At 41.0% G+C, this 67,634-nt stretch overlaps 5 pseudogenes; 3 read left to right on the top strand and 2 right to left on the bottom strand.

The window, feature by feature from the left end:
- Nucleotides 1–7,019: 7,019 nt before the first annotated feature.
- Nucleotides 7,020–11,786, top strand: LOC131499595 (vomeronasal type-1 receptor 4-like; annotated as a pseudogene).
- Nucleotides 11,787–20,253: 8,467 nt separating this feature from the next.
- On the bottom strand, nucleotides 20,254–20,350 carry LOC131500564 (U6 spliceosomal RNA; annotated as a pseudogene).
- A 12,795-nt stretch (nucleotides 20,351–33,145) lies between these two features.
- On the bottom strand, nucleotides 33,146–33,512 carry LOC131499606 (cytochrome c oxidase subunit 7C, mitochondrial-like; annotated as a pseudogene).
- A 1,305-nt stretch (nucleotides 33,513–34,817) lies between these two features.
- On the top strand, nucleotides 34,818–51,920 carry LOC131500135 (KRAB domain-containing protein 5-like; annotated as a pseudogene).
- Nucleotides 51,921–54,629: 2,709 nt separating this feature from the next.
- Nucleotides 54,630–55,215, top strand: LOC131500134 (large ribosomal subunit protein uL6-like; annotated as a pseudogene).
- Nucleotides 55,216–67,634: the final 12,419 nt, after the last annotated feature.

Raw genomic sequence — 67,634 nt, 5'->3', positions numbered from 1 at the left:
GCTATTTCATTATAAAGATCAGAACAATATAGACACACCGTATTTGTTTAAATTCACACCTTGTTTAGGGGAAAATAGGGAATGTAACCCATCTGGGCTGGTTGCAAAGACAGGGCACTTAGCAGTCATGCCAAACTAACCAAATCTGTTAGGTTAGCTGTTTTCTTTGAATAATTTAGATAAAGATTTAGTTTTGTTTTTAAACCTGTCATTTTGTTTTATATCGCTGGTATGTTTAGTTTCCAATTTTGGTCGTAACAAGTTTCAGTTTCTGTGAGAAGATTTCTTATTCTAGATGACAACACACATCATGAACGAAGACTTGAGATGTTAGGGCAGGGTAGATGCGCTGACTTCAGTAGGGGGCTGCAGAGGCCTGCCTGTGACCAGGTTGGACTTGATTAATTCAGGAGTTGCTCCATATTAGGAGGTAAGAGAAAAACGTATTTGCCTTTATGCTAGGAAGACAAGTACATTAGCACCTATATGGAAACCACTGAACAGTTGCATGTCTTGCCTTAAACTGTGGGTTGTAGAACGCTAATCCAGTATAAAAACATATAGGATTAAAAACTAAATTATCACTAATTTCAGACTATATAACTGTCTGCTTGTTAACACTTTAGAAGTGAGACTATTAGCAGTGAGGCCACATTTATGAAAGATTGTAAAATATCAGACACACAGAAGATGTAAGGGATAGGGTTTTCTGCATTTCATTAAGTGTAACTTTTAGATTTTTGGATTTGTATTAGAATAAATTTAAATTAGAGAAAAGATCACGAGGTAGATTTGGGTCTGACAGCTTCTGTCTGACATGCAGATATAGTTGCCTTTTCCTTAAATTTGGCTTCCTTAACTTCAAGCAGAAAACAGTTTCATGAACACCAACAGACAGTGGGTATTTTCAGGGGAAACACAATTACTGTCTTCATTAAGCGCTCTCTACTTATGCAAGCTAGATAAAACATTCGCATTCTAGCAGTTTCAGATAAAATGTTTTTCATTGAATTGGCGATTCCTGTGGATTTACCCTACTCTTTATTGCAAGCATGGAAGTATTCTAAGGCACTTTAATAATTCTGAAGAATTTGTCTATGGTTCCTGTAAGGTAGGCTGAAAACAATTGATTTCATAACTACAGTTCTTAAGCACTCTAAAAATCAGATTTTATTGTTACTTGAATTAAACATCAACAATTCTCAGTGGCGATTACGTTAAATCACTTATGGAGCTGTTGAGTGCTGCAGACTTTAGGACCCCGTTTCTGTTTGCTCGTTCAATTCACACTTAAGGGATAATTTCTCCTTCCTGTGGGGTTTTTGCACTGGATCCCATTCAAACCTGAAAGAATCCCAATTTCCAATATGATCACTAACTCGGACTTCTGATATGCTTGCTTCCCTTACAGACGATAACTCTCAGCCTGAAACAAAATACTCACCACACACCATCGGTCTGGACAGTGAGCTCCTGTGAAGATCATAATGGCTAGTGAGTAAGTGTACAGGAGGGAGGGAGGCAGATCCTGAGATAAAGGATTGTGAATCTGTGACCTCCACCTCCCCTGAGAACTGCAATTATCATTTCATCAGTAACAACATTGATATTATGCGCTTGGGGAACTGAGAACATTTCTGGAGAACTTTTTCCCAGTTGCTAATTACTCAAACACATTAAAAGTTTCCGGGTAGCAGCTCCAAAGAGACATTGAACTGTCTGGGAAAGGCTCTTTTCCACATTTCGGGGAGCAGAAAGGGTCTCGCACATGGGAGCACAGAATGCTAAGGGCTGACCTGTGAGGGCCTGGCAGTGAAGCGTGTGTGTCTCACCAGATGCTCTGCTTCCCTGAGAAGGTTTTCCAGCCAAAAGTGAGTCCTTTCTTAATCTTCACACCTCCAAAGCCACAACATAATTTAAGTTGTAAGCAAAGAAGTTGGAACAAAGTCCAATGGTTTTCAAAGAGTTTTAGTAACAGGAAGAACACGATGTCAAGCATTCACTGACAGTTTGGAACTCTGGACAATATGGAAGTTTTGTGGGAAAATATACTTTACTGATACTCAACTCGCAGGAGTAATAGGAGGTCTAAAAAGAACAATAAACAAAGTCTGTGGCCATACCACCCTGAATGCGCCCGATTTCGTCTGATCTCGGCAGCTAAGCAGGGTCAGGTCTGGTTAGTACTTGGATGGGAGAACAATAACCATAGAAAGAGAGAAGTTCGTGAGGTCTGGACTAGTAATAGCACCAGGATCTGATGCTTTAAAAGGTCATTCCTTAGGGCGCTTGGGTGGGTCAGTTGGTTAAGCGTCCAACTCTTCATTTCAGCTGAGGTCATGATCTCACAGTCGTGGGATTGAGCCCCTCATTGGGCTCCATGGTGAGCATGGAGCCTGCTTAAGATTCTCTTACTCTCTTTCTCTCTCTCTCTCTCTATCTCTATCTCTTTCTGTGTCCTTCTCCCCCTCTCTGCCCCCCCCATGTGCTCTCTTCTCTCTCTAAAGTGAATGAATGAATATAAAAATAAAAAGCATTAAAAATAATAATAATAAAAGGTCATTCCTGTAAATTCTGGATCAACCAATGCTACTTACACAGTTCAGGAGCACTGAGTGGTTGCCACAGTTCTCTGTACTTGTTTTTTGCTGAATTTTTAGTAGCGAACCCTGATTACCTTTGTAATTAATCAAGAAATATAGGGGCGCCTGGGTGCCTTAGTTGGTTAAGTGACCAACTCATGATTTTGGCTCCAGTCATAATCTCACAGTTTATGAGATTGAGCCCCAAGTTGGGCTATGCTTTGACAGCTCAGAGTCTGCTTGGGATTCTCTCTCTCTCTGCCCATCCCCCACTCATGTATGTCTCTGTCTCTCTCTCTCTCTCTTTCTCAAAATAAATGAACTTTATATTAAAAAAAAGAAATATAAAACATGAATTTGAATAAAAATTTTGTGTCATACAAACCCACTTTTGATCCAGGTTTATTATGCAGTGTCTCTCAATGTTGAACTCAGATATTAGAACTGTATGGACAGCCCCCAATACACCTACCCACATACCCCAGCACACACACAGTGACACACTTACATACAGATGCAAGCACACACGTGCATTCACACTCAGCCAAATACACAGCCACATATACTCACATATTTATGCACATACATCCCACCACGAACACACTCCTCTATAGACCGACTTACTCTACAGAAGTACGCACTCACATAATACACAGTGTTATGCTCTTTCACAAAACTCACAAGGTCTCATTTTCATTCAAGAAATCAAACTCAGATGGTAAACCTACGCATGTGTGTCTTGACATTGTGTTCGTGTATAAATGAAATAGTTGTATTTCTAGACCACTTGTGTCAATCCACCTTTTTTTCCCCCAATGTTTGTTTATTTTTGAGAGTAGGGGAGACAGAGTCCCAAGCAGGCTTCATACTGTCAGCACAGAGCTTGATGCGGGGCTTGAACCCATGGACTGTGAGATCATGACCTGAGCTGAAGTTGGATGCTTACCTGACTGAACCACCCAGGTTCCCCTCAATCCACCCTTTATATTTTCAACTCTGTACCATCTCATGGGGATGATACTACAGTGTCCAAAATACAACAAGTGATCTGAGCATCACTCCCTTAGTTTAAAGCATGTAAGAAAATCGAGTGCTGGAGGCGGTGACAGTGCACAGTTGTGTGATAGAGCAGGGTAGGAATGAAAGCCCAGGGAGAGCATGGAATTGGGAGAACGTGGGGGTACAGAGAGCCTGGAGATGCGGGAATGTGAAACAGGAAAGAAGACAGAGGGTCAAAGGCAGGATTTTGTTAATGTTGCAGAGGGATTAGAGGGTATTGGTGGTGATACAATGTGCAAGGAAGTTGAGAGTGCAGGAACTATGGGATGCCGTGGCATTGGGGGTGTTTGGCACCATGGAACAAAGGGATATGCGGCCAGCAAGATAGCAGGCAACAGTAAAGAGCAGCAAAGGGTAAAAGGCACACGAGACTTGATGTCTGAGGAGTTACAGAAAGGAGAGCTGGAGGAGGATCACGGGCAGAGATGGGGTGTAGGTAGAGGGCTGGGGTTTGGAGGGGTGGTGGGCACTGGAGGCAGAATGGGAGCAAGGCCGTGAAGGGAGCTGGGGAGGATGGTGATCACAAGTGGGGGCAAAGAGCAGCCGTGGTGGTCATGGGGAAGCTGAGGAAACACGGCTGGGAATTCACATGAGGATGAACGGGGCAGTGGAAGGCAGGAAGGTTTGACCGGCATCCGTGGAGGGGAGAGAGAAGTGGTGAACACAGATTCTCTTCAGTAAATACTGACGGTAGGAGAGCTGGGCTCCGTTACAGTCTGTGCCAAGGTGACTGGGTGTTTTAGAGGGAAAGGGAGGGGCTCAGTGGAGTCGGAGAAGTGAGCATTACCAAAGGCTGGTCATCGTAAATGGGATTAGGCCTGCTGTGTGTCTGCAGACAGTCACTGAAATTAGATTCTGTCCTCCCACAGACTGAGAGAGACCCTGTCCTTCCTGATGATCACACTCTACAGGAGTGGTTCCCAGTCCTTGAGGAAGATACTCCTGAATTGTAAAAGATACATATGCACGGTTGTAAGCCCTTTTTTACTAATTCCTCTAAGAAAGGGAAGTCAGGGGCCTGTCATCAGGTGTGGGCTAGAATAAACACAAACTTCTCCTGGCAGCATTGGGGCTTTCTCATGCAGGCATTTTAACAGGAGGGGGACATGGCCTTGTGCTGTCAGGAGCCATTCTAGAGTTCTGCAGTTCTCAGGGGTATAGGTGGCATGGAGGGATGGAGGTCAGAAGGGCACGGGATGGAGACGGGGCCCAATAGAGAAGTCTAGCAGTGTCGGGTAGATGTGGGGTGACACACAAATGTCTTGGGAATGGCTAAGAGTCACAAGAGTGGCAGACAAACTTCATTAAAGGAGATAAAGGTGGAAGGAGGGACAGAATGGAGGACAGACAGGCTGGTGGAAATCACTGAGACAGATCGGAGGCCATGTAATTGTGGTAAGTCAGGATTTGGGGATCGATCAAGAAAGGCAGAACACACAACAAGCTTCATTGGGTGGTATTTGAACAGGGTTGCATGAAAGGCAAAGGGTCCCTGCTAGCAAGAGACCTTCCACAGACAGTGTCACGAGGCCAATTCCCAGAGGGAAATGGGTAACGGTCCCACCCCGCCCAGGAGAAGGGGAGATTACAGAGAGTCCCATGTGACTGAGGATGCTGACTTAGCTCCCACGTGCTGCAGCCATCTGGAGTCTGTTGTAGCTACCGGGTCTGCTTACCTGTGCTTGGCACGCGTTGGGTAGGGTTTTCAGCAAATAGGTAGCTTTAAATGGGTAGAGATATGTTTGTTTGGGCTAAACGTAAAGCAGCTGACTGTATAATAATTTGAGTTTGGTTCCAGTGGCCAATATTCCTAGCCCTTCCTGTGGTGAAGTAAGGAAAAAGGGAGCCACAAGGGCTGTCTTTGGCCCATTTATAAAACCCTCATGAATTCCCTCACTCATCAGTTCGCTCATTACAGTCAACTCACAGCTTCATCATGGTTTGATCCGAGTTTGAGATCATGAGGCAAAAATGAGGGCAGAAACAACCCTGAAAACCCCTTAAGTTGAACATCCAAGTAAAGGAAGGATTCAGAGCGTCCAGTGTGCCACAACCTTTTCTCTCTCTCTTGGGGATACCAGGGACAGGACGTGACCATCGTGGGTCTGGCAGGAGAGGCAGTTTCTCTCAGGTGGAGCCTGAACTCAGTGTGGGAGTGATTATCTCTCCACACCTGAGACAAGGCCTTCTTGTTTAATCCACTCGATCCCTGTGAATTGTGAGTTTTTCCAGTGTAGCTGTTTGGAATGGGTACTATGTCTGGCCCTCTGTGAGCACCAAACACTGTTCCCTCCAACCCTATCATGTGGCTTTTTTCTGTGGTATCAGCTTGTTTCCTCACATGTTTGTGCAGTCAGGACTCGGCCGAGTATTTGGGAGTGCTCTGCAGATTTCTGGGGTTCTTTCAACATGCAGATCCCTTCCTGTCTGGTATTCTGTCCTTTGAGCCCCACCTGCCTTGATCTTGTTCATTTTTCCATTTCTCCAAATGTGTGTGTGTTATCAGTGCTTGATAATTTTCCACATATAGGCTTTTCACATTTCTTGTTAGATTTATTCCTATCATCTCATACTTGTATTAATCGCAATCCCCCTCCATATGCAGTCTGCATACATGAAGACCCATATGTTATGTATGTTAATGTTCTATCCTAATATTTTTTCATTGATGGATTGATTTTTTTTTTAATTTTTTTTAAATGTTTTATTTATTTTTAAGACAGAGAGCATGAATGGGGATGGGGCAGAGAGAGACGGAGACACAGAATCCGAAGCAGGCTGCAGGCTCTGAGCTGTGAGCACAGAGCCCAATGCGATGCTCGAACTCAGAAACTGTGAGATCATGACCTGAGCCAAAGTTGGACGCTTAACCAACTGAGCCACCCAGGTGCCTGATTATCTTTTTTTAAATAAAAAATTAATTATTTGGGCTTCCCAGTTATATATTTGTGTCTTCTACAAGCAGTAGGTACAGTAATACTATGAGTGCCTGGGTGGCTTAGGCATCTGACCCTTGATCTTGGCTCAGGTCACGATCTCACGGTTGGTGAGTTTGAGCCTCGCGTCAGGCTCTGTGCTGACAGTGTGCAGTCTGCTTGGCATTCTCTCTCTCTCCCTGTCTGTCTGCCCCTCCATCATTCATGCATGCTCGCTCGCTGTCTCTCAGAATAAATAAACTTAATAGAAGAAATCAGTGATATTTATCAACTTAAGGACATCCTAATATTACTTTTTTTTGTCATTGTCACCTATAAAATTCTGCCAAATATCTTGGTTTGCAGTTACCAACATGATCATCTGTCTTCCTCCTTAATTTCTTTTTCTTTCTTCCTTTCTTTCCTTCTTTTTTTTTTTTTTAAGTAAACTGTCCCTCCACGTTGGGGCTTGAACTCACAACTCAAGAATTACATGTTTTACAGACTTAGCAGCCAGGTGCCCCTATGCTGTAATCTTTTATTGGTGACAGTATTTGCAAATATATTTAATAATTTGGGATCCCTTATGTATGTGAGATTTGTTAAATATTGGTGGCAATCTTTGTAAGATATTGGGAAATTATTTGCAAGCATTATTCTTTTGAAGTATAGTAAACATAACATTTGTGAATGGCCCAAGTAACATGGATCTATCTGATAGTGAAGAATAATAGAGTATCACTGATAAACTATCATCTGGTGCTGTCTTTGTGAAAGACTTCCTGTACAAATATTGCTGTTTCCGCCGCTCCCCCCCCCCCCCCACTGGCCCGTGCACAGGGTTCACTTCAGAATTTGTACTTCTTCTGGGGTCAGTACCATGAAGTACACATTCCTAGAAATGTCCATGTCGACTGGACTTTCCAGTTAACTGCACCAAGTTGTACAAAGCATATCTAATGATTTGTGATACATGTTTGTTGCATCACAGCCTTCCTTTCGCTCTTCTTGAAAAATCCTCCCTGGGCCTTTTGTATCCTTACTTGTCCCTGCTCAGAACGTGCCTTATTTTTCAGCTTAGGAGCCTGAGCATAAACAGACAATTATATTTCAAGGACGGTGACATTCTCCAGGAAGTGCAGGGTCTGATTAAATACTTGTGCTTCACTGCTCTTCTCTCCTGGGCCAGATCTGAACATTTTTCTATTTCTACCAAGTGAGACTCTGTCTATCCCCAGCTATTATGGAAAAGGAAAACACTCCTCCAAAACATTCAGTCTGTCTCTTTGGAGAGGCTAACTAGAAACTCTAATTGTTTCTGGGAATTGGGAACTGGAAGGATTTTTTTTTTTTTTTTTTTTAAGATTAATTTCAGCTGCCACATTGTACAGCGTCATTGGAACTGCCCGCAAAGTGATGATTGTAGTTCTGGAGAGTTGAGATCACAGAATCACAGACTCTTATCATGGGGTCTGGCTGCCTCCCTCCCACATGAGCAAAGGGTGTCATGACTGTCACACTGAGCTCACTGTCCCAGCAGCAGGAAAGAGATACGTGAGTATTTATCTGTTTCAGCCTGAGACACAGATTATGTTTAGAGATGAGGTATATCACAGTCCGGGGAAATGCTCCTGTCTGGGGAAGGGATTCTTCTGAGGGTAGAAAGTGACACAGAAACAGCCCCATACAGGAAGAAATAATATTTTCTGAGGCACAGGCTGAACTTGGGGAGAGGAACCAGAGGTCTGAGACCCTATATCAATCTCCAGTTGTTCCTAATGTTTATCTTACTGTGATCTTCACTGATGATGATGGTTGGGCTTCATTCTGAGCATTAGTGGATTCTGGTTTTTATGATCCTTAAGACTATAATTCAGAAGTTAATCTGTTCTATAGAAATCATGGAGTGATTTCCAGGATTAGCATTGTTATTTCAGTAAGAGTTGTGTAGATGTGATGAGTTTGATGGAGCTCATTGAACCATTCCTCCCTGTATGAACAGTGTGGTCAAGTGACACTTGCTGGCGTGTGATTTTTCTGTTACTTAGGTTTGGTGTGTTTAATGGAGGTGTTAATTATCTCTTTTTTTTTTTTTTAACGTTTATTTATTTTTGAGACAGAGAGAGACAGAGCATGAACGGGGGAGGGTCAGAGAGAGGGAGACACAGAATCTGAAACAGGCTTCAGGCTCTGAGCTGTCAGCACAGAGCCCAACGCAGGGCTCGAACTCACGGACTGCGAGATCATGACCTGAGCCGAAGTTGGCCGCTTAACCGACTGAGCCACCCAGGCGCCCCTTATCTCTCTTTTGAAAATACCCATAGTCTATTGATCAAGGTGGGACAGTTTTCCTCCATGAAGTTAGTGAAGCAGCCTTCAAGGAAAAGTTAACTTGAGGGTTTAGATGGCAGAGTAAACTAAGGACTTGGCATTTTTCAATCACAAATGTGCCTTCTGATATTTTCTCTAGCTTGTAATACTCTAATGTGTCATTTTCAGACTCATCCCTGTGTTCTCCTATTTGAATTTTTTCAGCGCATAAGATTTCATGTCTCAAATTCCATCTTGCATAGGACTTGTTTTATATTTTTATATGTTTTATATTTTTACATGAAATAAAGACTAATTGAGTTTTTACCCTAAACATATTTCAGTACTTACTTAAATTTCAAATTCAACTGCTTAGGAGAAAAAAAAAAACCCATAGTATGCAATAATTTATATGGTAGATCTCACTGGAAAAAATAAATGATATGATTCATTACTTTGCTATCCCCATATTAACCCATATTCTAATTTTTTTTTTTTTAGCTAAATTGTTTTTTAATGTTTATTTATTTGGGGGGTGGGGGAGGGAACAGAGCACAAGTGGAAGAGGAGCAGAGAGAGAGGGAGACACAGAATCTGAAGCAGGCTTCAGGCTCCAAGCTGTCAGCACAGAGCCTGATGCGGGGCTCGAACTCAGGAACTTCAGGATCATGACCTGAGCCAAAGTTGGACCCTTAAGTGACTGAACCACCCAGACGCCACTGACCTATATTCTACAGTCAATTTGATACTGGAGAATTATTTAGTGCATCTGCATTGTAAGACCTTCGATGGTCTTGCTAGTGGTGCTAGTCAATAGCCTAAATACTAAAAAAATAATTAATTAGCACAATTAAATGTAAAATACAGCAAGTTTCAAATATGACAATGTGTAAGTATATTTGGATTATTTAAAGAATACAAGATCTGAGAAAGTAGTACGATGCCAACGGCCAATGTCACTGCAACCCGGCTACTCAGGTTCAAACCATGGCTCTACTACTAACATTTAGTTGAGTCACTTAACCTCTTTTCAGCTAAATTCTCCTTATCTGGGGGCACCTGGCTGGCTCAGTCAGTAGAGCTTATGACCAACTCTTGATCTCTGGGTCGTGAGTTTGAGCCCCACGTTGGGAGTTAACAACAACAACAAAAACACTATAAATTCTCCTCATCTGTAAAAGGAAGATAATGTTAGGTACTAACTTGGAGAGTTGTAAATATTAAATGTTATAAATAAAGCATTAATAACAGAGACCCATACATTGCAAGTGCTGTATAAGGAAATACATCAAACTTGGAAAAATCTCTTAACAAAAGAAGAATATATATTAGAAATAAGTTATCAGGGAAAAGTAAGAGTAAGTAGAGATTTTGGGATTTAATTTTTCTTGAAAATTGTAGCGCATTCCCGGTGTCTCCACACAGAATCCTCTTATTTGCGAAAGTGAATATTGAGCCCTGGAAAATAACTGAATGACGTCTGTGGATTTGAAAATTGCAGTAATCTTCCTGGTCCAGATTACCATTGGAATCCTGGGGAATTTCTCACTCTTACATCATTATACGTCCCTTTGCTTCAGTGAAGGTAGGTCAAGATCCACAGATGTGATTTTCAGGCACTTGACTGTAGCCAACTCTTTGGTATTCTCTCGAGAGGAATCCCGGAGACCATGGCAGCTTTTGGGTTGAGATATTTTCTCAATGACTTTGGATGCAAAGTTGTTTTCTATATGCACAGAGTGGCCAGGGGTGTGTCCATTGGCACTACCTGCCTCTTGAGTATCTTCCAGGCCATCACCATCAGTCCCAGGAGTTCCAGGTGGGCAGAGATGAAAGCGAAAGCCCTGAAGTACACTGGCCCCTCCACCATTTTGTGCTGGATTCTGCACATGTTGGTAAATATCATAGTACCTATGTATGTGATTAAAAAATGGGAGTAATGAAAACATCACAACTATAGACTTTAAGTACTGTTCAGCTACACTTCATGACAAAGGTACAGACTTCCTATGTGCAACTGTCACATCCATTCCTGATGTTTTGTGTTTGGGGCTCATGTCCTGGGCCAGCGGCTCCATGGTTTTCATCCTTTACACACACAAGCAGAGGGTCCAACACGTTCATAGGAACAACCTGTCATCTAGATTCTCCCGAGACCAGAGCCACTCAAACCATCCTTGTCCTGGTAAGCACCTTTGTATCTTTTTATACCCTCTCTTCCATCATTTACATTTGTTTTTCTTATTTTGGCAAGACCACTTGGTGGCTGGTGAACACCTCTGCCTTAATCAATATCTGTTTCCCAACTGTCAGCCCCTTTATTCTCTTAAGTTGTAACCCCTGTGTATCTAGACTCTTCTGTACATGTACTAGAAGAAATACACAACTACCCCATCTCACCAGAAACATATAAATTGTATGTTTTTTACCATGTTTGGTCATTGATATATTCATTCCCAGTAGAATCCTACTCACAATTACAAGCCAGTCTCCTTGTAGATTGAGTTGTGAAAAAGACAGGAAGTGCATCTGTTTCAGTAACAACTGAAATATGAAAATACTTCTGGAGAAAGATGAGCATGTAAAATACTTTCAGGTAAACATTAGAACAATGAATTGCAGAAGACAAAGGAAAACAAGCAAGAAGACATGTCAGCTGATACTTAGAAAGTGTGCAGGTAGGAAGCAAACAGACGTTTCGTTTCATCAAGTTAAATGTATGTGGGGAGTCTTTAGAAGGTAGATTGTTCTGGGGTGCCTGCGTGGCTCAGTCAGTTAAGCCTCTGACTTCAGCTCAGGTCATGATCTCACCATTCGTGGCTTCGAGCCCCACATCGGGCTCTGTGCTAACAACAGCTCAGAGCCTGGAGCCTGCTTCAGATTCTGTGTCTCCCTCTCTCTCAGCCCCTTCCCCACTCATACTCTGTCTCTCTCAAAAATAAATAGACATTAAAAAAAAAATTTTTTTTTTAGAAGGTAATTTGTTCTAAGTCTTGATACCAGTTGGCTCTGTTAACAAGAAATGGATTTAGGGTCATCTCCTACATTTCCGATTTTATGAAGCAATTTTAAGGAGGAGTCTTTCATCAAACTTGGAACAGCTAGAGTAGTAGCATTTGGAAGTTATTGATTGTACTATTATTTATATCAGTATACTTTCACTTTTTTTTTTTTTTTTAATGTTTCTTCATTTTTGAGAGAGACAGAGTGTGAGCAGGGGAGGGGCAGACAGAGAAAGAGACACAGAATCCCAAGCAGGCTCCAGGCTCCAGCACAGAGCCTGACGTGGAGCTCGAACTCACAACCGTGAGATCATGACCTGAGCTGCAGCCGGACGCTCAACCGACTGAGCCACTCAGGTGCCCCTCACATATAGTTTCTAATATTTTGCATTATAATTTGAAACTGACATTTATTGTCTTATTCAGATTGTTCCAGCTTTGGCCATTTGGCATACTCGGATATGTATATACTTTTTAACTTTCTTACTTTCTGTCAGTACAAGATACTCATGTTCATCTTCTATATGTTTTCTTTTTTTTTTTAATATGTATATATTTAAATGTTTATTATTTTGAGAGGGAGAGAGAGAATCCCAATCAGGCTTCATGCCCAGTGTGGAGCCTGACACAGGATTCGATCTTACCTTCTGAGATCATGACTTGAGCCGAAATCAAGAGTCTGATGTTGAGCCTCCTGAGTCACTCAGGCGTCCTTCTTTACTTTTGAACGGCTTAAATACTATTGGTTTACCTATGAACATAACCTCCTCACTGTTAAGCCATGTCATCAGGGTACGTTTGTGTGTGTTTGTTGGGTGGGGGGGGGCTCTTTGATAGATTATCCCCGTTGTTTCTTCCATCAATATTATTCAGTTTAGAATTTATTCTACACGGGTCAAACCCCATTTTGGGCATAGAGTTTACTTAAACAAAAAAACAACCTCATTAGAATGTACTGTCTCATTTTGATTAATAAAATCAGTTTCTTTTATGGTATCAATGAATATTATTTAAGGTATTCAATATGTAAGTGTTTTGTACAGTTTTATTACATTTCATATCTTCATTATAATTTATAAATATATAATGCTTTTTTCTAATATGTTTAGATTTTTAAACTTCATCTTTTGTTTACTTTCTACAGAGAACATTTCTAACATACTGGATTCTGTGTGTTGTGTACGTATGTGTATGTGTGTGTATCTGTATATGTATGCATAACAACATGTGTGCGTGTTTATACATGTGAAAGTGTGTATTTGCATGCATATATTTTCATAAAAACTCTGATGATGATTGTTGGAATTTGTTCCAAGCAGTAATAAAGTCTAACTTTTATGATCCTTAAGACTATGACTCATAAATTAATTTGCTATTCAATCTGCTCTACAGAAATCACAGAGAAATTTGCATGATTAGTATAGTTGCTTCACAGCAGTTCTGTGCATGTAATAGGGAGTTGGAAGGAGCTCACTGAATCATCTCCCTCTGTGCACCCAATGTGATTGAGTGGAAATTGCTGAAGTATAATTAAGTCTCTCTTGAAAATATCTGTAATCTGTTGTTCATAGGGAGACAGTTTTCTCTTGTGAAGTTAGAGAAGACATTTGGAAAAGTTAACATCCCACTTGAGAGGTTCAGATAGGAGAAAAATTAAGGGTTTCAGCATTTTTCGGGCTCAAATATGTTTGCTTACGATTCTTGCTCCCTCTCCCTCTGCATACTTCCTCTCAAAAAAAAAAAAAATCTCATGTTATTTTAAGGTTCATCCTGTATTTCTCTCATTTCAATTTATTGAATGAACAAAATGTAATGCCTTGAATTTCCATGTTGCATTGTCTTATATCTTATTCCCAAATCACTTATTATTTTCAGTTAATTTTTTCTAAAATCTATATATAATATTTTCAAATATATATATATAAAATTTGTATATAACTCTAGTGATGATTACTTTCTACCATAAAATATTTTATCACTTGAATTTCATATACCATAAATTAGAATGAAACCTAGATTATACATAATTTTTATAGTTGGTCTCATTGAGAAACAAATGTGATAGAATTATTTATGTTGCTATCCAAATGTGGACCTTTAGTATATAAACCCAATAGAAAATTATTCAGCATTTTATTAAGACCCTTGAATGGTCATTGACAGGTATTATATATCTATATAATATTTACATGAAAATGATAAATTAGCACAAACTTATAAATCAATTTATAATATTGTATACAGTTGACCCTTGAACCATGGTTTTTGAACTGCATAGGTCTACTTATGTATAGATTTTTTTATAGTACAGTACTGCAAATGTATTTTTCTTATGGTTTTCTTAATAACATTTTCTTCTAGGTTTATTGTAAGAATAAATTATATAATATGTATGAAGATATAAAACAGTACATAATATATATAACATACAAAATAGGTGTTAATAGACTTATGGTTTTGGTAAGGCTTCTGGTCAATATTAGTTGAGTTTTGGGAGAATCAAAAGTTATGGGGCACTGGGTAGCCCAGTCGGTTGAGGGTCTGACTCGATTTTGGCTCAGGTCGTGATCTCTCAATCACGAGATCAAGCCTCGCATGGGGCTCCATGCTGGCCATGGAGCCTGCTTAAGATTCTCTTTCTCCCTCTGCCCCTCCCCCATTCATGCATTCTCTTTCTCTCTCCCTCTCTCTCAAAAAAAAAAAAAAAAAGTTATACATGCATTGTCAACTGCACAGTGGGTTGACAGCCCAAATACCCATGTTGTTCAAGGGTCACCTGTAGTAACAGTTTGGGGGCAAAAGATACGAAACTGGTTTTGTTTAATGAAGAGTTATATTGCTTTTGAAATCACCAAGGAAGCACACTGGATAACTTCAGAATAACAGCAACAACAAAGGATATTAACTTAAACATGCCAATAATGTAATGTAATTCTCTATAATTAAATTACAAGCAGTTACAATTTCTAATGTAAATTTTTATTTTGGAATAAATTTATATGTGCAGATAAGTAGCAAAGATAATACAGAAACTTCCTATATACCTTCTCACTGAGTGTATCTACATATTAATGTTGTACATTACCAAGATACTTCTTTCTATTTGTTTGTTTATATAATCCCTACCCCCAATGTGGGGCTCAAACTCATGACCCTGAGATCAAGAGTCCCATGCTCTACTGACTGAGCCAGCCAGGCACCCCCATGACACCGTTGACAAAACTGAGGACCAGCATCGGCGCAGCACTGTTAATTTACTTCACGCTTTATTTGCATTTCACCAGTTGTAACAATATATTTTCATGTTCCAGGATCCATTTCAGAATACCACATTTTCCTTAGTCATCATATCTCCTCAGTGTCCCTTGTGCTGTGTCAGTATTTTAACCCTTCCTAGTTTTTCATGGTTTTAGTGAGTTAGGGGAAGTCTGGTCAGGTGTTATTTTTGCATGTCACTAAAGTTGAGTTTGTCTGATTATTTTTTAATGATTAGAATATGTTCGTAGATTGTTAGAAGAATATCCCAATCTCCTGTCATATCATATCGGAGATTCAGGAAATAATCTTGATGTATCACTGGTGCTGTTAACCGTGATCCCTTGGTTCAGCTGATGCTTGCCAGGTATCTTCATGAAGTTACTGTGTTCCCATTTCCATACTTGTTTAGAAGTCACTAAGTTCATCCCAAAAGAAAACCAAGGGGAGTTAAATTAATGCCTTTTTCCTGAAAGGAGGCATATATATGTATATGTATATGTATATGTATATGTATATGTATATGTATATGTATATGTATATATCTGTGTGTGTGTGAGAATATATGTATATTCTCGTTAGCATTTTTCTGCCAGGAAGATTTGTCCCTTCCTCATTTATTTGTTTATTCAATTATTTATTCATGTCAGAATGAACTCATGTATGTTAACTTACAGTAGGTATTATAATCCAGTATGATGCTATTTATTTTATCGCTCAAATTATTCCAGCTTTGGGCATCAGGAGTCCTTAAAGGTTTTCTTTCATGTGGCTTTGATATGTTCCAATTTTTTTTGGGGGGGGGGGGGTTGGGAAGTTTCCATTTTTATACCAGTATAAGATGCTTCCAGACTCTCAGGTCTGTCCCAGACCTAGAATCATGTATTTCCCCAAAGAGGGTTTGGTTTTTTTTTTTTTTTAATGTTTATTTTTTTTTTTAAATTTTTTTTCAACGTTTTTAATTTATTTTTGGGACAGAGAGAGACAGAGCATGAACGGGGGAGGGGCAGAGAGAGAGGGAGACACAGAATCGGAAACAGGCTCCAGGCTCCGAGCCATCAGCCCAGAGCCAGACGCGGGGGTCGAACTCACGGACCGCGAGATCGTGACCTGGCTGAAGTCGGACGCTTAACCGACGGCGCCACCCAGGCGCCCCTTTAATGTTTATTTTTGAGAGAGAAGGAGAGCACGCACACAAGCACGAGCAGGGGAGGGGCAGAAGAGAGGGGGACAGAGTGTCTGAAGCGGACTCTGTGCTGACAGTGTGGAACCCGGTGCAGGGCTCGAACCCACCAACTACAACATCATGACCTGAGCTGAAGTCAGATGCTCAACCGACTGAGCCGCCCAGGCACCCTCCCCAGTGAGTTTTTTATTAGCTATTTAAAGATGTGAGGAAATACAAGTACCTAACGGACAGAGATCAAAGGCCTGTGGCAGCACAAAGTCCAGGAAGACACAGGCATGCACATACAACCCAAGGGACGATGAGCACAACCTGGTCGGTTAGTGCAGTTATAATCTGCTTTATTACTTAACACCGATCACGACTTACGTTGTGTACGAGACAACTCAACAACTCACAGACGTGTGGATGGCACTGCCGTCAAAGGCTTCCTTCTGTCCCCAGCTGTCCTCTGTTGTGGTCCTTTTGCTCACTTCAAACACAGCTGTGAAGACACCTTCACGCTCAGCTACAATAATTCCTGATGCCGCCCCGTGAGAGATGCCCAAAGGAGAGGCGTGTCGTCGTTCTAAAGCCCTGCCATTTGGACCAAATGTCTCCAGAGAGTGAACCTGGTTGCGGCAGGACACTTGAGTGCATTGTCTTGACTCAGACCTGGCTGCAGGGACCTGGGCTGGAGGGAGACGCCACTCACCCGCTCCAGGCCTTCAGACCACGGATCATCCTGTGACGCAGTGGACTGGGGAGGAAGCTGTGCACTGGGGAGTTTCTGGAGGACAGAATTCTGGCCCTGAGTCCCCTTCACCCACTGTGCAGTCACCATGGACTTCTGTCTACCCACACATGTGTACTAAGCAATGACACACCGCTCCCCAGCAATAGACACACACACACGCACACACACACACGCACACACACACACACCTCCCCTCTCAAGAAGAGGGGCCACAGAGCCTGTGCTCTTAGAAATTCCACCCAAACCCTCACAAGTGCCCCCAGCAAACCTGGCATATACCACACTCGGGCCCCGAGTCTCCTGCAGCAACCTAGGCTCATGGAGCAGCCCTCAGAATGCCATGTGCCTGCATGCACACAGGAGTAAGGCAGAGCACACCCAACCCCAACCTGAATCCGTGTCTACGGCAGTAGCAGTCCTAACACCAAGCCTGTGCAGGCTCCCTACTCGTGTCCTTGCTGAGCCTTGTCCAGCACTGCCTCCTCCTTCCTTATCTAACCCCTCTGCAGGAGCAAAGTGAGTTCGAGGCCACCGCCAGCTGCCTGAATCCTGGGCCTGCGGGAATCCACATGTCAACGAGCCCTAGGTGGTCAGGGCCTTGGGCCTGGCTGTGGTAAGGACAAACAACCCAGGAAGCCTAATACTCCGAGCCAAAAATAAGAGATTTTCCATCACCTCCCTTTTCTTGGAATATTCACTTTACCAATCTTGTCATTTGTTTCTCCATATCTTTGAAATATATGTAAATCTTTTTAAGCTGAAGAAAGCTTTCTTCAACTTTCAGGTCGACGAATATCTTTCTCAAATGCATGGGATCTAGCTCTTTGACGTGTGAACATCAAGGGATAGCATGCCCGCTGCTCCATTTCTGCATGAAGGGTAGGAGCCTAAGTCCAGCAGGAAAAAGTTCCATGGTGCAAAAAAATACTTCCTGTCCTAAAGATGTGGGTTTACTGTAACTTGGAATAGGCCAGTCAGCACACAGTCACCCCAAATAGCAAATGCTGTCCAATCCTCTTACTTGAGGCCTGTTATTTACCTTATCACACAAATATGATAAGTATATGTATCTGCTTGGCTATCCAAAAACGTTAGATTTCTTTTGGTCTTAAATCACTTAGTGGATTGCCTGTAATTGGCATCACATTCCAGTTTAATGCTTATTCTGTAATAAAAGTGTTCTCTTTCTCTTCTGCTTTTGTCTGGAGGTTTTCTGGTTTGGGAGGACATTTTGTTTTTAATTCTGTTCCCCTCACCACTGACCAGAACTACCAATCCCCACCTAACCACTTCAGGTGCCCATTAGACCCCCTCTGGAGGAGCATTTCACAGAGTACCTCTTCCCAATTCCTTCTGGGGCTTCCAGCTCTAACCCACAGTTGTGCAGCACAGAGCTCAGATGCCCCAAAATCCGCACGCAGGAAGATGTCTTTGCTTATATGAGTCCTACTGTCTCCACTAGAGCAAAGTTAGACCAGATTCCATTGAAGACAACATCACAGGGTGACCATCAGCAGTTCCAGCTTGTTTTAATGTTCACACCTAAAACTGATGGAGACAGTGGGGCTTGGGAATCCCAGGGAGATAAGTGCATGCACCAAGTTGACCTGAGGTTCTGAACTGCCTCCATCTGTTGCCCAAATGTCCGTACATGTGAAGAGAATACCTGCTGCTTCCCCTTCCCTACAGAGACCTAACACTGCAGATTCAAATTCTTTTTTTGTTTTTTTAAGTTTATATTTGTTTATTTTGAGAGAGAGAGAGAGAGAGAGAGAGAGAGCAAGCAGGGGAGGGACAGAAAGGGAGACAGAATCCCAAAGAGGCTCCCTGCTGCCAGTGCAGAGCCCCATGTGGGGCTGGAACTCACGAAACATGGGATCATGACCTGAGCCAAAGTCAAGAGTTGTATGCTCAACCAACGGAGCCACCCCGTCACCCCTGCAGCAACAAGTTCTGCATCCAGTGCATGGGGATCTTTAAGATGGGTTAGAGCATCATCTCCCCTCGGGACTCCCTCCTATCTCTGTAGCAACCACAAAGATAGAGGTACAATTCCACCTAGAATCTGCACACAGAGTCTCTTCTCTACTTGGGATTCATGAGAGAAGGCAAGATTTTTGAGCACATGCAGGTAATCCAGGGGACATGTTTTCTTGAGCTTGACAGATGGACAGAGACATGAAGTCAAAGTCCTCACCGGAACGGGCCCCCAGTGTTGTCCAGATTTCATTCAGTGATCTGCTGCAGCTGTGTGAGGTGCTCCTGCTGTCCAGTTCAGTGCCAACGAGTATGGGCAGCAAAAGCAGCCCTTTTCAGGGACGTAAGCCCTGCCTTGATGCCATGTCAAGAGGGGAGAAGGTCCCTAGGCATGGGAGGTCAGGACTCAAAATATCCAGAGCCATGACCACAATTAAACCTAAGTGTAAACTGTGTTACTGGTGTAGAGACATCTTACATAAGAGTGTCCTGCTCAGGGACAGGCTGTATCACACCTGGGGCCATGGGTGCTCTCAACCTAGCAGATCCAAGATCTACCTGATGCCACAGACCCACCCCTAGTCTCTCCTCTTCATCACTCTGGAGGCAGCAGGTCAGTCTCACTGGGGACACTCTCTCCAGCACCGGGGACTGTTTAGGATGTGGGGAATATCGTGTGCAGACTGGGGTCTGGATGACAACAGTATTTGAATTTGCTTCTATCTCAGAGGAGGTGGGGTGAGTCATTCAGGGTCCTCTTCTTCCCCCATAGAAGGAATCTCCATGGCACCCAGGTGTGAGTTAGTCCAGGTTCCTTGTTCTGGGATGAACACTGAGGAGGCTTGCAAACTGCTAGAGAAAGTGATTGTGTCTACTTAATGTGGTCATGAGAAAAACAGATGAAGAGCAATGGCCCCTACCATCTAGAGACTTCCAGTCTAGAGCAAATGGTTACACGGTTGAATTCCAGACTGTGGGGTCAGTGCAAGGAAGGGGTGGTTCACGGGACTATGGGTTCATTTCTCTGTGGTTTTATGAGTACTCTTGTGGCCCCTGAAGGCCATCCACAAAGAAAAGAGTTTTGTAGTCGTAGTATTTGTTTACCTTGTTAAGAATAAGATCTACTTGACCCTTAAACATCACGGAGGTTGGGGGCACTGACCCCACGGTGATGAAAATCTGTGTGTCACTTTTGAGTCCCTAAAAACTTAGCTCTTTTTTTTTTTTTTTTTTAAATATGGAATGCTTCATGAATTTGCATGTCATTCTAGGGGCCACGCTAATCTGTACTATTCCATTTTTAGTATATGTGCTGCAGATGTGAACACCCAAACACTTGACTCTTACCAGGCTACTGTTGACTGGAAGCCTTACCAATGACATAAACAATCGATTAACATGTATCTTGTGTGTTATATGCAGATTATATACTAGAGTCTTAATAAAGAAAGCTAGAGACAGTGTTCAGGAAATCAAAAGGAAAATACAGTACTGTACTGTATTTGTTGAAAAACATCCATGTCTCAGTAGTCTGGCGCAAATTCAAACCCATGTTTTTCAAGGGCCAACTTTAGTTTCTGGTGGGATTGTCCCAGAAAACTCTTAAGAGTTTATGTTAAATTGCTTATTATTATGTTGTAAAGTAGGTAATTGGCTTAAGTGAAATATAATCATACAAAGTTTTTACTAGGCAAATGTAGGAAGACAGAATTGGGAATAAATACCCCACAGGCAGGGAGCTCAGAAGCCTAGAGCAATCTGCCTCCCCAGCTCCACCCAGAGCCCTCTCTCCAGAAGCTTTTCCATCTCTGGCCCCACCCTGGGCTGTGGCCTCACTGAACTGATTAGAGGATGTCAGAGGTTTGGTTTACTGCTCCTCCCATGTCTCAATGGTAGTGCTAATGTTTTGATGAAATCTAAAAACAGATATACAGGAGCAAAGATTGTATGGTTTGGTGCCTTGATTTCTTCCTCATTAAATTCTGTGCTTTGAAAGGGTTTGGGACAGCACCCCGCTTCCCCCGCCCCTGCCAGAATGTGCCACTTTGGCACGTGGATTATTTTCAGCTGAAGACAATTGAGACCCTGTAGGCTCAAGAGAAATTTTGCTTCTCCCTTAATGACACAGAGGAATCTAAACTGGGGGCCCTTTCCAAACTCTGGTTATTACCAGAGGTACATTTTATCTCAGTGACCCATCTGTTGGCAGGACAAACATCTAATTACCATTGTTGGGGAGCTAGAGTAGACCTGTCCCCTCAAGGGTCCTTCTAGACTAAGGATCCTGGGGCATCTGGGTAGCTCAGTTGATTGGTCATCTGACCCTTGATTTCAGCTCAGGTCATGATCTCATGGTTTGTGGGATTGAGCCCTGTGTCAGGCTCTGCACTGATAGATTCTCTCTCTCCCTTTCTTTCTGCTCCTCTCTCCTGCTTGTGCTCACTCTCTCAAAAAAAAAAAAAAAAAAAAAAAAAGAAATTGACATGAGACCAGATTAACATGAGAAAATAAATTTTAATACTGTACCTATGATGAATACCACATAGGCATGGAAATTTTAAACACAGGTAAAATGAGGTATATATGTCATTCTGAGGTAAAGACAAGGGGGTAGGTGATGTGGCAATGTTGGGGTTCAGAAGTGAACAAAGAATTCTTGAGACGACTTTGGTGCAGAGGTGGTTTTATTTAGACATAGGGGCAGGACCCGTGGGCAGAAAGAGCTGCACTAGGACTGTGAAGAGTGACTGGTTATATACCTTCAGGTGGGGAGGGGGTTAGGGATAGTGTAAGTCTCTAAGGAATTTTGGAAACAAGGTTTCCAGGACCTTGAGGGACTACCTGTTGTTCAGAAAAGGTCATTTATTACTGTTTACTAAAAACTCAGTCATGAGACCCTTCAGATGTATATCAGTGGGCCATATGCTTGGAGCATGATTGCCAACCTATTATCGTGGAGTAGAGTTAAAGGAAGTTTCCAAAGGTATTTTTATATGTTAAAGGAGACTTACAGCATCTTGGGAGGGGGTGTGGTGCTTGGGATAATGTCAAGCTAAAGCAAAAGACTGCTGAGGTGCCTGGGTAGCTCAGTTGGTTAAGTGGCAGATTCTTGGTTTCAGCTCAGGTCATGATATCACAGTTTGTGGATTGGAGCCCCATGTCAGGCTCTGGGCTGACAGGGTGGAGCCTGGTTAGGATTCTCTCTCTCCCTCTCTCTCTGCCCCTCCCCTGCTTGCTTTCTCTGTCCTTCAGAAGGAAAGAAGGAAGGAAGGAAGGGAGGAAGGAAAAGATTGCCTTTTGCCCTTAGCAAACTATTAACATGGAGGCGCTTAAGTTCCTAGAAGATCACTCTGTCTCAAGGTTTGTCAATGGGCTGCAAGTTGCAAGGAGATTGATTTTTTTTTTCGCCTTTGTTCCCCACATCGATAGGGGTCTAGGATTTCAGAGTGAAGGCATACACTTTACAGGATAAGGAGAGCAGATGTTTGGAAATTAGAGTCCGGCTCACCTGCATATCCCCTTTGGTCCCACTGAAGGAAATCCCTTTCCTGTTCCACCACTGCTCTTCTGCCTTGGATTTTGTCAGCAGCTAGTGGTCAAACCTGGTCTGGGGGTGCCTGGGAGGCTCAGTCGGTTAAGCATCCAACTTTGGCTCAGGTCCTGATCACAGTTTGTGTGTTCTAGCCCCGCGTGGGGCTCTGTGCTGACAGCTCAGAGCTTGGAGCCTGCTTCGGATTCTGTGTCTCCCCCTCTCTCTCTTTGCCTCTAAAAAATAAAAATAAATAAAACATTTAAAAACAAAACAAAACAAAACAAAACAATCCCTGGTCTGTTTGGGATCCCCGGAACCAGATGTCCTTCCCCGCTCTGCACTAGCTACAAAATGATTAACACAGTTGGGCACCTGGCTGGCTCCGTTAGAAGAGCATGTGAATCCTGATCTTGGGGTCATGAGTCCGAGCCCCACGTTTGGGTGTAGAGATTACTTAAAAATAAACTCTTAAAAAAAAAAAAAAAAGATCGCCACAATCTGTTTCAGAACCAGGCTGGAACGCTGGCGGAAAAATCAAGCGGCACTCGGAGATCTTGGTGGATCAGAGATTTATTTAACACCGATGGGCTCAGAGGAGATTTTCTCCAAAGATCTGAGCCCCAGATGCGAGCAGGTAGAGTAATTTATACTTGTAAGCCTCCGCATTTGTGTGTGTGTGTGTGTGTGTGTGTGTGTGTGTGTGTTGGGGGGGGGGGTGGTTGCACGTGCAGCAAACAAAGGAAGAAGAACCCGGAGGGATCTCTAATAAGCTAGAGACCAGAGTTTGTTTTAGCCGCATCTGCCATCTTTGGCATACTTTATTCATTTCTCCAACAAGTCAAGCTAATGATCATGTCCCTTACCTCCTGTAGTTAAGGTGTGTGTGTGTGTGTGTTGCGAATGCAAGCTGGTGCAGCCACTCTGGAAAACAGTATCGAGGTTCCTCAAAAAACTAAAATAGACCTACCCTATGACCCAGCAATTGCACTACTAGGCATTTATCCACGGGATACAGGTGTGCTGTTTCGAAGGGACACATGCACCCCCATGTTTATAGCAGCCCTATCAACAATAGCCAAAGTATGGAAAGAGCCCAAATGTCCATCGATGGATGAACGGATAAAGAAGATATGGTCTATATATACAATGGAGCATTACTCGGCAATCAAAAAGAATGAAATCTTGCCATTTGCAACTACGTGGATGGAATTGGAGGGTATTACGCTAAGCGAAATTAGAGAAAGACAAATATCATATGACTTCACTCATATGAGGACTTTAAGACACAGAACAGATGAACACAAGGGAAGCAAAAATAATATAAAAACAGGGAGGGGGACAAAACAGAAGAGACTCCTAAATATGGAGAACAAACTGAGGGTTACGGGAGGGGTTGTGGGAGGCTAAATGGGTAAGGGACACTAAGGAATCTACTCCTGAAATCATTGTTGCACTATATGCTAACTAATTTGGATGTAAATTTAAAAAAGTGTATGTGTGTGTGTGTGTGTGTGTGTGTGTGTGTGTGTTAGAATGCTTCAGATGCCCTCTCCTAGCAAATTTCAGGCGTGCAATACACTATTATTAACTAGAGTCACCATGATGTACATTTGATGTTGCATGCTTACACTTCCTGCATATGTGAACCTTTTTACCACTTGACCAAAATCTCAACATTTTCCCCACCCTCAGCTCCTGGCAACAAACATTGCTAATCTTCACTTTTATGATTCTAACTTTTTTAAGATCCTGCATATATGTAGTTTCAAACAGTATCTATTTTTCTCTATGTGGCTTATTTAACCTAACAAAATGTCCTCCAGTTTTATTCTGTTGCTGTACATAGAAGGATTCTCTTCTTTTCTGAGGCTGATATATGTACCAAAAAGAAATTAGATGGGGGGCCTCTATCACTCTATCAGGAAGAGAGTTTACACCAGAGACAATTTAAACAAAAAAAAATTTTTTAATGTTTATTTTTGAGAGAGAGAGAGAGAGAGAGAGAGAGAGCAGGGGAGAGGCAGAGAGAGAGAGGGAGACACAGAACCCAAAGCAGGCTCCAGGCTCTGAGCTGTCAGCACAGAGCCTGACACAGGGCTCGAGCTCATGAACTGTGAGATCATGACCTGAGCTGAAGTTAGATGCTTAAGCGACTGAGCTGCCCAGGTGCCCTCCAGAGACAAATTTTTTTTTCAATATATGAAATTTATTGTCAAATTGGTTTCCATACAACACCCAGTGCTCATCCCAAAAGGTGCCCTCCTCAATACCCATCACGCACCCTCCCCGAGACAAATTTTTATATTAGAAAGAGTTACCTGCCTGGCATGGCAAATATTAGTTTACCAAATATTTCTTCTTTCCATTTCCCTGTGGATGTACTTCCCCCGTTTGTTTATTATTATTATTGGTAATGTTTGTTATTTTTGAGAGAGAGCATGAGTGGGAGAGGGGCAGAGAGAGAGGGAGACACAGACTCTGGGCTCCGAGCTGTCAGCACAGAGCCTGATGCAGGGCTTGAACTCACGAACATTGAGATCATGATCTGAGCCAAAGTCAGATGCTCAACCAACTGAGCCACCCAGGTGCCCCTACTTACCCCCTTTTTGAAACTGTAAATCCCTACCCCCTTCTTGTTAAGTCAGCATGGCATATAAGCATGAATTGCCTGTTTTTAAGCCTCATATCTTTAGGATTCCTGTAATTAAGAAATTAAATTTTTGTCCTGTTAATCAGGTGTGGGAAACAAAGGCAAAGAGAAATGTAGCTTAAGTCTCCTTACAGCTTGCAGCCTACTTACTGATGGACACCTGAGACAGCTGAGCATGACTCTTCCCCAAGGAACTCATGGCTGCCTTCATGTTTATATCATATCAAAGACTTAAAAGTAACCTTCTCTTAACAACAGCTAGCCCTTCAAGGTCTGGAAAGCCTTGCTTCAAAATTCCTTAGAAATTTACATCATCTCTAACCCCCCTTCCTCCACAAACTTAGAAGTTATATAATCAGTCACTTCTCACAAGCCCAGTGCAGCTCTTTCTGCCCACAGCTCCTGTACCTTGCTTTAACAAAATCATGTTTTTGCACCAAAACGTCTCAAGATTTTTTTCTTAGCAATTTGCTCATGAACCTCACTTGCAAATTTTATCAAATCTGTCTTATGTCAGTTTGATTATTAGATCAGCCAAGGAATCTAGATGCAAAAACAAAATGTTTCTTCTCCTACACAGTCTTCTCAGTCATCAGGACAAATATAGCAAGGCCACTTCATATTTTATAGTGAGAAACCACTTAATATTTTCTAGAATGGCTAAAATTAAGACAAAAGGATAATACCACTTTCCATGAAAATGTAGAGGAATTAGAATTCTCATGTATTGCAGATAGGAGTGTAAAAGTTACATTTACTTTCGAGAACTGTTTGGCAGTTACTTATGAAAATAGGCATTTACCTACTGAAGGAAAGCATTTTGCCACCCAAAACATGGGTTAGTTTAGGCTGGTTATTTTATTTATTTTTAAATTGTTTTTTAACATTTATTTATTATTGAGAGACAGAGAGAGAGCATGAGCATGGGAGAGGCAGAGAGAGGGGGAGACACAGAATCTGAAAGTCTCCAGACTCTGAGCGGTCAGCACAGAGCCCGACACGGGGTTTGAACTCACCGACTGAGAGATCATGACCTGAACCGAAGACGGACACTTAACTGACTGAACCATCCAGGTGCCCCTAGGCTTGTTATTTTAAAGAAACAGCAGACAAAGGGAAATCTCTGAAACACAGAAGTTTCCTTTGAAAGAGACATTTACATTTATAAAGGAAATCTCCATTTGGAAAGCTCCCTCTGCGTAGAAGAAAGAGGGGGGAATGTGTATATCTCCAGAAAACTCTGAGCAGTGGAGAAGGCATGAATTTAAATTTGGACAACAATCGGGGCGCCTGGGTGGCTCAGTCCATTGGGCTACTGACTTCACCTTGGGTCATGATCTCACGGTTCGTGGGTTTGGGTTTGAGCCCTCATCGGCCACGTGCTGACAGCTCAGAGCCTGGAGCCTGCTTTCGATTCTGTGTCACCCTCCCTCTGCACCTCCCCTGCTCGTGCTCAGTCTCTCTCTGACTCTCAAAAAATAAATAAATGTTAATAAGATGATTTTTTTTTTAAAATTTGGACAACAACAATAGCCATGGTTAGTTTTCCGTCTGGTCACTTGCCCAAATGCTTCCCAATAGGTTCACGTGTGGAGTTTCAAACACCATCGTTGTTGGTGCCCTCCCCCGTCAGTTGGTGTGGGTGGAAACAACAGTGTTGTTTTAATTACAACTGCTCCAGGTGATTCTAAGCAAGGCCAGGGTTAAGCAGGAAGGATTCCCAAGAATTTAGGAGAGTTGAGGGCAAGCTTTGGCTCAAGGAGAGGTAACAGGGTCTCCTCTACACGAGTCTGGGAGGATCGGGTCCAGGCAGCACAGTCTTCCTACGCTTTAAGTTGAGTTTGTGAGCATCTGTGGGACAGGAGGCCCCCGGAAGCAATGGCCAGTTCTCTGGTAAGCCGCATGTCCCACGTCAGAGGCTGTGTCATCATTTTCTCCTGAAATTCCGTGCTTTTAGAAATTGCGAATGTTGATTCCTCTAGCTCTGATATTTCTGCCTTATGTGTTCACCTCATTTTTAAGCCATTTTATTTATTTTTTAAAGTACTATATTTTTCAAGTTTATTTCTTTTGAGAGAGAGAGAGAGAGAGAGAGAGAGAGAGAGAGTGTGTGAGCATGAGTGGGGGGTGGGCAGAGAGGAGAGAGAATCCCTAGCAGGCTCAGTGTTGTCAGTGCAGAGCCCAACACAGGGCTTGAACTCACGAACCGTGGGATCACGACCTGAGCCGAAACCAAGAGTCGGATGCTTAACCGATGAGCCACCCAGGCGCCCCTACACCTTTTAAAAAATGATACTTAAGGTTAGGTCTTTAGAACACATCTCCTGTATATCCCAGAGCTTTCTCTCCCTTCTCCAGCCTGGCCTCCAATAGCACATCAACAATTGTCGCTTTGAGTTAAAGTCCTACAAGTATTGAAAATATTCCCTTTGTGACAGATTCACAGGGGAAGGCCTTGAATCCAAGATTCCTATTGCTGATGGGGTCTGGTCCTGGGATATCAGTCAAGAAAACCATTTCACATTTAGGTCCCATCTAGATGCCTTATTAGCTCTGTGTGGACCAGGATTAAGAAAATGCACAAATAAATAGGATGGATATGAGACCCAGGATAACTCAGAAGGTTCTCAAATAAAAAGGGAGTCCTGCTGTTTAGAATGTGAAAAGGATACTTTATTTAAAATACATTAAATATTACAGGACATAGAGATTGTAGGTGATTGAACTTTGTATAAATCAACCATATGCTTGTAATTTGATTTATATTCTGATTTATTTTTTGCTGTCCACAAGAACACACCAGTGATAATAGGTCCTTTAGTCTGACTTAGGCACTGATATAAATTTCTTTCATTATAGATGATGTTAACTTCTTTTACTTGGCTTGGGGCTCTCTGGTAGATATTTCCCCTTTGTTTTAATTTTTTTTAATTAAAAAAAATATTTCTAACATTTATTCATTTTTGAGAGACAGAACAGAGTGTGAGCGGGGAGGGGCAGAGAGAGAGGGAGACACAGAATCCGAAGCAGGCTCCAGGCTGTGAGCCTGACGCGGGGCTCGAACCCCCTGACTGCGAGATCACGACCTGAGCCGAAGGCAGACACTCAACCCACTGGACCAGCCAGGCGGACACTCGACCCACTGACCCACCCAGGCGCCCTGATATTTCCCCTTTAAAGTTCATATTTTTTCCTGTCAATCATTCCTAAGGATCTTAGATGGATTTACTGCGACGTGCAGAAGTTATCACCTTTAAACTGGAAACTTCTTTCGAGTTACCTTTGCTTGTAGTTTCTGATGAGGAAAACAAAGACAAAAGAAAGGTAGGTAAAATTAAATTTCCTTCTGACTTGCAGCCCCCTGATAAATAGTTGAGACTGGCAGAGTAAGATACTCCTCAAGGAATTCACAACTGCTTTAATGTTCATGCTTTTCTCAAGACATAAAGCAACCTTAGCTGGACAGTAACCAAACCTCCAGGATCCTGTAAGTCTTCTTTAACATAAGAAAGTACCTGTAGAGGGCCACCTGGCTGGTTCTGTTGGTGGAGCAAAATCAGGGTTGTGATTTCGAGCCCTACCTTGGGTGTAGAGATTACTTAACCATAAAATCTTTAGGCACTTGGTGGTCGTCACTGCACAGACTAGACTTGACCTGCTCATGAGTCTTACTCTGCTTCCTCTGCAACCATGACTGACAAACCCAATATGGCTGGGATTGAGAAATTTGAGAAGTCAAAATTGAAGATGACAGAGCAAAAATCCATGGCCTTCAAAAGAAATGATTGAGTGGCATCTGGGTGGTTGGTGAAATGTCTGACTCTTGGTTTCAGCTCAGGTCATGATCTCAGGGTTCATGAGATCCAGCCCCCACCTCAGGCTCTGGGCTGACAGCACAGAGCATGCTTGGGATTCTCTGCATACTCTCTCTCTCTCTCTCTGTCTCTCTCTCTCTCAAAATAAATAAACATTAAAAAACAAAAAAGACTGATCCACTCCATGTACTGGATGTTTGACAAAATATTTGCATACAGGGGCATCTGGGTGTCTCAGTCAGTTGGGTGACTGACTTCAGCTCAGGTCATGATCTCACGGTCGGGGGTTCAAGCCCTGTGTCAGGCTCTGTGCTGACAGCTTGGAGCCTGGAGCCTGCTTTGGATTCTGTGTCTCCCTCTCTCTCTGCCCCTCCCCCGTTCACACTTTGTCTCTCCCTGTCTCTCAAAGATGAATAAACGTTAAAATTTTTTAAAAAAATATTTGCATACAAATAGAATAATGTGTTTGCTGTCTTAGATTATCTATGTTTTTATTAACTTATGAAAAACTGTTACATACTATGTAGTAAATAGGAAATGCTCAGAAGGCTTGTTGTTGCCTTTCTTGCTCTTCTAGTAGAACCTGTAATTGCTATAAAACCTAATGTGATTTGAAGTTTGGGTTCCAGAGCAAAAGGCCAAGAAAAAATTCTTGAGATGTTTTTGGTGCAAAAATGTGTTTTAATTATAGCACAGGTACAGGACCCGTGGGCAGAAAGAGCTTGCACTGGGATTGTGAAGAGTGACTGGTTCTATACTTTTTAGTTAGGGGAGGAGAGATAACATAAGTTTTGAAGGAATTTTTTTTTTTTATGCTCAAGTGGAGTTTACTGGACCTTGGAGGTCTGGCTATTGGCAAGATAAGATTGCCTGTACTCTGTAGCAAAACACCGACATTAAGGCAGCCATGAGTTCCTTGAGGAATGTCATACTCTGCCTGTCTCAGGTATCTATCAGTGGGCTGCAAGTTGTAAATTTAATTTTGGCTACACTTCTCTTGCCTTTGTTTTCCTCATCAAAACCCATTCAGTTCCAAGTCCTCCAAGAATTCTTGCCTGGGAGTTCAACTCTTTACTATTCAAAAATGTATCCCTTGGCCCATAGGCTAATACCTTGGAAGAAATGCAGGCTCAGGGGCACCTGGGTGGCTCAGTCGGTTGGGCGGCTGACTTTGGCTCAGGTCAGGATCTCATGGTCTGTGAGTTCGAGCCCCGCGTGGGCTCTGTGCTGACAGCTCAGAGCCTGGAGCCTGTTTCAGATTCTGTGTCTCCCTCTCTCTGACCCTCCCCCGTTCATGCTTTGTCTCTCTCTGTCTCAAAAATAAATAAACGTTAAAAAAAAAAATTAAAAAAAAAAGAAAGAAAGAAACGGAGGCTCAGTGGGTGCCAGGGTAGCTCAGTTGGTTGAGCATCTGACTTCAGCTTCGGGGTATGTTCTCACTATTTATGAGATCAAGCCCCACATTGGGCTCTGTGCTGACAGTGCAGAGCTGTTATGCCCAGAATTCGTGATCCCCAAATACCGCCAGGGAGCCAAGTCCGATGTAAAAGCAAAAGAGCCTTTATTCGAGCTAGCTCGAGCTCAATCCCCTACCTGCACCGACGCAGCGGTGAGATACCTGGGAGAGAGAGTTTCAAAAGGACAAAGGTTTTATTGGGGCCTAGGGGCAGTTGGTGAGGTAATGGCTATGGCCTCAGCTGATTGGCTGGGGAAGGGTCCTGGGGAAGGGTCCGAGTCCTGTTAGGCAGGTGAGGGGGGGGTTACTCAAGGGGAGGAGGTGTGGTCAAGGTGAAGGACACAGAACAAGATGGAGTCGGCCAGTGTAGGCCCGCCCTTTCAGAGCCTGCTTGGGATTCTCTCTCTCCCTCTCTCTCTACCACTTCCTGCTTCTCTCTCTCTCTCATTCTCTGTCTCTCAAAATAAATAAATAAACTAAAAAAAAAAAAAATTCAGACTCAGATCCCAGAGCGGAACTCCTGAATAAAATTTGCATTTTAACAACATCTCCAATGTGCTTTTGTGAAAGTCTAATTCAGATTAGAATTTGATAAGTATATTTGTAACTCACCACAAAACTTTCTATCAAAGAAATACACACAAATTATACTGTATGATATAACCATAGTGATGAGAGAGCATGAGGCAAGCTGACAGGCCACAAATACTGCCTGACTCCCAGGTGTGATATTCCTCAGGGCACTCCTGGCTGCCCAAGAACAAAGGAAAGGGAAAAAAACCAAATGGTTAACTGATAGAGATCATAGTCTTGAAGGACCTGAGTCTCCATCTGTTTACAAATATCTTAGTAAATCACCGAGAAAAAGGCAATCTTATCAACAGCCTAATCTCCAGAAACCTATAGACTGTTTTCTGGAGCACCAACATCACCTCTCCATAGTGATGGGGGAAACAAAGGCAGAAGGAAATGGCGGATAGAACTAAATTTCCCTATAACCTGCAGCCCATTGACAGATACTTGAGGCTGGCAGAATAAAACATTTCTCCAGGAACTTCCTAGTCTTTTTTTAAAATTTTTTTTTTTCAACGTTTTTTATTTATTTTTGGGACAGAGAGAAACTGAGCATGAACGGGGGAGGGGCAGAGAGAGAGGGAGACACAGAATCGGAAACAGGCTCCAGGCTCCGAGCCATCAGCCCAGAGCCTGATGCGGGGCTCGAACTCACAGACCGCGAGATCGTGACCTGGCTGAAGTCGGACGCTTAACCGACTGCGCCACCCAGGCGCCCCAGGAACTTCCTAGTCTTAATGCTAATGGTTTGCTAGAGGGCAAACAACCTTAGCCTGACAATAGCTAAGGCTTCCAGTACCCTGTGGGTCTTCTTTAGGATATGAAAGTCTCACTGAAAACTTCCCCTGGACATTACCTCCCCCCAGCTCGATAGTGTATATATAACCAGTCTTCTCCTCACAGTCCCTGGGCAGCTCTTCCTGCCCACGGGTCCTGTCCCTGTGCTTTTAGTAAAATCACCTTTTTGCACCAAAGACATTTTCAAGATTCTTTCTTGGCCATGGCTCCGGACCCTGGGAGCCCCACTATTCCCCCTGGCCCCCCAAAACCTCATCACATAGTACTCAGAAAAGGTGTATGCCTGTAACAGTTCTTACCTTAAAGTTAGAGCATACATGGGGCGCCTGGGTGGCTCAGTCGGTTGAGCGTCCAACTTCAGCTCAGGTCATGATCTCACAGCTTGTGAGTTTGAGCCCCGTCCCTTCCCAGAGCTCAGAGCCTGGAGCCTGCTTCGGATTCTGTGTCCCTCTCTCTCTGCCCCTCCTCCACTCGTGTGTGTGTGTGTGTGTGTGTGTGTGTGTGTGTGTGTGTATGCGCGCGCTCTCTCTCTGTGTCTCTCAAAAATGAATAAACATTAAGAAAAAACTTTTTTTAAGTTAGAGAATACATTAGAGCATATGGGACTGTGTTAAAAATTATCTCACTGCAGAAAGCGTGAAACTCACTTAAGTCAGAACCACTTTTTTTTTACTATGACTGAACTAGCATGAGTTTACTTCCTGGTGACTCACAGGTAGAAACTACACCATATGGGGTTGTCACATGAGAGACTAAGAAAAATTACCAGGTGTACTCACAACTGCAAAGAAAAGATCCCCCCCCCCCCCCCCCCCCCCCCCCCCCCCCCCCCCGCCATTCCTGGAAACCAGCCAGGGCGTGCCCGTTGTAGTCTGACCTAAAGGCAGGAACCAATCAAGTTCTGCTGAGTGGTTTGAAATAAAGGCGGGAACCAAACAAGTTCTGCTGAGCGTTCAAATTTAAATGTCAACCAATAACAGCTCTGTAACCGCAAAAAATCCCTAACTTGTTTGTGCCTGTCTATAAAAGAAGCTGTAAGAGCCTTGCTCGGGGCCTCTTAGCGTCACTGGCAACAAGTGCGCGGAGGACCGGGTTCGAACCTGCAATAAATGACCCTTGCTGCTTGGCTTTGACTCTGGACTCTGGTGGTTTGTTTTCGGGGGGGGGGGGGGTCTCTCGAATCGGGGCATATCACACACAAAGGAAACTTCATGTGCAGCCAAAAAGGAGATCACAGAGAATAACTTTTTTTTTTAAAGTTATTTATTTATTTTTTCAGAAAAGAGGCATTAAGAAGTAATGCCATAAGTTTATTTACAAACATATTGAGTATGTTGTATTCAAGAGTTTGATCCATTTTTCAAAGAGACTGCACCTCTTAAAATGCTCCTTTCCACATCTGTGTAATGGATTAATGAAAACATCCTTATTTGCTAAGCAGTTGGTGTCTTACCATAAAAAAGGGGGCAGCAAATCCAGATCCAAAATACATAGTCATCATAATTAGTAACTGTCACTTGTTTTCCACTGAACTTGGCAAATTCTTCCCTGGGCCCTCCTCATAGTGGCTCCTATGGACCACAGATGTTGTGAACCCTTGGATGCTCTGTCCCAACATAGTGCTGTTGGAAGTTCTGTGAAAGGCGCAGAGATTCCAGATGGTAGGAATAACATCAGCATACCAAGTCCTCTTTTCAAGACACTGTTGTTCCCTGGTGTGTAAGAGACAGAAGGGTAAGGTTGTTTTTGTTTTTTTTTTTAAGTTTGTTTATTTTGAGAGAGAGAGAGATAGTACCAGTGGGACAGGGGCAGAGAGAGAGGGAGGGAGAGAAAATCCTAAGCAGGCTCCTTGCTATCAGTGCTGAGCCCCATGTGGGGCTCGAACTCATGAACTGTGAGATCATGACCCAAGGGAAATCAAGAGTTGGATGTTTAACCAACGGAGCCACCCAGGCACCCCCACAGGGAATAACTTCTAAAACAGACTCACAGAGTAAGGGGGAATTATTTCCTTTTATTTAAGGTTAGGATGGATATTTGGAAAAGGGAGCTTTATCATCTATGTAGAGTTGGGCATAAGGTCACACATGAGCCTTGAGAAAGCAATTCTAGGGGCACCTGGTAGGCTCAGTCAGATGAGTGACCAACTTCTGCTCAGGTCATGCTCTCTCAGTCCAGTCTGTGAGTTCAAGCCCCATGTTGGGCTCTATGCTGACAGCTCAGAGCCTGGAGCTGCTTCAAATTCTGTCTCCTTCTCTCTCTGTCCCTCCTCCATTTGTGCTCTGTTTCTCTCTCAAAAATAAATATTAAAAATTTTTTTAAAAAGAAAGAAGTTCGAGGGGCACCTGGTTGGCTCGGTCAGGTAAGTGTCCGACTCTTGGTTTCAGCTCAAGTTATGATCTCACAGTTTTGTGGGTTTGAGCCCTGCATCAGGCTCTGCATGGACAGCACAGAGCCTGCTTAGGATTCTCTGTCTACTTCTCTTTCCCCTCCTCTCCCACTCTCTCTGTCTCTCTCAAAATAAATAAATAAACTTAAAAAAAAAAAAAGAAACCAGTTCTATCATGCTTCGTATATTATGTAAATAAGGTTTGTGCTCCTTCTTACGTGGAGATTTTGGTATTACAATGAGGTCAAGGCAAGTCCTCACTCCATGAGTTACTCCATAGTTGATCTGCTTAGATATAAGTGGGGAGTAAGCTCAACCTGGGCCTGCCCAAGCTCTTCCTCAGGGCAGTCATTACCTTTTGTTAGTTTCTATCTCCCCTCATGGGAGACTATGACCATGAGACTATGGCCTGAAGTGAAAGATAAGATGGAAAGAAGAGGTTAAGTAAAATGAGGGGCTAAGGTCAGCGGGTACAAGCAGGTAAGCAGTAAAGGTCAGGTCTTGGAGTCTAGCTGGTGACATTAACTCCCTCTTTCATCATAGGTACCATTATGAACTCTGCCTGTGTCCACTTGGTAACTGTGGTATTTGTTGCAGGGAGTGCTGACCTTCAGAGATGTGGCTGTAGAATTCTCTCAGGAGGAATGGAGATTCATAAATCACAGTCAGGGGGAACTGTACAGGGATGTGATGTTAGAGACCCATGGACACCTACTCTTTTTGGGTGAGGATAACTCCCTCTAGACTTCCCAAACCACACTCCGGGTTTTGTTCCTTCCTTTGAAGAGTCTCTTGGAAGCTTCTTCTTTGCATGACTGGGATTCAGATCCCTGCAGTAAGGGAAAGAAGTAGGAGTTTGTAGATGTAAGGAAATATCTTCATGATGTTTCCTTTTCAGCTTTAGCTTCCTCTTCCTTAGAGTAACATCATTTCTGTAGATTAGTGGCAATTCTAAACATTAAGTGACATAAAATGGTCCTGCCCACATATCAAACTCCAATTTCCACTCTTTTTTTAATAAAATTTTTTTTTTTTTTAAATTTTTTTTTTTTTAACGTTTATTGATTTTTGAGACAGAGAGAGACAGAGCATGAACGGGGGAGGGGCAGAGAGAGAGGGAGACACAGAATCGGAAACAGGCTCCAGGCTCCGAGCCATCAGCCCAGAGCCTGACGCGGGGCTCGAACTCACGGACCGCGAGATCGTGACCTGAGCCGAAGTCGGACGCTTAACCGACGGCGCCACCCAGGCGCCCCTAATAAAATTTTTTTTACATTTATTTATTTTTGAGACAGAGAGAGACAGAGCATGAACGGGGGAGGGGCAGAGAGAGAGGGAGACCCAGAATCTGAAGCAGGCTCCAGGCTCTGAGCTGTCAGCACAGAGCCTGACGCGGGGCTCGAACTCACGGACCGCGAGATCATGACCTGAGCCGAAGTCGGCCGCTTAACTGACTGAGCCACCCAGGCGCCCCTCCACTCTTTATCATTGTGTCTAGTACTTGGAAGCGGAGGTCAAGATCTGAACATTGGAAATCCCTCCTATGTGTTCTAAAGGGGCTATTGGGTAACAGCCTTTGGGAAATCATTTCTTAGAATTTTACAATGTCCTCTCTTATCTGCTGAGTGCAATACTGGATTGAAAGTTAGAATCTCTAACAATACTCATTTCTTTTTTCTACTAAACAGGTCTTATGTCTAAGCCAGACCTAGACACCTTTTTGGAGCAAAAGAAGGAGCCATGGGGAGTGAAGAGAAAGGAGAAGGTAGCCTGACACCCAGGTAGGTTGAATGAATGAAGCAGATGACAGAGGTGGGGTCCAAATGTGAAGGAGGAAGATAGACCTTAAAATGTGGTTCAGTAGCTCTCCTTGAATAAAAGTCTGAGAAGCCTAGTTTTAGGTCTCTCCCTCTCATGATAAAACATCTGGTATCCCACATTATCATGCTCTATGTTCTGTAAGGATTTGACTTTAGCTCCAGTGATGGCCCATCCTGTCCACTGCGAGGGCCAGGAGACTTTCCTTGCAGCATGAGGGCCTCCATATTCTGAGAGCTGCTCCGTTGCTTTGAGGGCCCCGGGGAAATCTCCATATTTATGAGGAACTTTATGCTAAAGCCTTTCTAAATTCTGCTTTGCCTCCTGTGAGAAGTGTATCAGGGTAGTGTGGGCATATTGTGGTTTGGTACAGAAATCCTGGAACACTGGAGACCAATATCATGTGTTTACTGATTTATGATTTCCAATGTTACAAAGGTTTTACACAGAATGGTGCTAGGTAATTTCATCAGATAACAAAACACCTCCCTAAAATGAGAGAATCTAGTCCTTTATTTCACTTCAAAAGTTCATTTTTTTTTGTATTAGCTAAAACTAGAAATTTCCACTCCATGTGTTTCATTCCTCAATGATGAAATCATTTAATGTATCTTTTTGTTTCTTAGAATCTTATATAAATTAATGCCATAGGGGAACTAGAACATTAAAACTTAGAACTCACAGTGTAAAATAAATTCTCAATTGTTAACTTGTTTCTTAATAATTGCATCATTTCATAATTTTGTCTTATAAGAAGTTCCTATGACTTTGTCATATATTTTTTACTTTCTAATTATATACATATGAGATTCATTTCTGATTTATTAAATCAAAATTTCTGCTTTGACATTGGCATGTGCTTTATAAGAAGTAAAATAGATAATTAGTAAAATTCTCATTGAATAAAAAAGGTTTGTTCATACATATAATTTTACTTCAGGAAAAATTAATCAGTACGATTTTTTCTACTTTCCTCAGAATGTATCTGAATTTAATCCCAAATATTTAATTTTTATAAAGTGATTGTCAACATATTTTACAACTTTGATGGTATTTGTCTGTTTAGAAATGAAAAGTTTTTGTTTTTCTGCTTGGTTCTAAATGTGGGATTATAGCCTTAAACTCTGTATGAGGAGGAATATATTAATAACAATATATTTTTCATGTCTTATAAGTGCTTATTTATAAAAATTTTTATCATAGCTTTTCATGGTGGATTTTAATGAATATTCTTTATAATTTTACTATCAATGAAGACATGTCTGTAATTCAAAATGCTTGTTTTTCATGGGTACACGGTCACTGTTAAAAATTATAGTTGTGGGCACCTGGGTGGCGCAGTCGGTTAAGCGTCCGACTTCAGCCAGGTCATGATCTCGCCGTCCGGTCCGTGGGTTCGAGCCCCGCGTCAGGCTCTGGGCTGATGTCTCGGAGCCTGGAGCCTGTTTCCGATTCTGTGTCTCCCTCTCTCTCTGCCCCTCCCCCATTCATGCTCTGTCTCTCTCTGTCCCAAAAATAAAAATAAAAAACGTTGAAAAAAAAATTAAAAAAAAAAATTACAGTTGTATACATAGTAGGTTTCCTTTAAAATTTTTTTTTAGCGTTTATTTATTTTTGAGACAGAGAGAGACAAAGCATGAACGGGGGAGGGTCAGAGAGAGGGAGACACAGAATCTGAAACAGGCTCCAGGCTCTGAGCTGTCAGCATAGAGCCCTATGCGGGGCTCGAACTCACGGACCGCGAGATCATGACCTGGGCCGAAGTCGGCCGCTTAACCAACTGAGCCACCTAGGCGCCCCAGTAGGTTTCCTTTTAAATAATACATCTTTTTTATGTAGAATTTTTTGGGTTAAATTTTTTCTTATTCTGTTTTTGCAATTCCATAGTAATCAGCTTCCATTTATATGTGACTTTCCACAGTATTAGTTAGTTGTGGTTTCGTTTCCACATGTGTATTTTGTTATAGGATAAATTTCAACTCATTACATTCTTGGATAATGTGAGTGTAATTCAAATATGAATCAGCTTTATGCACTTTGCCAATAAAATTCTCTTCTCTTCCACCCCCTTCCCATATGTTCATCTGTTTTGTTTCTAAATTCCACATATGAGTGAAATCATATAGTATTAGTCTTTCTGTAATGGACTTCACTTAGTATAATACATTCTAGCTTCATCCACACCATTGCAAATGCAAGAGTACATTCTTTTTGATGGCTGAGTAATATTCCATTCTATATAAACACATACACACTGTATCTTCCTTATACATTCATTACTTGATAGACGTTTGGGCTCTCTTCATAGTGTGGCTGTTGTTGATAATGCTGCTATAAACATTGTGGTGCCTGCACCATTTCAAATCTGTATTTTTGTATCCTTTTAGTTAATACCTAATAGTGCAATTGCTGGGTCATAGAGAAGTTCTATATTAAGCTTTTTTGAGGAACCTCCATACTGTTTTCCAGAGTGGCTGCACCAGTTTGCATTCCCACTAACAGTGCTAGAGGGTTCCCCTTTCTTTGCATCCTTGCCAACATATGTTGTTTCCTAAGTTGTTAATTGTGGCCTATGGCAAGACTATGGTATGTCTTGGTGATGGTCTGCTTTTGTTGAATTTAATGGAAGTTCTCTGTGCTTCTTGGATTTTGATGTCTGTGTCCTTCCACAGATTAGGGCAGTTTTCAACTATACTTTGCTCACAAATCCTTCTGCCCCCTTTTCTTTCTCTTTACTTCTGGGACTTCTATGATACGAATGTAATTCTTTAATAAGTTGCTGATTTCTCTAAGTCTTGTATTGTGATCTTTTGCCTGTGTTTCCTTCTTTTTTCTGCTTCATTATTTTCCATAATTTTATCATTTATTTATTTATTTATTTATTTAATTTTATTAATTTTATTTTTTTAAATTTACATCCACATCATTTAGCATATAGTGCAACAATGATTTCAGGAGTAGATTCCTTAATGCCCCTTACGCATTTAGCCCATCCCTCCTCCCACAACCCCTCCAGTAACCCTCTGTTTGTTTCCATATTTAAGAGTCTCTTATGTTTTGTCCCCCTCCCTGTTTTTATATATTTTTATTTCCCTTCCCTTATGTTCATCTGTTTTGTCTCTTAAAGTCCTCATATGAGTGAAGTCATATGATATTTGTCTTTCTCTGACTGACTAATTTCACTTAGCATAATACCCTCCAGTTCCATCCACGTAGTTGCAAATGGCAAGATTTCATTCTTTTTGATTGCTGAGTAATACTCCATACATATATATATACCACGTCGTTTTTATCCATTCATCTATCGATGGTCATTTGGTCTCTTTCCATACTTTGGCTATTGTTGATAGTGCTGCTATAAACATGGGAGTACATGTGTCCCTTCAAAACAGCATGCCTGTATCCCTTGGATAAATACCTAGTAGTGCTATTGCTGGGTCATAGGGTAGTTATATTTTTAATTTTTTGAAGAACCTCCATACTGTTTTCCAGAATGGCTGCACCAGCTTGCATTCCATGTAATTTTATCTTCTATATCACTGATTTACTACTCTGCTTCATCCATCCTCACTGTCATGTCATGGCATCCATCCGAGATTGCATCTTAGTTATAGCATTTTTAATTTTGGCCTAAATTTTAGTTCTTTTATCTCTGCAGAAAGGGATTTTCTGGTGTCTTCTATGCTTTTTTTTCCATCCCCAGCTAGTATTCTTATAATCGTGGTTTTAAATTCTAGTTCAGACATTTTGATTGTATTTGTGTTGATTAAATTCCTGGCCGTGAGTTCTATTGCCTGTTCTTTCTTTTGGGATGAGTTTCTCCATCTCATCATTTTGTCCAGAAAGGAAAAGAGGAGAGAAAGAAAAGAAAGAAAACAAACAAAACAAAACAAAACAAAATGAAAAAACAAACTAGATCTTGTGTGTTTTTTCTGCTTGTTAAAAGAATCTAGATCCAAGAATAAAATAAAATATAATAAAATGAAATGAAAGCAACTAATTAGATCAAAATAAAAATAATATGTATATATAAAAATTAAAAATAAGGGCACCTGGGTGGCTCAGTCAGTTAAGCATCCAGCTCTTGATTTGAACTCAAGTCATGGTCTCACAGTTTGTGAGTTTGAGTCCTGCATCAGGCTCTGTGCCAACAGCCTGGAGCCTGCTTGGAATTTCTGTCTTCCTCTCTCTCTGCCCCTCCCAAGCTTGATCTAAACAAACAAACAAACAAACAAACAATTAAAAATGTAAAAAAAACTTAAAAAATAATACTAAAAAGTAACAAAGGGAATTGAAAAAATAAGAAAATAAGTGAAGAAAATAATAATAAACAATAAAGAATAGAAATAAAAGAGAAGTTAGATCCTATTTCCCCTAGAGGTAAAGTCTGTTAGTGTAGAGTTGGTGCAAGTGAGTTGTTTGTGCTGGTCTTCTGGGGGAGGGGCCTGCTGTGCTGATTCTCAGGTTAAATTGTTCCAGTGGAAATGCACCTCCAGATTGCAAGGGAGTGGGTTTTGGTGTAAGTGGCAGTGGCCTTTACTAGGTGGGGCTGTTTTGCTCCCTGTAGGCTTTCAGTTCTGAATGACAGAATGAATATGGGGTTTTCCCATTCTGTAGCCCCAGAGCTTAAAGTTCATGACCCCCACTCTTAAGGGGAAACCTGATTAAAGAGCAACTAATCATCCCTCTTGTGTCCCCAGTTTCTGTCAGAACCTCGCGGTCACCCTGACTATGTCCAAGCTTTTTTATTGCAGGCAGCAACTGAATTTCAAAACCCCAAATTTTATGGATTCCCACAGTGTGGACCCACGCCGTTCCTCTGGGGTAGCGTCTGGCCATGCTTTTGCCAGCCCATCTTAAAAAAAGTCATGTGACTATGCAGCTGTTCAGAGTTTATGTCAAAACAGCAGAAAGCCGGCACCCCTGCTTGCCACCCTCAGCCAGAGTGAGTCCCATCTCATGCCTGGAAATATCCCAGCATGTTGGCACAACCCATCTTTCCTGAGACCCCAGAAATCCTCAGATCACCCTGTCACTCCTGGCATTCTGCCCCTCTTCACCACATGAACACCTTTAAGTCAGGCACTCCCCCTACAGTAGCAGACCGCTACAAGTTCAGATTTTGTGCTCCACAGCTTATACTACTTTGCAGTGGCCTCCATATTAGGCTCCCTCCCTGGGCCATACCCAGAGCAGTATGTCCCTGGGTAAACTCTCTGAACTTCCTACTTGCTGAAAGGTGGTCACTTTTTACTTGTAGTCTTGCAGTTTTTGTTCTCTCAGATCTCCGATTGATTTCGTCGGTGTTTAGAATGATTTGATAACTATCTGGCTGTGTTCAAGGAAAGAGACAAGCTTAAGGTCTCCCAACTCCTCAGCCATCTTAACTCCTCCCCCTTAAAATTATTGTTCCATAGAAGGTTTCCTTTTATTTTTTTATTTTTATTTTTATTTTTTTTAAATTTTTTTTTTCAACGTTTTTTATTTATTTTTGGGACAGAGAGAGACAGAGCATGAACGGGGGAGGGGCAGAGAGAGAGGGAGACACAGAATCTGAAACAGGCTCCAGGCTCCGAGCCATCAGCCCAGAGCCTGACGCGGGGCTCGAACTCACGGACCGCGAGATCGTGACCTGGCTGAAGTCGGACGCTTAACCGACTGCGCCACCCAGGCGCCCCGAAGGTTTCCTTTTAAATGTGACTTTCTATAATTTATCTATTTTTTTGTTTTTATTTTTTAAATGTTTATTTATTTATTTTGAGAGAGAGAGAGAGAGAGAGAAAGAGCGCACACATATGTGTAAGCAGGAGAGGGGCAGAATTGTGCCTTCTCTTTTACCTATGTAGTTTGTCCCAGAATGGCATTTCTCACCTTAGGATGTTTTTGGACAATGTGTGTGTTACCCAAATATGAATCATCTTTATGCTCTTTCCCAAGATTAGGTATTATATTTTATCCTTAATTTTGTTCTACCCATCTCATGTTTTGATACCATTCTCATTAACTTTTGCATCCTCTGAATGTATTTTCATCACTTTACCTTAGAGATTACTAAAACATTCTAAAGATAACAAATCATTATAAAGTGATATTGTCAATTGCATACAAAACTCTTCTACTTATCAACTCCACCCCTGCACCCACCTTAAGTTCCTGATATCACAAGTTCTGTCTTTTATGTTGTGTATTTTATTACCTAGATTTATGATTGTTATACTTTTATTTAAAAAAATTCTGTAGCAGAAATAAAAGTGAGTTGTGCTGCTTCATTACAACCTTACAGATTTCTATAATTGTGTAAATATTTATATTTAGCAGAGAGCTTTGTGTTGTGTCATTTTAATTACTGTTTAGAATCCTATTTTAACTAAGACTTCCTTGAACATTTATAGGACAGGTCTACTGGTAAACATACAGAGGTTTTTACTTGGCAAAGTCTTCATTTCTACTTTCATGGAAAACAGTTTTGCCAAATAGGGATCCTCGGTGGATATTTTTTGATCATTCAGTACTTGAATACATCGTCCCATGCGCTTCTTCCTATCAGGTCTGCTGAGAACCCCACTAATAATCTTACAGGAGCTCTCTTGTACAAGAAGAGTTGCTTTTGTCATGCTTTTCAAAATTCTCTTATCACTTGTGATTTTTGATAGTTTAATTATAATGTGTCATTGTGTTCATGTTGACATTTATCTTACTTTGAATTTATTGAGCTCATTGAATTTGTCTCTTTTTTCCACATGCATGGGAAGTACCAGCCTTTACTTCTTCATGGAAATTCTCTGTCCCCTTTCACTCTCCTCTCCTTATGGGGTCCCTGTAATGTACATACTGGTTCACTTGTTAGTGTCCCATGGGTCACTTATCCTCATTCCTTTTCCACATTTTTCTTGTTTCTCAGTAGATAACAAAAAGGGTCTTTAGATTGTCTGATTCTTTCTTCTGCTTGATCAAGTCTATTGCTCACCCATTAGTGTATTTTTAAATTCAGTGATGGTACTCTTCAGCTCCCAATTTCTGGTTGATATACTTGCTGTCTCTTTGGGTTTACATTTTGGTCCTGCATAGTTGTCCTGACATCATTTAGTTACCTGTTTTCTCTCCTTCCATGAGTATCTTTATGATGGTTATTTGAATTCTTTGTCAGGAAACTTATGGTTCTTTTTTTTTTTTTGTAATTTTTTTTAACGTTTATTTATTATTGAGAGACAGAGCATGAGCAGGGGAGGGGCAGAGAGAGGGACACACAGAATCCGAAGCAGGCTCCAGGCTCTGAGCTGTCAGCACAGAGCCCTACACGGGGCTCGAACTCACAAACCGTGAGATCATGACCAGAGCTGAAGTTGGACACTTAACCAACTGAGCCACTCAGGCGCCCCAAGTTCTTTCTTAATTTAGGGCCAGTTTTAGAGATTTATTTTGTTCCTCTGATTAGAACACAGTTTTCTATTTCTTTGTATGGCTTGTGATCTTCTACTGACATTTGGGAATTAAAAACAAAAACAAAAATAAAAAGCCTCTGGGCCCAGGATTATGGACTTGCTTTGTACAGGAGAACAAAAATAATAGTAATTCTGGGGCCTGTCATACATCTTCTGGGCATTTGCAAAGTCTGAAATTTTGTAATTTTCCAGTTTACAAAAGTGTAATTACTTCTTTAGAGCCCATGATACCTTCCTCTCTCTGTGTGTCCTCGCTCTGTAGTCTTTTCATTGTTTAAACAAACAGTCACCTTTTGTTTGAGCAGCCACCACAGTGCATCCAGAGGGTGCTGTCATTCCCTCTGCTTCCATGTCCTGTGTGACAGAAACAAGCCCCCCAGGCAGCTGCAAAGAAGCAAGATCACTGAATATACAGGTCATTTACTTGTTTCTCTCCTGATGAGGGGTAACCGTTTTTTCAGTCTTGCCATGGAATGCCACAGAGGGTGAACAGCTGTTGTGTGTAAGTGTCACAAACTTTTCTTGTCTCTTTGATGTGGCTCTTCATTTGTACTTGCCTGGGTGTGCTATGTTCTCCTAACTAGCTTCCACAAGGTAATGTGGTCCATTTTTGTCTCCACGGGGGAGTAAAGTCCAGGTTGCTTCCTATTCCTCCATTCTGCTGATGTCCTGTTATGAGTATTAATTTTGCACGTTAGTGGGGTACCTGGATGGCTCAGCCAGTTAAGCTTCCAACTTCAGCTCAGGTCATGATTTCATGGTTTGTGGGTTTGAGCCCTGTCAGGCTCTGTGCTGACAGCTGGAGCCTGCTTTGGACTCTATGTCTCCCCCTCTCTCTCTGCTCCTCCCCTGAAAAATAAGTAAACCTTAAAAAAAATTAATTTTGTTGGAATGCAAGCTGGTGCAGCCACTCTGGAAAACAGTATGGAGGTTCCTCAAAAAACTAAAATAGAACTACCCTATGACCCAGCAATTGCTCTACTAGGCATTTATCCAAGGGATACAGGTGTGCTGTTTTGAAGGGACACATGCACCCCCATGTTTATAGCAGCACTATCAACAAGAGCCAAAGTGAAAGAGCCCAAATGTCCCTCGATGGATGAACGGATAAAGAAGATGTGGTATATATACACAATGGAGTATTACTTGGCAATCAAAAAGAATGAAATCTTGCCATTTGCAACTACGTGGATGGAACTGGAGGGTATTGTGCAAAGTGAGATTAGTCAGTCAGAGAAAGACAAATATCATAAGACTTCACTCATATGACGACTTTAAGATGAGAGAACAGACGAACCCAAGGGAAGGGAGGCAAAAATAATATAAAAACAGGGAAGGAGACAAAACACAAAAGACTCATAAATATGAAGAACAAACACAGGGTTCCTGGAGGGGGTTTGGGAGGGGGGATGGGCTAAATGGGTAAGGGGCATTAAGGAATCTACTCCTGAAATCATTGTTGCACTATATGCTAACTAATTTGGATGTAAATTAAAAAAAAAACAATTAATTTTGCACATTAGCATTTTAATGTACATGCATGTTAGTGTAACAAATGGTATAACTTACTTTGTATCTTTTGATTGCATCTTTCCATAACACCCTAGGCCTGTTGGCAGACAAGCAAAGGAGATTCATTCCATAGAATGATATGGGAAAATATGGAAGCTGTGGCCTTGAGTATTTATACTTAATGAATCACTGGGAAGGTGGTGGGAGGTAGTGATGGGCAGAACAGATATTATGATGGATATAACCAAACTGGGACAATTATCCATGAGGAAATCCTTACTGCTAGAGGAGATCAAGAGTATAAAACATTTGGGGGAAAACACTACCTTAAGTCAGTGATATTTGCAGAAAGTGTCTTTGAACCCAAGGACCAAAATCCATTTTTAAAAAGACGTTTATTTATTTTTGAGAAAGAGACAGCGTGAGCAGGGGAGGGGCAGGGAGAGAGGGAGACACAATCTGAAGCAGGCTCTAGGCTCTGAGTTGTCAGCCCAAAGCCCAATGTGGGGCTCGAACTCACAAACTGTGAGATCATGACCTGAAGTGAAATTGGACACTCAACCAACTGAGCCACCCAGGTGCCCCCAAAATCCATTTTGTAATCCTTCATATTCTCTAGAAGGACATTTGGAAATTCTGGAAAGTCACCTAAACCATGCCGAAAGTAATCATTGAAACCGTTTCAAATACAAGATTGGATTAGTAATTCACTGAAATATTTCTGAAAGTTAGACATTTAAGAATAAAGATAAAAATTCTACATGTGATTTTGAGAAGATCTTTTCAGAGTATTCATTATTCTCCCACCAACACATAATCCCTCCTCATTCTAACGTCTAATTTTGATAAACTTCAGAAGGTCTTTATCCCAACATCACTGTTCTATAGTTATCACATGACACTTAATTTGGAGCAAGTTTTTATGTATTGTGATTTTAGGAAGGTCTTTAGTGAGGACTCAGTCTTCCGTAATTACTGAGGTATTTGTAGTGGAGATAAAACTTACTAATGCAATGAATCTGGGAAAAAATGTCAGTTAAGGGTCAAATCCTAGTAAACATCAGAAAACTCAGTTTCCAATGAACCAGTATAAAAGTAATAAATGTGGGAAAGTCTTTTATAAAAGCTCAAATCTTTTTTTTTTCAACTTTTTTTTTAATTTATTTTTGGGACAGAGAGAGACAGAGCATGAACGGGGGAGGGGCAGAGAGAGAGGGAGACACAGAATCGGAAACAGGCTCCAGGCTCCGAGCCATCAGCCCAGAGCCCGACGCGGGGCTCGAACTCACGGACCACGAGATCGTGACCTGGCTGAAGTCGGACACTTAACCGACTGCGCCACCCAGGCGCCCCATATAAAAGCTCAAATCTTATTGTACATTATTGTATCTTTACTGGGCAGAAGACTTACAAATGTAGTAACTCTGGCAAACCTTTTAACTAGTCTTCAAAACTCAGTCAACAATAGAGATTTAATAATGGAAATAAATCTTACAAATGTAAACAATGTGGCAAAATATTTACCACTCAAAACATCAAAATTAGGTAATATGTTATGGAGAGAAGGCTGAAAAATGTTTACAAAAATGTGACAATGCCCTTAAGCAGAACTATAAACTTTCTGAACATCGTAGTGTGCATACTGAAAGAAACCCTACAAATGTAAAGAATATGGTAAAGCATTTAATTCATAACCAAAAATATCAAACGTGAGGCAGTATCTCTTGGGGAGATAACTTACATATGACAAGAATGATGGTCATGTCTTTATCTGGCTTCAAACACTTAACTCAACATCAGAGAAATCATAATGGTTGGAAGCCCTATAAATGTAATGGTTGATGAAAGACCTTTGTTTTTAATACATGCTTCAGGGAAAAAAGAGTCTTTATAACAGGTAAAAACATGAAAGTTGTAAACAATTGGCAGAGTATGTAATGGAAAACAAAATCTAAATAAAATGAGAGGTTTCACAGCAGAAAGCAATAGGTCAATATCATTTTTCAGACACTATTCTAAATCAGAGCGTTTATTATAGAGAGAAATATGAATATAAAACTCTAATATGAATTACATTTTCACCTTGGAGAATGTAGGCATTGGGGGTATGACCCCACCACACCTGAGAATCTTACTGTAACTTTTGAGTCCCCCAAATTAAAACCATACCTGGTTTTCCACAGAGCCTATCGTTGACTAGAAGTCTTACCTAGAATATTAACAATCATCTCATTCTTTGTTGTCTGTATTATAAATGGTATTGTTATAATTAAGTAAGCTTGAAAAAACAAAAGATTAAGGAAATCATAACAGAGAGGAAACATTTATAGTACTGCAACGTGTTTGTCAAAAAATAAATCTACTTGGACCCACACTGCTCAAACCCATCTTACTCAATGATCAACTGTATTTGTTAATGTGCCTGAAAGTCTAAAGGAAAGATGGATGTCTGGAGGGGAATAATTTCAGTGTGTCTCTTTTTTTTTTTTTTTTTTCTATTGACCACGTTTGAGATTTTTTTTTGCATGACAAATACTATTAATTTCACCCTTAAATCATGTCATGCAATGCCTTTATTTGTGTGCGTGCAAAATGATTTGATTGTTGTCTCACAGACATGAGTGGCTCTTTTATGATGGGGAATTCATTCATACCTACTTTTCCATGGAAGATTGAGACTGTAGTGTACAATGTATGAAGAAAATCTACTTGGAGATGCTGTTTGTGTTTGATGTCTAAGAGGGATACAACTCATGATGAAGTAAGGGTTCAGGGCATTATTATTTGAAATAAAGTAAGCTAGAGAAACATTTTGAGTTTTAAATAGTTGTGTTAGTTGCTGTTTAAGGAGAATGGCAGTTCATTAAAATCTGGATGTATTTTCATAATAGCAATTGATACAAGTCAAGAATATTAGTTATGTGGTTGAAATTTAAAAAATTTTCTCAGATATCTGGGGAAATTATAGCTAACTCTTCCATAAAAGGGTATGAAATTATTATAATCCACATTTACTCAATAATGAATAATTATTTGAAAGTGTAGGAAGTATAACTCACAGATCCTTATATCACAGGAACAAGAATGGTTCTTGAATGCTTGTCATGGGCATTTTAACCAAGAATCATACAGTAATTTTGCAGTGGTTTGTTTAGAGTGCATTTGAACTTAATATATTTTCATTAATAACACTGAATGGATTTTAATGTGTTAACACTGATGTGTAATAAATGAAGTTTTAACCTACACAAACCCTGGACTGTTGCAGGTTAACAGATGGTAACACAAAGTACACTTGACCCTTGATCAACATGGGTTTGAACTGTGTGGGTCCACTTACAGTCAGATTTATTCATAGTACAGTACTGTAAATGCATTTTCTCTTGCTTCTGATTTTCTTGAGTTTCCATTATTGTAGGGATACCATATGTAACATATATAACATATAAAGGTGTAATAATTGACTGGTTTTCATAACGTTTCTTGTCAAAAGAAAGCTGCTATTATTATTTTTTGTTTATTTTTTTAAAGCTATTAAAATTAAGTATTGGGGAGTCAAAATTACACATGATTTTCAACTGCATGAGTGGTGGGTACACTGACCATTACTTGAGATTATTTTCCCTATGTTCATGTATCATATATTTTCTTCCTTATTGTGACTGCTGGAACATTATGATATTTTTAATAAGGATATAGAAGTATTATTGAGACTGTAGCTAATCAATTCATACTGCTGCCTTGGAATCCATCTTGTACAACTAGACTGCCTGCAGGGGCTTTTGAAGTGACTCTAGCTCTGCCCAGTAGCAAATACACTATAGATAACAGTCCCTAAAGTCACAAGCAAAGGTAAGATCCTCCTATGACTTCCCCAGTAGCCTCTGTGAATGAGTGTCCACTCCCTCCCTATATATTTACCTTGTGTACCCCCTACAGAAGACTCTCTCAGAGTTTACCATTTTCCACTCATTTTGATTTGAATTGTGCATTCTAGACTTAGCACAGGAACTCCAAAGCACTCCAACCATGTACCCCAAAAAAGGCATCTGCCCCAGTTTCTGCCATTCTGTCTACCTGCACTCAGCCTTGACCTCTCCATGTTGTCCCTCAAGGGATATTGTGTACATCCTCCAGGATCTAAGGGTAATAAACTTCCTGTATTTAAATTTCTTTGTTTTCTTTTATTGAACCATGGGTCACCATCCATGTGACTACCAAGTACTGGTTCTACTTAACTGCTAATTGAACAAAGTCACTGCAAATATAGTTATAAGCCATATCTACAGAATTCTCAATCACTGTTTTTAAAACTTTACACTATATTTTTCTTTGCTTATGTTGCTTTTCTGAGCATACTGAACACAGTTTTTTGCTTTTGATATGCACAGAAAATAATATGCTATATTAAGCTAAAGGTATATCTTGTAGTAAGAGAACAAATTAAGAAGAAATGCATGTATATCTATATCTTCAGAATGAAAGGGAATATTAGATCAAATGAAGTAATTTCCAGATTTCAAAATTGATGATTTCCTAGCAAGCAAAATGTTATATATTCATAGTGGGAATAATTTTCTCTACATTGTATTGAATTGATTTCTCCTAAATCACTTGTATCTTGGTTTGAGAATCTCCCCATGCAAATCCTGTCTTGTCTACCTACTTATTTTAAAAAAAAATTTTTTTTTCAACGTTTTTTATTTATTTTTGGGACAGAGAGAGACAGAGCATGAACGGGGGAGGGGCAGAGAGAGAGGGAGACACAGAAGCGGAAACAGGCTCCAGGCTCCGAGCCATCAGCCCAGAGCCTGACGCGGGGCTCGAACTCACGGACCGCGAGATCGTGACCTGGCTGAAGTCGGACGCTTAACCGACTGCGCCACCCAGGCGCCCCTTGTCTACCTACTTATTACTCATGTAGGATCTACTCTGTTTCCCTTGTTCCAACGTTCATGAATTGCTTTTATGACTTGCTCAGGGATTTTAAGAATACGTTGCGTGAAATGACATGGTGTTCCAAAATTAATTTGAATATGGGAGTAATTCCACAGTAATTTAATTCTATGTGGTTTAATTGCTCCCTTTTACTTCTCAACTGGACAAGAATACTAAGTAAGATTTTTTTTAGTTACTGTTCTTTTTCCTTCTTGGAAGTGACATCATCCACGTTATTCACTTTACTGGAACAATTTGATTAGGTGAAAACTTGGAGATTTCATGAGTCATGTGTTATTTTAACATTAATTTAAAGGAACCAAACTTGGGACAGTGCTGGGTGCTTAGTAGGTGTTCTTGACTTAGGAAGAAAACAAATACTAAGAGTGATGATGCAGCCCAGGGTAAAAGATAAAATGTCCAGGCTGAAGCATTGGCATGAATTCTTCATTTAGGTAGAGGACACCTGTCTAAGGCTGAACTACTGAGTCTAAATTTAGAAGGATAAACTTTACTTGTTTTCTTTCCAAATCATCTCCAGTTCTTCGATGTCCTCATCTCCATTCCAGTGATGTAGGCATCACTGCTATCCTTCTTTCCTGTGTTATGGAGACCCCATTTTCACTGCTGTCTCCTCCCACATAAGCCATGTAGGCCCTTCTAGGCTCTTAGGAGTAGTTTGGAATTTTTTAATTCAATGGGAAATGGTTGGTCACTGGAGCATGTATGGCCATACTTGGGACTTAAATACTATGTTGTCACCACTTCGTTGGAAGAACAGGAAAACACCATCAATGGGTCACAGGATTGTTTCAGGCACTTGGTACTAAGATGTGTGGGGACGGATAAAACATGATGATGGTATCCTTTAAGAGGAAGATAAATCCTACTAGAAGCAAATACGGAGAACTCTTGAGATACAGAGAAAGATCTGGTAGGGAGCCCCTCTTGGTCACTGCAAGGTCTTAGGAAGCTACTTGTAATGGAAAAATGTGACAGAGATGGGGACTTGGAAAATGTGGTTTCCTGGGATTGAGGGAGTCAGATCCTTTCTTCATGATTTAATGAATTCCCTGGTGGTTCTGAGGACTGTTGTTATTGGATGGCAGGGATAACTGTACTTTCCCAGGCCCAGGTGGGTGGCAGTGGATGGAAAGGGGAGATTGGATATTTAAACATTATGGCCATTGTTTTAAGATATCACATGACAGAGTACATACTGAAGACGAAGAAGTCTTCTGGACATGAATAATCAGAATCAGCAAGGCATGTGGATAGTTCCTCAAAGCACTGGTCTCCCAGGTATAAAACCCCAGTATAGGTCTGATGTAGTATAAATGGATCACTTTCTAAGGATGCTGATCTGCAGCTGGCAGGGACCCCTTTCACTTCCACCTTTCCCCTTTCAGCTTGTGATGAATCTAGTCCCATGCTCTGGACTGTGTATAAGGCACCTTTTAGTTAGGGAGCAGTTCACTGTTCATGGGCCGTGAACATTTCTGTTTCAAACAGCCCACCCACTTTTTAGTCTAGATGTCCCTACATTGTTTCACAGCCCATGCTATCCTTTCACCCATTCTGACCCAAGCGGAAAGAGGATTTTTATCAGTTGTAGAAACTGATAGAATAAAGTTTGGTAGCATGTTATACTCACATTTAACATAGATTCAAATGAAGATTAATCATTCATTTTTCAGTACCTCCGATTTTATGGTCAACTCTACCATGAAAAGGCTGATGTGTATACATAGAAAAGAGGTGGATTTTGTGTTATGTATACAGTGAGTAGGTAGATGCTCATATCTGATAAAATGGCACAGACACCCTTTGGTGTGCTCTGGGTTTTCCATTTTCTTCTCTCTTGTATTGTCTACCCCCAGGTGTTGTGCTCATATTTGCTCTCCCATGGCCCCAAGATACCTACACCACCACCAGGCATCATAGTATGTTCTATGCAGCAAAGGAGGCGGTGTAAATCTGATTGAGCTAGGGAATTTGTTTTGAAGTCTTGTTTTCATTCAAGGAAGGCCATCCTCCCCAAGGCTCTTCTCCCTCCAAGTCATTGACATGAACTTTGACATATGGGCCAGTCTAAGTAGAAATATATAAGTGTAACACAGGTAGACATATAAGATGTTTGTGAAGGGCTCTTTTTCTCTGAACCGTATCACAGCATCTGACAGAAAGGCAATCACATTTTGCATTGAAACTAGCTATTACAAAAAGTCTGTAGGGGTGCCTGAGTGGCTCAGTCAGTTAAGCGTTGGCTCAGGTCATGATATCATGGCTCGTGAGTTCGAGCCCCGTGTTGTGCTCTGTGCTGACAGCTCAGAGCCTGGAACCTGCTTCAGATTCTGTGTCCCTCTCTCACTCTGCCCCTCCCCTGCTCATGCTCTCTCTCTCTCTCTCTCTCTCAAGAATAAATAACGACTTAAATTTTTTTTAAGTCCCTAAAATTTACAATTTCCTTAACCTTACTTCATAGGGATTTTATTCTGCATACAAATGGAGTGCTGATGAAGCACTTCTTAAGCCTGCAATTACTTATGGTCTCATGTTTAAATCATCAAATACAGATCTATAGTGAGAATGCTATATTCAATCCCATGATAATATATACCATGTGTTAATGTCTGGTATGCATTTCATAACTCACTTGATAAAATATTTAAATAAGTTCCAATTCACTCTAACTTGGATTGCTTTCATTCAGGAGCATGAACAGAAGTGTGTTTGGGGTCATTCCAGAAAGCTCAAGGAGGGTATTGACTGAAGGGAGAGGAAGAAAATAAGACAGGCTTTTGTTATTTTTGAATAACGAGAATGTGTCTTGTGGATCTTGTGTGTGTGTGTGTGTGTGTGTGTGTGTGTGTGTGTGTGACAACACTAGCATGACTACAAGCATAGAGCAATTCTAACAGTGATTTACCTGTGATGACCTGTAACTTAGTTACCACAGAGGCTCTCAAATTAGTGTCAGAATCCCCAAGTGAACTTGTAAATCAGATTGCTGTGCCTGTCCCCACATTACTACTTTGGTAGTTCTGGGGTACAGCTCCCCCAGTTCCCTTTCATACACATTGTCAGGTGCCTGTCTATGGAACCCACTCTGAGAACCAATGTCCTGGGGCATGTTTATGGTTGTGTTACTCAGTAAAAATATTAGCATATTGCACAATGCAATCAGGCACATAGGTGTCTAATTTTGGTTTTCCAGATGTGAAAGTGAACTCATGTGTGTGCCAGACCTTCCCTGCACTTGTAATTTGGATGTCTGACCTCTATGTCTGGGTCTTAGTAGTCAACCAGAAAGCCACTCAGGTTATATGTGTGTGGTTTGGGCTGGAATTTTCACTTTGAAGTCTCATTTCATAGAGTCTGTTCTCTGCGAAGACTTATGGTGGGGCAGGTTTGGACACTATGCTCAGCAGTGGGAGGTGACTTCCAACTTGCATGCCTGCTGAGACAGGCCATAGAATGGCTTCCATGCTCTAGTTCAACCTGTTGGCTGGAGACACAAGTCAGGCATAGCTGCTAACAAAGCTCCTCGACCAAGTAGGTCCATCTCAGCTCTGCAGGTGGGCAGAGTCACTGACATCTCTGATTGGGCGTCACCACAAGGTGGAACACAGTCTGTTCTGACAGTCTTCCAAGATCTGAACACTGGTTGTTGTAAGGCTTACCCACCTTCTCCATCCTTATATGATACCCTATGGTCCAGCAGTATAGATTCCCCCAAGGATCCACTTGATAGGAGACCTAACTGGGCCACCCAGGAAGAGGCCGGCCATTTGCAGAATGTTGGATTCCCACCTTGGTCTCTCTCTCTTTTTGATGGAGGAATCATTGTTTGAGGTGGTCTCTCATGGTGGGGCACTGTGCTGTCCTGGGGGAGGTGCTTGTGGTCAAAGTGAAATGGCTCTTCTTACCCTTCTAATGCTGTCCTTTTTTTTTTTAATATTAAAAAAATTTTTTTTTAACATTTACTTATTATTAAGAGACAGAGCATGAGCAGGGGAGGAGCAGAGAGAGGGGGAGACACAGAATCTAAAGCAGTCTCCAGGCTCTGAGCTGTGAGCACAGAGCCCGATGCAGGGCTCAAACTCACAAACTGCGAGATCATGATCTGAGCTGAAGTTGGACGTTCAACCGACTGAGCCAGCCAGGCACCCCTCTAATGCTGTCCTTGGTCTCTGGTCTGGGGTCTCTGGTCCAGGGGTGCTTCAGTCTCATTCCTGAGAACTGAGATTTGCCCAATGGTGTCTTATGTGAATAGTTGCTAGTTGAGCTTATTACAAGACAGACTGAAGTGGGAACCATATATTTCACCATCTTAATGATGTCACCCCTCTGTAATCAATATTTTCATGTCTCATGATCTAGATTGTTTTGATGTTTGTTTATTTTTGAGAGAGAGTGAAGTCAGGCAGAGGCAGAGAGGGGTTTGGGGCAGAGGATCTGAAGCAGGTTTCACATGCTGTTGATAGAGGGCCCGATGCAGGGTTTGAAGTCATGAATGGTGAGATCACGCCTGAGCCAAAGTCAGTAGCTTAACCGACCAAGCCACCCAGGTGCCCCATCTCATAAGCTAAAAACGGATGTTTCCCTTTTATAGATAGTACCCACTTGCTGCATTAGTGAGAGAATGAAGACCATTCTCAGCCGACTGTAGACATGACAGAAAATGTTGACATCAAACATCACTCTGGAGGAATGCACTGTTATTGAGAAGGGCCCCAGAGGAACCCTGTGAAGGGAAATCAATCACATCAGTGTAGAACTCAGTCTCCTGGAAAGGAAAAAGAGGAGGTTCTGAGTTGACAAATGGTGGGGAAATAGAAAAGAAGTGGCTACTGTTCGCACCATCTGTCATCATGCACGGTGCATTATCAAGGAAGGGCGTTAACCGGGCTTTTGTAACAAGATGAGGTCTGCGTATGCTCACTTCCCCACCAACATGGTTAGTCAGGAGAATGGTTCTCTTGCTGAAATTCAAAATTTCACGGGTGGAAAATACATCTGTAGGGTTTGGATGAGGCCAGGTGTTGCTTGTTCTGTATCTCAAGCCCCTAAAAATAAGTTAATTCTTGAAGGAAATGTCATTGAACTTGTACGAAACCCAGCTGCTTTGATTCAGCAAGCCACAACTGTTAAAAACAAGGATATCACAAAATTTTGGGATGGTATCTATTTCTGAAAAAGGAACAACTCAGCATCTGATCAATAAGATCTCAGTTGTCCAGCTTCAGAAAAAGCAAGATGGTGGATGATTTTCCAGACTTATTTGTAATATTTTATTTTTTAATCTAATATCTTATAATTCTATATACATGTATGTACATCTGCATATGCTTATATATGTGTATGAATATGGGTTTTATTTATTTATTTTTAACTTTTCATCCTCATGTTTTAGTTACAGCTCTAGGAATAATCCAATTGAATATAGTCAAGCAAATGTTAGGAGGAACATTTGGTTTATTTATGTTAATATCCTAAGGGAGATGTTGGGGTTTGGGTTTACCAAGTTTTTTATATTTTCCCTTACACTCTATTTTTTTTTTATTATGTTTTATGTGCTTTCCTGTGTGCATTTTAAGAAAATAATTCTAGGGGCGCCTGGGTGGCTTGGTCGGTTAAGTGTCCAACTTCGGCTCAGGTCATGATCTCAGGGTCCGTGGGTTCGAGCCCCGCGTCGGGCTCTGTGCTGACAGCTCAGAGCCTGGAGCCTGTTTCAGATTCTGTGTCTCCCTCTCTCTGTGACCCTCCCCCATTCATGCTCTGTCTCTCTCTGTCTCAAAAATAAATAAACGTTAAAAAAAGTTAAAAAAAAAGAAAATAATTCTAAATTTCATTCTTTCTCTGTGAACACTGTGTACTCAGTACCATATGGTTTAGCTAGAAATTAAAGCATGCTTTCAAAGTCTAGTCACAGTTTGAAGTTACTTTCTACTTTTAATTTCAACTTGTCAATATGTGTACATTATGATACTTATCTGTTTACTTATACCTATTTTTTTCGATCAGTTTTTTAAAGTCACACGTGCAGATCATAAGTGAACACACAGCTCAATGGAATTTCACAAACTGATCGCATCTCTATAAGCCCCTGAGATCAAGAAACAGAATATCATTTGTCCTCCAAAATTCCCCCTTGAGGTCCTCAGTAGCTTTGCCCAAAGCCCAGCACTCTTTTAACATGTAGATAATAGATTGCTGTCCTCGTTTTTGCACTTTTTTGTAAATGTAATCAGGCACGAAGAACTCTTCTGTTTGGCTTTTTTTCTTTCCATCTATTGCTTGTGAATTTATCTGTATTTACTGCACGTTGTTGTGCATCATTCATTAGACTGGATGGATCCAATTCCATTGTGTGAATATCCATTGATCTCATCATTCTACTATTTAAAAAAAAAAATTTTTTTTTAACATTTATTTATTTTTGAGACAGAGAGAGACAGAGTATGAACAGGGGAGGGGCAGAGAGAGAGAGGGAGACACAGAATCTGAAATGGGCTCCAGGCTCTGAGCTGTCAGCACAGAGCCCGACGCGGGGCTCGAACCCACGGACCATGAGATCATGACCTGAGCTGAAGTCGGACGCTTAACCGACTGAGCCACCCAGGTGCCCCTCATCATTCTACTATTACTGGGCAGGTGAAGAATTCTCCGTGTAGAACTGTCATGAATAGTACTGGCATATAAAATCTTTAATTTGCCTTCTAGTGGAACATGCACACATATCTGCTGGCTATATATGTGGGAGCATATTGCTGGTAAATACAGATGTGTTCAGCTTTTATAGATAGTACCCAATACTTTGCCAAAATCTTTGTACTAATTTTCACACCCACCAGCAGTATATGGGATTTCTGGCTTATCTACATACTTTGCAAAACTTGGTAGTTTAGGTCATCTTCACATTAGGCTTCTGGTTGGTATGTGATAATGACCAAGTCATGGTTTTATTTGCTTTGTTGTTGTTGTTACTTCATGTTACTATGGGGTTAGGCATTAATTTGGGTAATCACCTTTTCAAAATGTCTAGTTAGTTATTATGACCATTTTGTTCTGTTGTGATATCTTTTTCTTCAGGCTTTGTAGTTCCGTATATATGCTGAGAATGACTCCATTGTCTCCTCTCTCGTGCCTATTTCTAGCTCTTGAGCTTGTAGTACAAAGAAGTTCTTAATTTTAATGTATCTAATTTGTCACTTTACCCATTATGGTTAGTGTTTTTTATTGTTTTTAGAAATCTTCTCTTATACCAAGACCACATAGATAGAATCCTTTGTGTTTTTCTAAAAGCATCATTAATTATCTTTACAATTTTGGTGAGAAATGTATTAAAAATCAATGAGTTATGTGGTTTGTGTAGTGACTGATGTTTTTTATTCTTTTTCTTTTTTTCACAACATGGCTAACAAATTGAAACATATTCTGAAAATGCTGTATTGTGCTTTTTTCCTTCTGCTTGCACAAGTCATTTCTTTTATTTCTTTTTTATGTTTTTAAATTATTTTAAGTTTATTTTTGAGAGAGAGAGAGAAAAAGTGCAAGCAGGGGAGGGGCAGAGCGAGAGAGGGAGACATAGAATCTGAAACAGGATCCAGGATCTGAACTGTCAATATAGAGCCTGATGGGGGGCTCGAACTCATGAGTGTTGAGATCATGACCTGAGCTGAAATCGGACGCTTAACTGACTGAGCCACACATAGGCGCCCCGCACAAGTCATTTCTTGACATGGATTAACATCACCACCATCTTGGAGCACATTTGTACTGTGATTTCTCTCCATCTTTTCCTGCCAGTGGTGTGTCCGTTGTGTTATAATGTTTGTATTGGGTGTCTTCTAGACTGTTAAGATTAGCCCTATGGACATTGATTGGAGCTTAAAGTAAAAGCTTCCAGGTACACTGAGTTTTTAAAATTTTTCCTCTATATGTCATTGCCAAATGAGCAGCAAAAACATCATGAAGGGAAACCCATTTTGAGTTTCCCCACTGCTGTGGAAAACAACCCACTGTTGTGGATATCAGAACAAAATGATATATTCCTACATACAGCATTGTTATTATCCCTTGAAATTATGCTGTCAGCTTATGATCTAGACCAACATTTCCTTGATTTTCATCCAGTAGAGGCACAAACAGTGCTTTCTTGCATCAGTGTTTCTTCCATCAATGTTTCTTCCAGCTCTTCAACTGAGTTCAGGGCAGCCCAAAGTATTTTTGTCCTTGTGACCACCTCTGTTTCATTTTACACAATCTCCTTCATCTTTTATATCTATGTTGCTCCTTTAAATATTCTCTGTTGATGGTTGGTAAACACCTCTTCCCTAATTCCTATGTGTTTCTCAACTCTCAGCCCTTTTCTTATAATAAACCATGATTTCATGGTATCCAGGACCTGCCTTGCCTGGGTAAGGAGTACAAAATCCCCTCACCTTATCAGATTCATGTAAATCATATGATTTTGCATAGTTTAGTTGTTTCTTCACCCATCTCTCTTAGAAAGCCCACTACTGAAATTTAAGGTAGACTCTCATGAGTATTGGGATTTCTTTACCTGGTTGAATGCAATGACTCACAGAGACATTGGAGAAGTGAGCGTTACAAGTCACTGGATTCTTCTGCATTGTATCCTGCCAATCATAGCATTGGAAAATGTTTCATGACATAAGTTGAATAGATTTTATCCCAGATCCTATATCAGATTAATGAATGTTTGATGAGGTGGTGTACACATGAGAAAATTAGGCAGGAGTCAAACCACGGTCAGAGTGGTGGATATTGTTGGGAGACAATTTTTTAATTATTTCAGTTTCTCCATGTGTTATAGATAGAGCATTGTAAGTTTTTTTTTTTTCTTAAACGTCTTTCCACTCATGTTTGTATATAGAAAGCATTGGAATGTAGTGATATTATCTTGTCCATGGGGTAGAGGACATATTTATTTATTGCACATGAAAACAGATGTTGTCTTCTATGGCAAAAGTTTGGGCAGATGTGCTAGGTGTTGCTTTAGGATATTGGGGTTTCCTGGGATGCTTGGGTGGCTTAGTCATTGGGCATCTGACTTGGGCTCAGGTCATGATCTCATGGTTTGGGAGTACGGGCCCCCACGTCGGGCTCTGTCTTGACAGCTCAGAGCCTGGAGCCTGCTTCAGATTCTGTGTCACCCTCTCTCTCTGCCCCTCCCCTACTTGTGCTCTGTCTCTCAGTCTCTCTGAAAAATAAGTAAACATTAAAAACATTTTTAAAAAGATATTGAGGTTTCCTATGGTCAAGGTCTCACAGATGTTACACAAACCATCTACGTAGGCAGGATTTACCTGTATGAATTGGGAGTTGGGCCTGGGAGTTGGGGCTGACAAGTGAAATTAGTGTGAAGAAGTTTATGGTGTTAGCTGTGTCATAAGGCATAAATTTTTTGAGTTTGATTTAGGAGTCTCTTGTTTTCTGCCAACATTGGAAAATTGTTACAGGCCAAATTGTTACATTGTAAATGTGTGGAATTTTGGAATTTTTATAATTCTTGAGATTATCTATGGACTTTTTTCAAAACAAAATAGATATTTATGAGTACGTTTCTGGTTTTATTTGTTCATTTGTTTTGTTTTCTAGATCGCACCTATAAATGAGAGCATACGGTTATATGTCTTTCTTTGTCTTATTTCACTTACCATAATACCTCCTACATCTATCCACATTGTTGTAAGTGGAAGAAAAAAAACACGACAAAAGCAGAAACAGACCCATAAATACAAAGAACAAAGTGCTGGTTATTGGAGTGAACTGGGAAGGGAGCATGGGTAAAATGGGTAAAGGGGAATGGGAAGGACAGGCTTCCAGTTGTGGAATGAATACATCTTAGGGTAAAAGATACAGCTTTGGGAATGCATTCAGTGCTATTATAATAGCATTATATGGTGACAGGTGGTAGCTATACTTGTGGTGAGCACAGTAGAACCTATAGAGTTGTCAAATCACTATGTTGTACACCTGAACCAATGTAACTTTGTATGCCAGGTATACTTTAATTGTTCTGGCTAGACTATCCAGTACTGTGTTGAATGGAAGTTGGTGAAGGTGCTTCCATACCTTGTTTCTGATCATACAGGAGAAGTTTTCATTCTTTTACTATTGAATATGTTAGATTTCGGCTTTTCATGCTCATGTACCGTCTTTTAGATTTGTGGTGGTTTCTTTGTATTTTAATGAGTGTTTGCAATCATGAAATGGTGTCCAAAAGCTCTCATTCCTGTTATGCATCAATTAATATAATCGTGTTATTTTTTATCTTTAATCTGTTAATGTGCAGTCTTAAACTGATAGCTTGCCATAGGTTGAAACACCCTTGAATTCCAGGAAGAATTCCCAGTTGATTATGCTGTAAAATGATAAAATGTGCTTTTGATTCAGTTTGCTTTGTTTTATTGTGGATGTTGCATGAATATTCCTCACAGGTAGTAGTTTGTCTTCTTGTTTACTTGTAGTCTCTTTCTGTGACTTTGATAACCGGGTGATGCTTGTTTAACAGATACGGTTTTGTTTTGTTTTTAATTTTTTTAATGTTTATTTATTGTTGAGGACAGAGAGAGACATAGTGTGAGCAAGGGAGGATCAGAGATAGAGAGAGAGAGACACAGAATCTGAAGCAGGCAGCACAGAGCCTGACACAGGGCTTGAACCCACAGACCACGAGATCATGACCTGAGCCAAAGTCGAATGCTTAACTGGCTGAGCCACCCAGGCACTCCATTGTTGACCTTTTCTGAAACCAATTCTTCCTATTGTTGATACTTTCCTATTTTTGCTGTATCCTATTTTGTTGAGTTTGGTTTTATGTTTAAATTTTCTTCCTTCTGTTAATTTTGGGCTCACATGGTACTTCTAATTTTTTGAGGTATAGGAAAGTGATTTGTGCTACAGCATGACAATATTACAGAGTTATCTCTTAGCCAAGTTTATGTGTTCATAGAGGAATGATGTAGTGACATTTGCTTCTCAGCCATCTGATTACATCCTCTGATTGTATATTAGAAGTTTTCAGAATATTCATCTGAGAGTAGTAAGTGGAATGATTTTACTTTTCTCTTATTTGATATCTTTCAGCTGTATCTTCATATGGTGCCCAGAGATTCCTGCCAAAGCCACACATAGAAGCTTCTTTCCAAAATGTGTCAATGGGTAGATATCAACTTAGTACCCTTGAGAATGGGTACTGGGACAGTGATGGGGAGAGTGAAGGGCAGCAAAGATTTCCTGAAGTACATATCCAAATGGAGACAACTGCCCATAATAAGAATCTCACTGCCCAAAATGGTGAAGAACATAAAGCAGTTTGGAAAACATCCATGTTTAAGTCTGCTACTTCTGCAAAGCAGTGCGTTCCTGTAAGCAAAGACTCAAATAAAATACTTAAGGATACATATTCACGGAAAGAAAATTTGAAAACTCTGGGAAGTTATCTAGTCCATGCTGAAAATAATTATTTGAACCCTTCTAAAAACAGGATTGGATTGACCTTTCAGTCAAATATTCCTGAAAATCAGAGATTTAAAAATGAAGAAAAAAGTGCCAAGTGGCATCAACTTGAGAGGGCCTCCGCTGAGCAGTTGACCTTACAACATAACCACAGCATTTTTAATGGAGGCAGAATTACTGAATGCAGTGAATCTGAGAAAAAATTTAACCAAGGCTCAGATGTTAATAAATATCTGAGGACTTATTTTCCAAAGGACCATTATGAATGTAACAAATGTGGGGAAGTCTTTTATCAAAGTTCAAAACTTATTATACATAAGAGTACACATATGGGAGAGAATCCTTATAAATATAATATATGTGGGAGAGCTTTTAACCAGTTCTCCAATATTGATGATCATCAGAAAATTCACATGGGAAAAAAATCATACAGAAGCGATAAACCTGGGAGCATGTTTAATCATCAGGACTAAATATACATAAGATAATAGGTACTAGAGAGAAAAGGTACATTTGTAAGAAATGTGGCAAAACCTTTGACTGGCACTCAAGACTATCTCAACATCAGCAAATGCATACTAGAGTGAAACCTTATAAATGTGAAGAATGTGGTAAAACCTTTAAGTATGGCTCATCACTATATGGACATAGGAGAATCCATACTGGAGAGAAACTTCACATATGCAAAGAATGTGGGAAAGCCTTTAACTGGGCCTCAAGGCTTCACCATCATCACAGAATTCATACTGAAGAAAAACTTCACAAATGTAAAGAATGTAGCAAGGCCTTTAACCAGCTCACAAGCCTCATTAGACATCACAGAATTCATTCTGGAGAAAAACCTTATGAATGTAAAGAATGTGGTAAAGCCTTCAACCAGCAGTCAATGCTTACTCGACATCACAGAATTCATGCTAGACAGAAATTTTAGAAATCTAAAAAATGTGGCAAGGCCTTTAACAGGCAGTCACACTCAACATCACAAATTTCATACTTGAAAGAATCTTTATCAATGTGAAGAATGTGGGAAAACCCTTAATCACTGTTCAATGTTTACTCCTAATCACAGAATTCATACTGGGGCAAACCTTACAATTTTAAAGAATGTGAGTGAACTTCTTTTTTTTTTTTTTTTTAATTTTCTTTTCCTTTTGATAGAGAGAGGGAAGGAGAGCGTGAGCATGAGAAAGGGACAGAGGTAGAGAGAGAGAGACTCTCAAGTCTGCTCAGCAAACAGCCTGATTCAGGGCTAGTTCCCATGACACTGGGATACTAACCTGAGCTGAAATCAAGAATCAGTGTAGAATGTCAGCACTGAGAAAGAGCTCCATAGACTCAGATATGAAGAGACAGCTATAAGGAATTGAGATTGACTTTATGGAGCCAATAAAGCCCCCTTGGAATTATCAGCTTAGTACCTTGCTGACAGAGTTTTCAGCAGCCTTGTGAGTTGAGTAAAGAAGATCATTTCTTTTGTTTTTAATATACTTTTTTAAACGTTTATTCATTTTTGACAGACAGAGAGATAGAGCACAGTAGGGTGCGTCAGAGAGAGAGGGACACACAGAATCCAAAGCAAGGTCCAGGTTCCGAGCTGTCAGCACAGAGCCTGATGTGAGGCTCGAAATCACGAACCATGAGATTATGACCTGAGCTGAAGTCAGATGCTTAACCAACTGAGCCACCGAGGCTCCCCAAGAAGATAATTTCTTTTTTTTTTTAATTTTTTAAAATGTTTTATTTATTTTTAAGACAAAGAGACAGAGCATGAGTGGGGATGGGGAAGAGAGAGAGAGAGACACACACACAGAATCTGAAGCAGGCTCCAGGCTCTGAGTTGTCAGCACAGAGCCCAATGCAGGGGCTCGAACTCACAAACTGTGAGATTGTGACTTGAGCTGAAGTCGGATGCTCAACCAACTGAGCCACCCAGGTGCCCCAAGAAGATCATTTCTTAACAGGTGCAGGAACCTCAGGACATTTGGGGACTTCAACTATAGGTATTGTTGCCAAAGTCTGATGGTAAGTATTTGGCTTGGCTTCTGGGCTTGAAATGCTGTTAAAATTAAATCTAGAGATTCATTGTGAAAAGCCCTGGCACAACTGATTTTAAAGAGTCTTTAAGTCACTGCAGCAACTTCTTATTCAGCATGTCTCCAGAAGCAAGGGAAACAAAAGCAAAAATGAGACTTCATCAAAAGAAACAGCTTTGGCACAGCAAAGGAAACCATCAGCAGAATTAAAAGGCAACCAATGAAATGGGAGAAGATATTTGCCAATGACATCAGATAAAGGGTTAGTACGCAAAATCTATAAAGAACTTATCAAACTAAACACCCAAAAAACAAGTAATCCAGTGAAGAAATGGGCAAAAGACATGAACAGACACTCCTCCAAAGAAGACAACCAGATGGACAACCAACACATGAAAAAATGCTCAACATCACTTATCCTCAGGAAATACAAATCAAAACCACAATGAGATACCACTTTACACCTGTCAGAATGGCTGACATTAACAACTCAGGCAACAACAGATGTTGGTGAGGATGTGACCTAAATATGTTGTTCCACTTTCTTTTGGCAAAAAGTTTCACTGTTAAAAGTCTAGTGATATTCCAATTTTCTCCTATTTTGCAAATGTAGAAATATATTAAATTCTGTTAAATAGGGGAAAAAAAAGAGTCTTTAAGTCAAACCTCTATTCTTGCTGCACTTATGTAAATAACCAGGCCAAGTGTTTTTCTCCTAAACTAGACTTTTTTTGCAATGAAATTTGGCTATGTTTGGTAAAAATGAGGGTGATTATAGTAAAAAATGTTTCAGTGAAACATCTTTGTGGATATTAGACTTAAATGCTATTCATCATAAACTGGACTAAAATGCTGGATCAGTGACATGAAACCTGGTCAACTTTTAATACGTGAAACTCCCAAGGAAGTTTCAGATGATGGAACGGAAGGGGATTTGGACAGACGTTCCCACCCCACCCCCATAATGTGCCAGTTTGGCCTGTGGATAATTTCAGCTGAAAATACCTGAAACTGCAGCCTCAAGAGGAAAACTTCTCCCTCCTTTAACCACACGGAAGAATCTGAAATTGGAAGTCTTTCCCAGAAGAACAATTATTAACAGAGGCAAAGTTTATCTCAGTGACCCATCTGTAAGTCAGGGCAAACATCTAATTACCTAATAGCTGCTCTTACTGTCCTGTGAAGTCCATTCGTTTCCTTAGGAGTTCTAGGCACCTACACCATTTTCCTTAGTTCAGGATGATATTTGTACCTCATCTTGCCTGACAGTCTTTGGAATGTCCCCATCTATGTGAATTCCTTGTATGTCTACCTATTAAATTTTATTTTCTCCTGTTAATCTCTGTCATGTCAATTTGATTCTTAGTCCATCCAGAATGACCTTTGAGGGGACAAGAATTCTTGTTTTCTGACAGAGGATTTGATTTTAATACCTCATTTTCTGGCATCCCATTTCAAGTATAAAAAGATGGTTGAGAAGTAGGAAATACTTCTACAAGGTTGATTAAAAAAATTTTTTTTAATGTTTATTTTTGAGAGAGAGACAACATGATCAGGGGAGGGGAAGGGAGAGAGGAAGACACAGAATCCGAAGCAGGCTCCAGGTTCTGAGCTGTCAGCATAGAGTCCGACGGCTCTATGGGGCTTGAACATATGAACTGCCAAATTATATAACCTGCACTGAAGTCACACACTTAACTGACTGAGCCACCCAGACACCCTGGGGTTGGTACATTTAACCCAGCTCAGTTTTTGTCACTATTTCAGAAGGCTCCTTTTTTATTTTTTGCATGGTAACTATCTTGTCACTGTTTTCTTTAAAAGCTTCTAAGTTGCAGTCAAAATATATACCCCATTTAATTTGTTTAGGTGAATAGATGGCTGTCTGGAGGAGGATGTATACATATACAAATTGAGTATGTTTAGGGGTCTTCATTGAAGCCATGTGAGCGTTAAAATCATGCCATGAGTCCCATGTTATGTTAAAATAAAAAACATCTAGTTAGAATTCAGCCTTTCATTGCCTTGTTACAATAAGGTGAAATTGAGCACTTCTATTGTCCTTAGCTCATCAGAAATAATAGAAATGGTGTAATTTTGTGGGGTAAGGTGAATCTGCAATAAACAGAAAAGAAAAAATATAGTAGATCTCAGAAAAAAAATGATAGTGCCATTGACTAACAAGGTCTGGTCAGCGGTCAGTGTGTCAATACTCTCCCCAAAATAAGCACTCTTGGCAGCTGCTGGCTGAAATCTTTGAGATGCCCCCACTGGCCAGGGGCCAATGAATCATGTATAGAACATCTACATGGGACTAGGTTCCCGCTGTGCTCACCAAAATAGTAACCAAAGCAAATGAGAGTTTGTCTACCATGTGCAGTAAACCATAAAATCATACATTGAGCTTTTTCAGTAAACCAATTTAAGCTATTTGTATGGACCCACCCAGGAGAAGGAGGAGCTAATGCTCCAAAGACTTGAACTCCTCAATGGCTTGCAAATTAAGGTTTTTAAGGAGAAAATTGGGTTCAACAGTATTCTGATGAGATAGAGCAGAGACTAGATTCAGCTCTCCTCAACCATGAAATCCAGCATTTTTTGACTCCCTGGATAAGGGGGAGGGGGGCGGAACCAACCTAAAACTCTATGCCTCTTTAGTAGTTTGTGTTGCAGGAATTCAGAGGGAGGATGCTTACTGTGAACACTGGTAAAGATGACCAAACTAGGGTATGCCATGATGAATTCCCTGATCTCTAATTTAGGGGGTATGCCAGAGGACACTTTCCTTTCCTTGGTGTTGTGTTCTTCATTCTCAAGCATGCAGCCCAGTGAAGCCTTGCATGAAACTCCCAATTTGTTTCATTGTTGATTTCTATTGATCAGAGAGCTCAAGGACTGGGTCAGTTTTAGTATCACCGAGAAAGTGAATGCCCTTGATTGGAGACCTGTGAGGCCATGTTAGCAGATGTTACTTAATAACTTTTGGTCATACTTCACCTGGTACCCCAGAGGTGTATTCCATCTCAAAAGTCTTTCAATCAGAAAAATATCTTTCTTCTTTATGTTAGAGGTTTCACTAGGGGCATCTGGTAGTTCTGTCAGTAGGGTAGTGCTGATAGTGGGGTTGCATTCCAATCTCTTGAGTCTAGGCTACCTGTTCCTTGGCTGGTACAGCTGTGCCTAGGGGCAATATGACCTGTGCACTGTTTCCTCTGAACCGTCAAGATCAATGCTGGCTTCATTAGATCAATTTTGTGTAGATAGTGTCAGGGAGCATATGAATTTCTTTCCCCTTTAAGGTCCTTCTAGCTGGACTAAGAATCCAATTGAAATAAGACAAATTAACAGAAGATCAAATTAAATTTCGTAAGTAGAAGATACCCTCACAGACATGGAAATCCCAAAGATAATCAGGCAAAAGGAGGTATACAGGTCATCCTGAACTAAGGAGGCAGGTCTGGGACTTCACGGTGGAGAAATGCCCTTCACAGGGTGATAATAAGAGCAGATGTTTGGTAATTAGATGTTTGCCCTTTCACACAGGTGGGTGACTCAGGTAAGATTGGTCTCTGGTAATACTTATTCTGTGAAGAAAAAAAACACAACAACCACCAATTTTGATTCTTCTCTGTAGTTAAGGAGGAGCAAAAATTTCTCTTGGGTCTACAGGGTGTCAAATGTCTTTAGCTCAAAAAACTCTTCATGCCAAAGTGTCCCATCTTGGAGCAGCCTGCCCGGGCCACTAAAGAACATTGCTCTAAGGTAGTCTCTGTACATAGAGCTGTGTGTCATGTTAGATAAACTCTAGTTCAGGTAACCTTGGTTGAAACCTGGTTTGCCTTTATTGGTTGGTTGACAAAATACTGTCATAAAAGAGGAAAAATAATATATTTGTTTTTTTTTTTTTTAAGTTTATTTTGAGAGAGAAACAGAGCATGTGAGTGGGGGAGGAGCAGAGAGAGTGGAAGAGAGAGAGAGAATTCGAAGTGCTATCACTGTAGAGACAGACTCTGGGCTCGAACTCACAAACTGGGGGATCATGACCTGGGCTGAAATTAGGAGTTAGACGTTTCACCGATTGAACCACCCAGGTTCCCCAATATGTGTAGTTTTAGAAAATTTTCTTTTATTTTTTGCATTAACTTACAAAAATTGTTGTGATGTTA

The sequence above is a fragment of the Neofelis nebulosa genome, chromosome 17, assembly GCF_028018385.1.
Source record: "Neofelis nebulosa isolate mNeoNeb1 chromosome 17, mNeoNeb1.pri, whole genome shotgun sequence".
In the NCBI taxonomy this organism is placed as follows: Eukaryota; Metazoa; Chordata; class Mammalia; order Carnivora; family Felidae; genus Neofelis; species Neofelis nebulosa.
Note: the sequence above shows the minus strand (reverse complement) of the source record. Positions and strands in the feature narration are given on the sequence as shown.